This window comes from Peromyscus eremicus, chromosome 12, assembly GCF_949786415.1.
Source record: "Peromyscus eremicus chromosome 12, PerEre_H2_v1, whole genome shotgun sequence".
Taxonomy (NCBI): domain Eukaryota; kingdom Metazoa; phylum Chordata; class Mammalia; order Rodentia; family Cricetidae; genus Peromyscus; species Peromyscus eremicus.
The window spans coordinates 9,358,720-9,422,329 of NC_081428.1; the positions used below are offsets into that span (position 1 = coordinate 9,358,720).

At 37.2% G+C, this 63,610-nt stretch overlaps 7 protein-coding genes and 1 pseudogene across 7 annotated transcripts; all 8 read right to left on the minus strand.

Moving 5' to 3' along the window:
- Positions 1 to 15,211: 15,211 nt before the first annotated feature.
- LOC131922411 (keratin-associated protein 20-1-like) lies at positions 15,212 to 15,379 on the minus strand. The gene has a single exon (XM_059277195.1). The coding sequence runs from the start codon at positions 15,377 to 15,379 to the stop codon at positions 15,212 to 15,214; it is 168 nt and encodes a 55-aa protein (XP_059133178.1).
- Positions 15,380 to 20,706: 5,327 nt separating this feature from the next.
- Positions 20,707 to 20,886, minus strand: LOC131922406 (keratin-associated protein 20-1-like). Its single transcript, XM_059277190.1, has one exon. It carries the CDS (start codon positions 20,884 to 20,886, stop codon positions 20,707 to 20,709), a length of 180 nt encoding a protein of 59 aa, XP_059133173.1.
- Positions 20,887 to 26,947: 6,061 nt separating this feature from the next.
- LOC131922404 (keratin-associated protein 20-2-like) lies at positions 26,948 to 27,115 on the minus strand. The gene has a single exon (XM_059277189.1). The coding sequence runs from the start codon at positions 27,113 to 27,115 to the stop codon at positions 26,948 to 26,950; it is 168 nt and encodes a 55-aa protein (XP_059133172.1).
- Positions 27,116 to 38,298: 11,183 nt separating this feature from the next.
- Positions 38,299 to 38,487, minus strand: LOC131922869 (keratin-associated protein 20-2-like; annotated as a pseudogene).
- A 1,775-nt stretch (positions 38,488 to 40,262) lies between these two features.
- LOC131922409 (keratin-associated protein 20-2-like) lies at positions 40,263 to 40,439 on the minus strand. The gene has a single exon (XM_059277193.1). The coding sequence runs from the start codon at positions 40,437 to 40,439 to the stop codon at positions 40,263 to 40,265; it is 177 nt and encodes a 58-aa protein (XP_059133176.1).
- Positions 40,440 to 47,705: 7,266 nt separating this feature from the next.
- LOC131922400 (keratin-associated protein 20-2-like) lies at positions 47,706 to 47,891 on the minus strand. The gene has a single exon (XM_059277186.1). The coding sequence runs from the start codon at positions 47,889 to 47,891 to the stop codon at positions 47,706 to 47,708; it is 186 nt and encodes a 61-aa protein (XP_059133169.1).
- A 5,390-nt stretch (positions 47,892 to 53,281) lies between these two features.
- On the minus strand, positions 53,282 to 53,458 carry LOC131922399 (keratin-associated protein 20-2-like). The gene has a single exon (XM_059277185.1). It carries the CDS (start codon positions 53,456 to 53,458, stop codon positions 53,282 to 53,284), a length of 177 nt encoding a protein of 58 aa, XP_059133168.1.
- An 8,822-nt stretch (positions 53,459 to 62,280) lies between these two features.
- On the minus strand, positions 62,281 to 62,448 carry LOC131922391 (keratin-associated protein 20-2-like). The gene has a single exon (XM_059277176.1). The coding sequence runs from the start codon at positions 62,446 to 62,448 to the stop codon at positions 62,281 to 62,283; it is 168 nt and encodes a 55-aa protein (XP_059133159.1).
- Positions 62,449 to 63,610: the final 1,162 nt, after the last annotated feature.

Sequence of the window (63,610 nt, forward strand, 5' to 3'; positions counted from 1 at the left end):
GATTAAAGGCGTGCGCCACCACCGCCTGGCTTTTTTTTTTTTTTTTTTAAATCATTCTATCCTTTACATGAGAACAGATATGTTTGTGAAACGGACAATTTTGTGCATGGTGAGTCTAAGTCAGCACATAGTGAAGGAAAGTTCTGCTATATTAAGTTATTAAAGATTTGATTAGTGGGCGCTGTGTGAAGCCAGTGAAATATTAAGTTGTACCTCATAAATATGCACTTTGTTTACATGTTATAATTTGAACAGGGAGTATATAATTCTCCTATCTTATATCAATGTATTCAGGTATATAACTTCCTTCTATCTATCATACTATGGATTTCACTGTTTGAATGACTAGAATTTAAATCAGTGAGAAATTTCTACAACTATAGGATATTATTCTTATAGAGGAATATTAGTATGATTTGTAGTGCTATTTTTATTATGTCTTTTAAATAATTCATTAGTAAAAACATGTGGGCCTGAGTTTCTTTTGCATGAGATTTTGTAGGAAAGAATTTTTCTTTTTGGCATCTGTCATTTAAGTTTTCCAAATATTCTTGCCTATGTTACGTGAATGGCAATTACTCACACGAAGTTCTATTTTTCAGTTGTCTTACACGTGAGTGGAGGTGAAGGGGGTCTTGAACAAAGCAGAGTGCTGTAACATCTAAGATCAAGTTGGTATCACTAATTCTGTAAGAATCGGGGAGACAAGAGAAGCTCTCACCTACACACACAGGAATGATGACAGGTTCTTTGTGGCAATCCTTCTATGTGTTTCATTTTGTTTTTAGTTTGGGGCTTGAACACATGGCCTTACAGATACTTGGCGCACACTCTAAGCACTAAGATGTATTCCCAGGCCAAACATAACATCTTCCTGCACTTCTACACATTTATTTGTATTTTCTAACTAGTTTACACATTTAACACTCGTCAAATTAGTCACAACCTTTGTCCTGCTGCAGATATTTTATATACAGTTGATAGAGACAGAAGCAACACTGAGGAGACATTACAGGCTTTCTTCTCTCTGTTTCTTCCTTGAATTGTAGTGGAACCATCACAAGGATGGGATGTGGGAGAAATGAATTGCTATTGCACAGAAGCACAGCAGTGTCAGGAAATTAAAAACAGTATGTACAGGGGAATAGTGCTTTTTATGTTGAGAATACATCACTTAAAAATTTAATATGTGAGAACAGCAATGCAACTAGATAAGTTCCAGATAATGAGTCATACAGAGGCAAATAAAAACATTTTCTATGAACCATTTAGAAAGAACTGTCCACTAGGCATTTGTTATTGTATTTTATTTCTAAAATGTTTAGTACAATTTACATTGAAAGAATTCAAATATTAAAATGTTTGACCAGCACACACACACACACACACGTATCACACACACACACACACACACACACACACACACACACACACTCACCATACTTTTTACTCATATTACCCAATTATTAATATTTCAATACATCTGAATTTGATTACTTCCCCTCTGTCTTCCTCCTTTTCATATTTCTCCTCTTCCTCCATCATCCTGTCCCTTGACATTTATGTTTGACATATTACTTAATGTGTGTGAGACTTGTAAATTCTACAAATCCTGTTATATCCCTAGAGGTATTGTCATAGCTTCACACTTTTAGAAATGAGGTTCTTCCAAATAACATCCTGACACAAATTGGTGGTCACCTTTTGTTTTATGGATGATTGGTGTTGCTGCAGATATATCCTATCCTCAGCAGAGGCATGGAAATACTTTTTGATTTAATTTTCTTCTGGTGGGAAGAAAGGTGTTTTGTACAGTGCATAATGTTTTGTATCCATGAAAAGTTGGAACCAGTGGTTAGGGATGGCTGGACTTAAGATTTGTCCCTAAGATTCCAATGTAACATTGTGCATCTTATTGACTATTCATTGAGGAGTCACATGGGAGCAAGATATATTGGTAGGACTCATGAAGAACACAGTGAGAAATTGGAGTTAAGCTTGGTCATGAAAGAGCTGCACAGATCATCTCTCAAGCCTCCTGTTATATACATGCACACTGCAGAATCACATTAGTACTTCTATTTGTTAAACACTACGTTTTTATAGTTTTATGTTCATGATGCGTTTTCAGAGGAGGCACATTCTTCTCATGCCCTTGTTACCATTTTGTTATTATATTTTCATTTCCCAGTAATATGTATATCTAGGATTTATGAATATCTCTATGTAGACTTTTATTTGTTTTTAGAAGTACTGGGCTGCCTTGTCCATCCTTGATAGGAGGGTTTGTGTCTAGTCTGGTTGCATCTTGTTATACCTTGTTTGGTTGCTATCCCTGGAAGGACTGATCCTTTCTAAAGAGAAACAGAAATAATGGATCTAGGGCAGAGGAGAGGTGGGGGGTGGACTGGGAGGAATGGAGGGAGGGGAGACTGCGGTTGGGGTGTGTTGTATGAAAGAAGAATAAATAAAAAGGAACAAAGGTGACTTTATTCATTAATATAGTTTTAAGTAAAAGAAATCTCCCCATAGAATCACTTATTTAATTTGTGTGTTTACTTTTTTTGCATAGCCTACATGCTAGGTGGATGGAACATGCTTGCCTTGCTGTTTACTGTGGTGGTATTGTGTTCACTAAAATATTGTGTAACCTAATAAACTTATCTGGGCTCAGAGAACAGAACAGCCACTAGATATAGAGGCCAGAAAATGGTGACACTCACACCTTTAATCCTATCACTTGGGAGGCAAAGATCCATCTGGATCTCTGTGAGTTCAAGGCCACACTGGAAACAACCAGGCATGGTGACACACGACTTTAATCCTGGGAAATGAGCCTTTAATCCCAGGAAGTGATGGCAGGATGCATAATGGTGTGAGGACCAGGAACTAGAGCTGATTAAGCTTTTAGGCTTTGAGCAGCACAGTTCAGCTGAAATTCATTTGGATGAGGACTCAGAGGCTTCCAATCTGAGAAAAAAGGATCAGCTGAGGAGTTGGCCAGGTGAAGTTAGCTGTGGCCTGTTCTGTCTCTCTGATCTTCCAGCATTCACCCCAATACCTGGCCTTGGGTTTGTTTTTATTAATAAGACCTTCTCACAATTCATGCTACAGTTTACATTGCTATTGAATAGAGCTCCCTCTCTTGGCTTTGACAATGGTGGGAGCCTCTTCATACTGTCATCTGACCTGGCAGCCACGCTAGATAAGTGGGTTCATTTCTGTTAAATTTTCAGTTTCATCCATATACCTCTGAAAAAAGTATACACACCTCAACACCCACATAAAATAACAGAGAAAAGTCAATATAAGTATGAAGTGTTCTGCAATGATAGACAAGCTTTACTGGAAAAGATGACAATTTTTTCACATCAAAGCTGTTAAGACATACCAAATGAATAAGTAATACAGTATTCACTCTATAAACAAGTCCCTGAGTGGTGAGGGGTTGCATGTGATCTTGGACAATCTAGTTGTCGCATGCTGAAGCCAAAGTAATAACTCAGAAACTGAAATAGCTTAGAATACATTTTCAGTGTGGGTCAAAAGGTCACTTATAGGAAGAACACAGTAGGATAACTGAGAAATAGAGAAGGAAGAGTTCTACTGGCTAAGCAGCTCCAGATGTTCCTCAGTAGAATCTGTAGGACCAATGTCTCCCACAGCAATGTGGGCGGCAACAGCCTTGTCCATACCTGTGTCATAGTCATAGCCTAGACAACCATAGTCATAGCCCAGCCCACTATATTAGTTGCTTTGGTAGCTCAAGGTTCTAAGAGTGGAAGGGTTCAGCTGAGCAGATTATCACCTTTCTCTTTTAGAATGTCACCAGCTGCCCATGGCTTTTGTATACTTTCCATGGTGAGAAGGGTAAACCACAGGCTGGCGTTAGCCTCATGCCTTACATAAATTTACATTTTAAAGATTTAGGCTGAATAGTTTGTTAGGGATACAGAAGCCTTCCTAACTAAGAATCCTTTAGGATTATGTTAGGGTCCCAATAATCCAAAGATATCTTTAACAGGGTGCCCTTGTTATTTGTGAATGCACAAGCACTAAACACTGTGTTTTTATTAGTTTAGCTTTCATGATGAGTTTGCATAGGCGGCACAGTCTTCTCATGCCCTTGTTATCATTTTGTTTATGTATATCTGCTGTGGGATGCTCTGTAGGGCAAATGTGTTAATAAATAAAACACTGATTGGCCAGTAGCCAGACAGGAAGTATAGGCGGGACTAACAGAGAGGAGAATTGAGGGGAAAGGAAGGGAAGGGGGAGACTGCCTGCAGCCGCTGCCAGGACAAGAAAGATGTAAGGTACCAGTAAGCCACGAGCCACGTGGCAAAGTATAGATTAATAGAAATGGGCTAAATATAAGAGTAAGAGCTAGACAATGATAGGTCTGAGCTAATGGCCAAGCAGTTTAAATAATATAAGCACCTGTGTGTTTATTTTATAAGTGGGCTAAGGGACTGCCGGGGATCAGCGGGACTGGAGAGAAAACTCCAGCTATATATATCTAGGATTTATCGATACCTCTATGTAAACTTACAAGTTCATGACTAGAGATATTAATGAACTACAATATTATCAAATTCCTTATCTGATTTTAACATGTTTATAGTATTTATCCTAGAACAGAGCTGGCAGTGACTGTTTCAGTGTGACTATGTTATTCTGATGCTGTCACTTCTTTCACCGTGTTCACAGTGATTTTTCTAGTGTACTTACCAACATTTGCTCAATGGTATAAGTTGAATCTCTGGGGTAGGTAGAGGACTTCGTACATTTGAAGGCCACAGTATTGTCAGCATGCTGTCCAACAGTGGAGCACTGATGGTAACTTGTGTCTTATTCTAAGATAGGCGGAGGCCTTTCTACCTTTCCCCTTTCCCTTCTAGTTAAGAGTATCCTGAATATAGCAGGCCTGGCACTTGGCCAAGATTTGCATGTATTTTCCGCAGAGTGCTATGGGTAGGTAGCAGACACTATAAGAAAGGCTACTTAGCATGGGTATTCAGATCTTTGAGGCAGCTTCTTGAGTGGAATCACAAGATCTAGGTCCTCTGTCTTCCTATCTCTTTGATTTCCTGGTCATGAAGTGAGAAATGTTTGCTATTAAATGATCTCACCATGATTGCCAAAAGAGTGGCTAGTGTAATAAGTATGGACTAGATTCCTAAAAACATAAGCTCAAACAACCCTTTTATTTTCGTAGATAGATTATTATACACATTTTTTTCACTTTAGCATAAAGTAGATGAATATAATGTATCAAGTTATGTGGTATCATGTAGTTGGTATTACAATGCTTCTTTTTCTTGTTTTTAAAATGAACAATTCCTTTCATGGTATTACTGGGGAGGTGAAAATCCCACCAACTTGTAATTCTATACTCATTGGCTGTACCTTTCCAAAGTTAATACAAAACAATTTTTCCCCCAGAGGCAAATGTCCATTAGACCTACACTAAGAAATACTAAAAATCTATATTTTTACGTAGAAATAAGATCTCAAATAGAAATATTGGAATTCACTAAGTTACAGGGACCAAAGAAAGGTGAGATGCAGTTAAACATAACTCTTTGAGAATTATGATTACTGTAAAGGGGGTAGTGACATAGTGGAAATTGCCATAGAGGCCTGGAACAAGCAGAAGATCATTTACGTAGCTTTATGTGGCGTGATGGAACAACAGCCAAGTGTAAATTGGGGTTGTTTGTGGAAAGGAATAGGTAATGAAGTAGCAATTGTGGCTATCACCCATTGTCAGCCAAATGGCTTGCAAATTTTTTCTCCAGAATGTCTATTATCATTTCACTCTTTTGGCTATTTTGTTTGATATTTAGAAACTTCTCAGTGGGCTACAATCCCATTAGTATATTTTTAGCTTTTGTCACCAGAGTTTCTGTGGCTTTAATAAAAGCATCATTTCTAACACCACAGCCAAGCAGTTTCATCCACAATTGTGACAGTAGTTTTTAGTTTCAGTGCCACAGTTAGGTCTTATATTTTAGCTGATTTTTACATATGATATCACATACAGATTCCATTTCATTCTTTTGCATGTGGATATTTGGTTTTTATAATACTACTTATTAAATAAAGCCTTTGTCCTTTCACTACTGGATGTTTGTGACATTCTTGTCAAAATAAAGATGGCAATACATGGTGAAAAATTTTGGAGCACTATATTATGCTTTATAGTTCTATCTTCCTGTTTTTTTTCCCAGGCTTTGACACTACATCTTTCTAACATACTTTAAAACTAGGCAATTAGATGATTCTGGCTTAATTGATCATTTGCAAAATTATTTTGCCTTTCATGGTCTTCTCTGGGTTCTGGATGAGTTTTAGGATTGTTTTTCTGTATTTCTGTGAATAATATCTTTGTGATTTTGATAAAGATTCCATAGCACATTTTGAAGACTGTAGACTAATGTTAATTCTTCCAATAAATGAATGTAGAACCATTTTTCTCTCTTACCTGTTAATTTCCTTCATTAACATTACTGTTTTCTCTATGAAGTCTTGTACTTTTTGGATTATTTTTATTCCTAATGATGTCATTTTATCACTAGTGTAAGTGGGGTTTTCTTAATTTGTTTTTCATGTAGCATGTTGCTAGTGCATACAAATGTCACTGATTTACTTATTTTTTTAAATGTTTCTGTGATTTGCCACCTTACTGGTTTGTAAGTTTGTTTTTCTCCTTAAGGTTTTCTGCATACTTGATTATAGACCATCAGCAAACAGAACTGATTTTACTTTTTCAATTTTTACTTACATATTCTCCTTTTTGGAGGCTTTTTGATTCAGCCATGTACACCACAACCAAGTAATTTATTCATGTCCTTTACAAGGTATTCTTTGTGTCTCCAGAAGTAGAATGGAGTCTTACTACAGACTAACCTATGTATGACTTTAATTTCTTTGTCACAATTAGACAGGGATTTCTGTCTAAACTCAGAAATCTGAACAGGGCCTCATAATGGACCATGAGATGTGAATACAAATGAAAAAAAAAACATATTTCTTATATGAGAGAGGCCTATGGAATAAGATTTCTTTTTCACTCTCTACTTTCTATATGTTTCTTTTATCACAAGAATTGGGCATTGAAGTTCTTAGTGTCTTTTCTTTGAAGTATTTTTAGAGAAATGATTTCAGTAGTATGCTCTTGACCAAAATTGAGCAAGATTGGTTAATAAGAAGGAAAAGCCAAGTTATCAGATGATAGCAGAGGGGTCATATATGGCATTGTCAAAATGTGAATTTCTATGTGAACTGCTGGCTACTCTCCTGAGCATTCCCTGAGGTTTCCTGCATGCTCCCACTCCCTGGGGTAGAAGCATAATTTTAAACCGTGGAGAAAAACATTTCCCACTCTTTACTTCTAGTGGGCTAGAAAATTACTGTTCTTTGAAGTAAGTCCTTCCTTGCCTTTAAAAAAATACGAATGCATTCTGTTTTTCACGAAATTTCAATTTAAATTTTTAATGTAGCATTGATATTCATAGAATATTATGAAAGAGATGTACATTTAAGATTATGTGCAATTTAATGCTTACATGTTAATTATGTGGCAAAATCTTCTTTATTTTTTCTTACGAAAATGGCATTTTTTAATGTGCTTAATTAGTTCCCAGTGAAAATATTACATCCTAAGAAAAATTTTTACAACTTCTTTGAAAATAATGGCATGAGAAAATGTCCCTCTAAAGGTTTGCACTTGAAGAACATTAAAGAGAATTCTTTAGGCAGAAGAAAATTTATATCATTTGGAAACACAAAAAAATGAGAGGAGCAAGAAACAACAGAATATATTACACTGTTTCCATTTGTGTGAGAAAATATGAATGTATATTGTTATACACATTTTAATTATCATCATAAGTAGCATATAGGCCGGGCGGTGGTGGCGCACGCCTTTAATCCCAGCACTCGGGAGGCAGAGCCAGGCGGATCTCTGTGAGTTTGAGGCCAGCCTGGTCTCCAAAGTGAGTTCCAGGAAAGGCACAAAGCTACACAGAGAAACCCTGTCTCGAAAAACAAAACAAAACAAACAAACAAAAAAAAGCAGCATATAGGTAGATTAAATAATTAAATGTACATAAAATCACCATGCTTGAAATTATACTAAATATATGCTAATATGCAAATACAATTTTTTTGAAGGTTCTGCACCATGAGTTGTCAAAATGGGAATTTATGTTGGAATACAATAAGTAAAATTATGCGTTATTTTCAAAGGAAGCAGAGCAAGAATAACAAAAGGATGAATAATTCTCTAATCCATGGAGGAAAAGTGGAACAAAGTATTTTATTAACTTGAAGGAGTTAATCAAACTGAGAAAGGGGAAAAAATGTAAATATTGTACAAACACAGGAATGGGAGGAAAAATACCAAATAGAACAGTAATATAAACGGATTAAATGACTCAATAGAAACAGAAATTACAAACCCAGAAAAAAGTAAAATTTATCATGTCTTAGTGGTTAAAATAGATGTACCTCTACTATCATGTAATAGGATGTTTGAAAGCTAAACCATGGGAGAATTATATACCACAAATGTTAGGCAAAATGAAAATAGTATAGCTACATTAGTATCAAACATTGTAGAATTTTAGGTAATAAAAGTGGCTTGAAATAAATAATAAATCATTATAACCATATAGGGAACATTCCTTTAGTAAAACCTAAGCAACTTTTATTTCATATAATATAAGAATCTCTATAAATGAAATATAACTGAGCAAAATAATGGCCATAATTATAATGGGACAAAATAAAACATGTATCTTACAATTGAAAGAATGAGCTAAGGGGATTAAAAATAAGAAAGATGTAGAAAACTTAACTGCAGTTAATGAATTTAACAAAAGGATGAGAGTGAAAGACAAAACCCAAAGCCAGACAAAGATCAAATTAGAAGAAACCTCTTCCAGAATACATGAGCTGTTATAAAATTGGGCACAAGCTGAGATAAACTCATCTCTCACAATAATAAAAGACAGCCTTGAATGTTTCAAACTCAGTGAGAAATTGTCTTTAGGAGGATCAAAGACAAAGAGCATTGCAGAAATTATGAAAGTTTTGAGAGTAAGTGGTGCTAAAGATATGTTATATTAAAAATTGTCAGTGTGGATAGAAATGTTCACATCAAAATACAAATATTTTTTATGTATGTAGTCTACTTTTTGTGGAAACCACATATAGCTTCATGGATTCAATCATCTTGAAATTAAAAATATTCTGGGAAAAATACCCTTAATTAGTGAACATGTACATGCCTTTCTTGTCATTATTTGCTAAATAACGTAATACCACACTTGTGAACAGCATTTATATTGCATTAGATGTTAGAAGTAAACTATGAAAGTTTTAAAGTATGTGTGTAGATTACATGCTATGTGACTCTATTTAAAGTATTGAAGGCTCATGGATTTTGTTATATATGTAGATGGTCCTTAAATTGATCCTCTATGGAAATGGATGCATGGTTGCACTCAAGAGTAAGAAAAATACAATAGAAATGTGAAATTAAAGTTTGTGTGGATATGATTCTCTTTTAAGTATATAGTATAAGGTTGATTGGTTAATCATGTGTAAAAAAGTTACCTTTACATTAAATCACATAAAAATTATTAAAATGGATTATAGATATCATTGTAAAAGGTTAAGAAAACTCTTAGCAAAGTATAGAAACTACGTTGATAACCACAAACTAGTTAACAATTTCTTAATAATATAAGAAGCTCTGCTGGTGGCCATGTCAGAGGAGCAGCAGGTGGCAATTGACTTCAGGTTGTCAGCCTACCAAGAAGAAATTCCCTGTTGGTTGAATCTTGGATAGAGGCAAGGCTCCCAAGACCTCAGACCCCAGAATGTCCTTTGCTTCTGCTGTCCCTGTACATATTTCCTGCTGCTATCTTTCTCTGATACCTGGCATGGTGTGAATGGGTGTGGGGAGATCCCCACTGCCTGTATGTAGTATGTTTATCTCATGGAAACATCTTGTTCTACTGAGTATTTTTACCTATGGATTATTATGAAGATGATTTCTTCCTAAGCTGTAATATCTAAATGATAATAATAATAATAATAATAATAATGTTAATTTAAATAAAGTTTTTATGATTAAAAATATAAATAAGAAAGTATCACACTGCTACAACACATGAGTTTCTATTGAGGAGCCATATATACTGTGGCTTAGGTTAATGATTAAGAAAAACAATTGAGTCCTGGTAGCCCAGCTAGCTTTAATTTTTTTTAACCTAAATGTTGGGAGATGTGTTCATAGGTTTCAGAGTGCATCACAGATGGAAAAAAACTTTGAAAACAACTTAAAGTTAGACTAAAATGTTTTTGCCAAATAACTTTGAGGTGAAAAACCCAAGAAGATAATATAAAGTTTTAGAAAGGCACATAGTTGAATATGCAGAACTCTTTAAGGTCAGGGAACAAGAACAAAGCAGCCCAATTACTATTAGCTGATGCACATTTCTTGCTAGGATTAGTTGATGGCCAAAGGTGATGGTTAATTCCTTGTGCCCATTTTTGCCCTCAATCTCTTGATATAAGGAACTATGGATAAGTGGGTATGCACCCCAAAGATTTAAAGTAGAGCTAAGGATTATTTTTCATATATAAAACTTTAGGTTTGTGATTTCTTTAAAATTCCTTATAAGATTACCTTTCAAGATAAGTAATAAAGTAATTGGCACTTTTTTGTAATTGCAAAATGGAGCCTACCAGTAAAAGACCTGGCTGAGAAGAATTCCTTGCTTGTCCACATGGCTAATCTATATCAAGTTGCTTGGGTATGAATGTATGTGGGTTCTTGGGATAATTTCTTTGTCATCTGTAATACATAAAATGTTTACTCATGGAAGGGATGTGAAAAGTGTGCTGTCTTTTACTTTTTGTTTTGTAGTCATTGTAATCATGCACTTGAAAAACAGAATGCAATCACACTGTAATTTTTATATTGCCTGAAAGATTTTGCTGTGGTATATAAGCTGTAAGAAAAAGAAAGAGAGAGTTAGAGTTAAAATGGGCTAGAAGGAAAACATCAAGGATGAGAGAAGGGAAACATCAAGAATGAGAGAAGGAAATCATCAGGAAAATAAAGAACAGAGAAAGCAAAACAAGAATAAAGAAAAGATCTGAAGGAAACCATCAAGAGAGTGTATGAGTGTCTTTTTCTCTAACCCCCTCAGATAAGAAAGTCTTATCTTTAACCCCTTGAGTCTTGAGCTGTCTGGAGGCTGTTTCCCCAGGCAGCGATAAAGCTCTAAGAACAAATCAGAAAAAAGTGACAAATAAAACCATACTGTTTTGTTGTGAAGCTGTCAAGAACACATAGACTAACTGAAACACATACATTTCATAATTCCAGAATGAAAAGGGAACTCTCTTACATAAATGAAAGATAATCAATGGACTCTAGATACTACTGTCACTTTCCTAAATGGACATACTGTGCATTGCTTTCAGCCTTCCTCAGGGAAGTTTTTTTTTTTTTTCTTCCACTGGGCAGCAATTAATGCAGACTCATGATTGGCCAATCTACTGAAAACAAATGTTGAGTAATCAATACTAAATGATAAATCCTAATGTCTATCTACAGAGCTCTGGGAACACTGCTAAAGAGAGACTGGAAAGAATGCAAGACCCATCTGGGGAAGAGAGCTATGCCATGACCATGTGACAAAGCCATTTTACTAATAAATACAAAACAGCTGTGGTTACTTGCACAAGACCTGCACAAGATTCAGCCCAGAGATGTGGATGGAGCTTCTGAGAACCCATCCTCTATCAAGGATTATGGGCAGTTAATGGTTGATAGGAAAGAGGTTGTCATTTTCTTCAGTGATGGAGCCACTAAAAGACTGCCCAGCCTCTAGTAAATAAACCTCCATGGAAGCTGGTGCCAGCAACCCCAATTCCCCCCTGTGGGTTAAAGAAAAAGAGTCTCGTGGAAGCAGAGGAACAGGTCGGGGAGAAGGGAGTCATAGGGAGAGGGATGAGAGGATGATGGGGATGAAAAATGACAATAAATTCTCAAGGAATTTCAAATCAGTGGAAGATTTAAATAGGCATTTGCTAATACTTACCTTAATGAAAAAAATTTAAAAGAACAGTAGACTAAGGGCATAATATTTTTGTTTCTTATGCAAAGTAAATACACAAAAGCAACTGAAAAAAGGAACACTGAAATGGGAAAGCATTATATGAGAAAATATCCAAGCTATTCATTCCTGTGTCACATATAGCTGTTCACACTATGGTGGTGGAATTAAATATGGAAGACAGACTACAAGGCCCACAGAATCGAAACTATGGGCTCTGTATCACTTTATGGAAAGTGTGGGTTCTCTCTTGGGCCTATCAAAATAGGCTTGCAAGTTGATATAAACCTAGACTCAGAATGCTGTGGGACAAAGAGAGGGCGGGATTTCCTGACTTCAGTTTCCCATCGTCACTGAACTTTATGTTTTGTACTTTTTGACTTTTCCAGACTTACAGACTTGTTGCAGCCTGGTAAGATGTATTATTATATGTCTTTTATTCTAGTAAGTTCATGACCTTGACACAAGCTACCATTATACTATATTCTTTCTTGTGTGCTTGACATATATACCACTTTTAAATACTTGTCTCAAAAATGTTTTCATTACATTTCATGTAAAATTAATATTTACATATTTCTAAAAATTAATTTGTGTGTGTGTAACTCTTCATATTCTTCACTGGATCTCTTTACTTTACCTAAAAAAGCTATACCATTTTTTTTTCTTACCAAAACAGTTGGCAAACCACTTTTTTTGCAATATGCTGGAAGCTTTTATTTTTATCTTTATTATTTCTTTGGTTATATTTTATTAACGTATTTATTTTTATTATATGAACACTTTTGATTATAAGGCACTCTAGACGGACATTTATTTATAATTCACCCTGAAAACCTCATCATGTCTTCTCCCAGCTCCCTTTGCATCTGCTGCTGTATCTATCACCACCTCTTCCTCGCTCTTATCAGGTAACAACTTTGTTTTGTCTGGCGAAATTAAGATTTGGGGTTTAAATTTAATCTTCAGTGAGTATATTATGCTTGCATAAGATTTCTCTTTGGACCATGCATAGACAATCTTTTGAAAAAAATATAAAAATATAAAGTGTTTAAACAAATGGCTCCATTGCATGTCTTTGTCGCTTGGTGTGTTGTGATTGCACATGTTTTTCTCATCCACGGGGGCTGAGAGTTCCTTTATGCTGTCTTCAGTATTTTGCATCCCATTTTGAAATCATTTTACTTCAACTTAATTAATCTGCTAAAGTTTAAGTTTATTAATTTAGCTCAGTTTATTGAGTTACTAACTTTACTATTCACTTGTTTTAATGATTTTGAACCCAAATTTGTTTTTTTGGTGAATTTCCACAATTTTCACACAGACTTTGGAAAGTTTCTTGCTTCTCTGCATAACGAATTTGAAATTGCTAACCTGAAAACTCCAATCTGTGGCTGATATTTCTCTTAGCTTATAAAATCTGCTCTTTCTTTTGTATGTTTCTGTAGGGTTGTACAAGTTCAACATTTTGAATTTAAATTATGGATGATACAGAACAAAAACACCATACACACGCACACACACACACACACATACACACACACACACACACACACACACACACAGAGAGAGAGAGAGAGAGAGAGAGAGAGAGAGAGAGAGAGAGAGAGAGAGAGAGAGAGGAGGGAGTGGTATGGACAAAGAATATTGCCCTAAATACAGCAAAAGCTAAAACAAAAGAAAATTGCTAATATTCCAGCAAAGATCTGTCTCCATTTCCCAGTCTATAGTAGATAGTCCCTTGTCTTTTTAAATTAAAGATTATGTCTCTTAGTAGATTTTGAATTTTGTTAATTATTTTCTCCCTACATTGATATGGGAATTTTTTCTAATTTTTAAGTAATTCAATTTTGTCTCATAGGAAACTAGTCCTGGAAATGTCTGAAGTGAAAAATAACAACCCTAGAGTATCAAAGCTTTGTGCTCATCTCTGTATTCCTAGCATAGTGTTGCCCCAGACGTGTTCACTTATTTCTACAAATGTGGTTTGATAGTTCTGGAAAACAAAGTGCAAAGAAAACCCATTTTTATTTTCCATAATGTTCTCCAGAATAGTGGTCCCTTAGTTTCTCATGTTTTATACCATGTATTTCATTTATACCAGTATTTCATTACCTTTAGTCTTACCAGCTCAATTGTGGGGCACAGATACATTAAAAATAGAAATGATTTTTATTTTGGAGAAAATTACTTACACAGGGATACGCACACACATATACATCTGCATATCCCTATATATGAGTCTATATATACCAATTCATGCACCCGAGGCTTAGGAATCATTGCAAAAGGAGGAGAGGAAAGATTATAAAATCCAGGGGACAGGGACTTCACTGTGAGATTATGTCTCCTAGAAATCTCAGAATCTACACCCATAAACGCTCACCAAGGTCACTGTCTAAATATGAGTTGGACAAGGACAGTGCCAATAGACGTGTTAATGTAGAAGGCGGAAGCTCATGAGGTCTCGACCCTATACAAAGAACTACAGGCAACTAGGGAATGCCAAGAGAGAAAACATTTGTAATCAGCTGTTAGTAAGAAATAGTGTATTTCCCTATTGATTTTAGGGAGCCAAATTTAATAAAATTTCTTTCCCTCTATCTCTCTCTGCTTCCCTCCCTCCTGCCATGTATTGTTTAAAAAACCCTACACATCTGAAAAATCACACAGAAATACATAAAATCATGTGACAAACTGAGAGACTCTTTAATAAAACTAGACAAAGGCAAAATCTACAATGAAACACATTTTAATGTTAATATATACAGCTTAATAAAAAGTAGAGAGTTCACACTTGATCACATTTCACAGATCCTTAAAAAGACACTAATAAAATTGTCTGCAGGCTGTCACAGAATCCAAATGAAAATGACAAATAAGATGGTCATGCATTGTTGAGTTTTCTCAGATAACTCGTTATTCTGAGTAAGAATAAACAACTTTATTCAGTTTAGTATAAAGTTGAAAATTATGAAGATGTTCAAGAAATCCTCATGTGAAGAGACTCAAGGATACTTCTATTAAGACAATATGTGACAGTCAACAATCTGGGCAGCTGCAGAAACTCCTCAGTAGAAGCTATAGGACCAGTACCTTCTACAGCACAGTGGGCAGCAGCAGCCATAACCATAGCCACCATAACCACCATAGCCACAGCCATAGCCACATCCATAGCCATAACCTAGGCCACCATAGCCGTAGCTCAGGCCTCCACAGTAGCTGCCATAGTAACACATGGTGTTAGGAGTGGACTGTTCAGAGAAAGACCAGAAGAAGGATGCTTGAGTCTCGATTTCATCATCTGCCAAGGACCTTTTATACACTTGGGTGTTTGGTGGGGAAAACCACAGGTATTATAATGTCATACAAGTCTCCACTATGCTTCAGAAAACATCAACATGCCATGGTTGACTGGACTAACAAAGCTGCATAACTTGAGATAATTGTGCTCCTATGTCAGAATCCCATGGTCAAATCTTGGGATTCTAACACGAAATTCTGGTACTGTTTTCAAGGCTCTGCCTCATTCTGTATTTAGTTTATTTAATACTTATGAAACTCTTCTGTACTTCTATAGCAATCACTGAAGTAGCGCTCTCTCTTTTTTATTTCTGTTTGTTTTGTAATACTCCACAAGTAAAAGGTCTTTGTGTTTTCCTTTTTTTTTGTTTGCTTTGTTATTATAGAGAAATTCTATCTGGAGGAATTTATTTCCCACATCTTCCTAATGAAGAATGATCAGGTTATTGGTTGTCTTATTGGTAACATGATGACGGTTAATGTCTACATAAATGTATTTTGGTTTTATTCTGGATGTATTCTATTCTTACATGTTCTTTTAAATTTTTGTATGTCTGTTTTTGTGCTATTGTCCTTTAGTTTTTATTACTATGGCTCTTTGTTATAATTTGAGATCAGGTCTCATGACAGGTCCAGCTTCTTCCTTTCTGCTTTGTTCTATTTTGGCTACTTATGCCTTCATATGACATTTAGAATTGTGTTGTCTAGTTCTGTTAAGAATGTAATTAGAATCTTGAAGAAGATTGCATGAAATCTGTGTGTTGCTTCAGCAAACAGCCATCCCCATGTTATCAATTCTGCCAATCCGTGAACAGGGTATGTCATTCTCTATCCTAGTTTCTTATTCAAATTTCCTTCACCAAAAATGGATGCTACTGATAATTACGTTAAAAAAATGAGCCAAACTGAGAAAAACAAATGCTGAGCTTGTGAGATGGCTCTGTAGGTAAAGGCACCTCCATTATGCCTGAGGATCTGAGTTTGATCTGAGCATTCCATACAGTAGAAGGAAAAAAATTCAGTCTCAAATTTTTTCCAATGCCTTCCAGGTTCATGATGTGGCATGTGCATATCCCCCAATCCAACACATACAGAAAGAATAAAATTCGAATAAAAAATAAAAAGCCACAGATTTACAGGCCCCAGGGGAGAACCGATGCTAATTATTCTATTAAATGGACATATTAAAATCACTAATGACTTGTTGTTATACCAATAGAACAGTATATCCGTTAACCCCCACCAGAGAAGCTTTTTTGCCTTAAATGGCAGTAAACAAGGAGGATGCCTCCCAGTTGGTTAGTGTCCAGATAAAAGAAAATGGAGTTCTGAGTTCTAAGTTGGAAATCCATATCACACTCACACTCCCCTCTTTGTAGAAGAGGGGACAGGAATACAGGAAGAGTCAGAGGTGGTGAAGGACTTCAAGGGACACAACAGAGCAGATAGACACTTGAATCCATAGTGACTGTGACAATATGGATAAGACCTGAGAAAGCTCCAACCAGAAACAAATCCTAGCATGAACGGAGAAAGGAGGTCAACCATTACTAGCTGAGGAGCATTTAGCATTTGCTAACATGACTGCTGAAAGGTCAGTTTTTGTTACTGATACAACCTCTGGTAGGCTGACCACACACCAAAGCAGAACCCAGTGTAAGACAAGCTGGGCAGCACAAACTGGAGTCCATGGTGGGGGATTAGAAGAAAAGTTGAAATCTCAAAGTTGGGTAGTAAGAGCAATGGGAAGATTAGGAAGTGAGGGTGTGAATATTTTCAAAATTCATTGTATGTGATTGTCAACTAGTACAAATATTTCCATTATTTTTCCTTTTATTGAAAATATTCTTTTCTTACACAATATATCAGGATTGTAGTTTTACTCTCTCTACTCTTCCCAATTCCTGCTCACCTCCCATTCTTCCAGACCCATTCCATGTTTGTCTGTTATTAGGAAAGAGCAGACTTCCAACAGGTAACACCCAAACACAACAAAATAAAATATAATAAGATAAAGCAATGACCATTATGTTGATATCAGATGTGGCAACACAACAGGAGGAAAAGAGTCCCTAGAGCAGGCAAAAGCATCAGTGACTGACTTATTTTCACACTCAGGAGTCTCATGAAAACACTAAGCTAAAAGCTGTCATACATATGCAGAGGACCTGGTGCAGACATGCGTAGGCCCTCTCCTTGCTGCTTTAGTCTTTGTGAGTTCATATGCACCTTGCTTAGCTGATTCAGAGGGACTTGGTTTCCAGTTGTCCTCCATCAGATCTGGTTCTTACACTCTTTCTGCTTCCTCTTCCCTGGGATTCCTTGAGCTCTCTCAGAGGAGGGATTTTATGGAGACATTCCATTTGGACATTCTCTTCATGTAATGTCTGGCTGTGAGTCTCTGCCTCTGTTCCAATCTGCTGCCAGAGGAAGTCTGTCTGATGATGATTAGATAAGGTACTGATTTATGAGTTGTGGTAGTTTGAATGTAATTGGCCCCATAAGCTCATAGGGAGCGGTACTATTAGGATGTATGTATGGCTTTGTTGGAGTGGGTATGGCCTTGTTGGAGGAAGTATGCCACTGTGGGGTGGGCTTTGAAGTCTCATATATGCCTCAGTCCACCTCCTGTTGCCTTCTGGTCAAGATGTAGCCAGCACCATGTCTGTCTGCATGCCACCATGCTCCCCACCATGATGATAATGAACTGAACCTCTGAAACTGTAAGCAAACCAGACCAATTCAATGTTTTCCTTATAAGCATTGCCTTGGTCAACAGCAACAGAAACCCTAACTAAGATATAAGTATAGCTATATATATATATATATATATATATATATATATATATATATATATATATATATATATATATATTAGTGTTTGGTTTTACCCTATGTCTCTAAACTATCTACTCTTATTTCTTGGTTACCCAAGCCATATTGAGTATGTATCATAGAGTGTGCCTTAAGTCAAATCAGACAAAACTGAGGTAACCCAGATCCGGGAAGATAAATATGATATGTATTTGCTTATTAGCAGATATTGGTTGTTAAGTAAATGAAAACCAAGCTACAATACATCAATCCAGGCATAGAGGAAGTGCCACTGGGGGATACATGGATCTCTCTGGGAGGGGGGAATAGAATAAATCTTATGGGTGGACTGGATATGTGGGGACAGGCAGGGCAGTATCAGGCAGGGAGTGTAGGAGAAATAGGGTAGAGGGAGTGAATTCCAGGGGATACAGCTGTAATTGAGGGGCATTTGTGAGATGATATGGAAACCTAGTGCGGTGGAAACTTTGTAAAATATATGAAGGTGATCCTAATGAGGTCTCCTAATAATGAGGATACAGAGTTTCAACTGGACATCTCTTGTCACCAAATGAGGCTTCCAGTAGTGGGACTGAGTTTCATTCAGTTGAATTGTTGGCCAAGGGATCCCGTGGAAATGTCCTAAACAACTAATGCTGTTGCTAAGACAGTGGATTGTTCTCCACATACTGACAGTTAGACCCCATTGCTGAGGACAACAGGCACCCAAACCACTGAATATGGAGAAGTGGAGCAGGTACCTACATGGAGCCTTCAACTTTATGTTCTAGTGCCTTGGACACAGGAAGATACTCTGAAGGCTACCAAAAGAGAGACATAAACACCAATCTAGCCACAAAAACATTGAATTACAATCATCCTGTCTGCAAAATATGCTAGGGCAATGGTGGCACATAATTTGTGGGAGTAATACAAATATTTTAAGTTAGAAAACATTTTAACACTAAAATGTTTTTAAAGGACAAATGTTACAAGGTTTATCTCATAAACCAATTCAACATTTAAATGACTAATGCCTATGAAATCACAGTATGAGACCCAGTATAGAATTCTTAAAAGACAACTGAGCACAGAAGTCCATCTGTAAACACAGCAGATCAAATAGAGCAAGACAGAAAGGCAGACTAACCGGAATGCCAAACACTAGCTCTAATGACTACCTAAATATGTAAGGTGGAGAACAATGGAGAAAGACAGAAGACCTCCATGTGGAAGCCTCCCACACTGGCATACTCGTACACATGCACTTGTGTGCACACACAAGCAATACACACACACAACTCCACACAAACATGCATATGCACCTGCACACACACACATGCACACAAACACATGTAAAGCACACATACTGATGTTACAAACATGAAAATATAAACCATTAAAGTACATAACTTCATGCATTCAACTAAGAAAGTTTTATTTAACAAAATAAGCACCTATATAAGAAGGTGATCCATACAAATGAAGAAAACAAATACATCAGATGGGATTAATACACAAAATTTTTTTGAGGGGATGATATGCACAAGCAAGCTAAACATCCCAAAGAATATACACTAATGCTAAAATGAGCAAAGAATTAGAACAGGCATTTTTCAAAGAAAAGATACAATTGGACAAACACACACAATAATGTTCTACTTCACTAATAGCACAGAGATACAAATCAAGATCAAGGTGAGATTGTACCTCACAACTGTTAGATACTTAATATTAAAAATAAGGAAGATGAATGGTACAGAGCATATTGAGAAGAGGGAACTCTTCTCGATTGCTGGTGAAAATGTATCATGGTGCAGTCATGACAGAAAATAGCACGTGGTATGCTTGCAAACTTAGAGTGAAGTGACAGAGAAGCTACTAGCCATTTTACTGCTACTGTAGTTAGATAAAAATCACTGGAATTCTGAGAAAAATGTACACTACCAGGGTTATTTGCACATTGTTTACAATAGTCAAGTTATATAAACAACCAAATGTCCATCCGTAGATGGCTGCTGAAAGGATAAGTTTCTCTCTCTTTACTGTCCTCTGCTCCATCCTTAGTTACCTTCTGTTTTCTTCTCCATCTTTCTTTCCTTCACTTCCCCCCACTTTCCACAACCACCCCCACATGTGACCAAATCGATCAAAAGCAGAAAACCTGCAGAAATTGATTTGTACTATTTAATCATTTAGTTATCTGATAATATACATGATTTTACACAAAAATTGAGAGTCAAACATGAAAATATTTTAGAGAGTATTATGAAGATAACATAAACATAAATCACAGTCCAACTTAAGATGAGTAATTAGATGACCGTGTTGTACTTCAGTTTTATTTCAGATATTCTGGTGTGAAGTTAGAATTTTAGAAGATGTTTTTAAAGTATTGGTGTGAAAATACTTTAGGCAGGCAAAAAGTCAAGGAAGATGCATAAACCCTTCAGTAGAAGCCATAAGACCAGTATCTTCTACAGCACAGTGGGCAGCAGCAGCCATAACCATAGCCACCACAGCCACCATAGCCACAGCGATAGCCACAGCCATAGCCACAGCCATAGCCATAGCCTAGGCCACCATAGCCATAGCCCAGGCCTCCATAGTATCCGCCATAGTAACACATGGTGTCAGGAGTGGACTGTTCAGAGAAGATAAGCAGTAGGTTTCTTGTGTCTGGATGTCACCATCTACCAAGGGCCTTTTATACACCTGGGTGTTTGTTGGGGAAAACCACAGGTATTAAAATGTCAAACATGCTTCCACTATGGTTTACTGGATAAACAAAGCTGCATAGCTTGAGATAATTGTGCTCATGTGTTAGGATCCCATGGTCAAATCATAAGGCTTTCATGTGAAATGTTGTTTCTATTTTCAAGACTCTGCCTCATTCTGTATTTAGTTTATTTAATACTTAAGAAACTCTACTGTGCCACAATACAAATCATTGAAATAGCTCCCTTCTTTTCTATGTCTGTTTTGTAGTACTCTAATGCATAAAAGGTCTTTGTGTTTTCTTTGCTTTGTTATTGTAAAATAAATATCTGGAGGCATGTATTTCCTAAGTATTCCTCATGAAGAACGATCTGGTTATTGGTTATGTTGTAGTTAACTTGATGACACAATGTGTAAATAAGTATATTTTGGTTTTATTTTAAATGTATTCTATTTGTAGATGTTCCATCATATATTTTTACTATGTTTTGCTAATCCTACTACTGGTCCATGAGCATAGAAGATCTTTCCATATTCTGTTATATTCTTCAATTTCTTTCTTGTATGTCTTTTTTGTGATATTGTTATGTTTTTCTTACTATGGCTTTGTGGTATAGTTTGAGATTAGATTCTGGGATAGATCTAGCATCTTCCTTTCTTCTTAGTGTTGTTTGGGCTCTTAGAATCATGTTGTGCCTTCATATTTTCTTTAGGATTGTGTTGTCTTGCTCTCTTAAAAATACAATTGGAATTTTGATGGAGATTGAATGAAATCTATATATTGCTTTAGCAAACATAACCATTTTCATGTTGTTAATTTTACGAAAAAACCAGTAATCTCCAAGTTGAGTGGGAAGAGAGATGGTATTTCAGTTAGGGTCCCATTGCTATGATGAAACACCATAATGAAAATCAAATTGAGGAAGAAAGGGTTATTTGGGTCATACTTCCATATCACTGTTTATCACCAAAGGAAGTCAAAACAGGAACTGAAACAGGGTAAGAACCTGGAGGCAGGAGCTGATGCAGAGGCCATGGAGGAGTGCTATTTACTGCCTTGCTCATCATGGCCTACTCAGCATGATTTCTTATAGAACTCAGGACCAACCTTCCTAGAGATGGCACCACCCATAATGGACTTGGCCTTCCTTCATTAATAGCTAATTAAGATAAATGCCTTATAGGCTTGCATACTTCCCCACCTTTTGGAGACATTTTCTTAATTGTGGTTCTCTCCTCTCATATGACCTTAGTTTCTGTGAAGTTGATACAAAAGTATTCAGCACAATTGACCCCTTGTCAACTTGACACAGAAACACACCTCCATTAACCTACAACCTTTCCTTTTTCCTTTACCCCAAGATCTCACAATAAAAACATAAATAACTTTAAAAGTCTTACAGCCTTTACAAATCCAAGCCCATTAAAATTTCAGTCCCTTTAAAGTATCTAATCTCTTAAAAAATTCAGAACATCTTTGTTCTTGAAAACTCCAAGATCTGTCAACTGTGGGCTTCTGTAAAAATCCAAATTAAATTGAATACATCCTTACTTCAAGGGGAAGAACTAGGGCACAATCATAGTCAGATCAAAGCAAACCAATTTTCCTCCAATGTAAATAACACACTGCCCGATGTCATGGATCTACTCTCAATCTTCCAGGCTCATCTAAACGGCCGGAATCACTTCTCTGGCTCTGCCTTTTGTAGCACACACAGCTTGTCTTCTGTGCTTGAGCAGGTTCCACTTCACTGCTGATGTTCTTGGTGGTCGCCTCATGGTACTGGCATCTCCAAAAAAAAAAGTTGATACCAGTAGACTTGGATAGAATGTGGACTGTGAAACATTGGATTGGGAAAGAGTTGAACACTTTAATTGTAGCTTAATGAGCCTTACTAGTAGAAATGTGGAAAGATATCAGTGCTGGGAGCAATGTATATTATGATTGCTAAGCTCAAGAGGTTTCAGAGAAGAATATTAATAAATGGTCTAGAGATTTTTTTTTTGATATTTTGGCAAAGAATGTGGCTGCTTTATGCAGTCTGCCCGAGGTTAAATTTATGATTTTTGGATTAATGGTGTTGACAAAGGAGACTTCAAGATAGCCTAGTATTTACTGTCTCATGGTTATTATTGTTCAGCCTTTTGCAGATCTACAAAGAAAAGGAGCAATCTGTGAAAGGAAAAATACAAAAGGTACAGTTTGAGGAGAAAAGGAAGTATAATGGAGCTACGTTCAGTGCTCAGGGAGACAAAAAAGTTTACAGCAAAGCCTAGGCTAAATGGAAGAAAGGAGTGGTAACCTCAGGGCCAGATGCCACCCAAGTAAGCATCCAAATTGTGAAGAGAAATTAAAGGAAAGCTTAAGCAGTGATGGAAATAATCAACAACAGAAAGCTGATAAAAATGTAATAGAATGAAGGGACATGTTCCAACCCCAGCAAACAGCAGAATTTGATGGCTTTTGATATGTGGTTTTGGCTTTAGAATAAAAGACATAAGAAAGGGGTTTGTTGTTTGTAAAGTAATTCTCAGTCTTACAATTTTTACCCAGATGGAATCAGATGAAAAACTGCTAGCTCAGAGAGGCTGAGGAACAACCAGCTGACCTTCCTCCTTAGCCAGCATCTCAGAAACAGAGCTTCTCTTCTGCTGTCCCAAGCCAAAAAGGCTGCCAAAGTCAAAGTTCCTCCTCACTACTTCCTGTGCATTTCTCTATCCATTTTTCAAACTCCCTCATACTCCCTATGGCTACTTCCTGTTAACTAGTTGTTGACTCTGCCTCTTGACCCAAGGTTGGTTTTATTTAATTAATGCAATCTAAGGGTTCACAGTATGATCATATATTCAACAACAAGGGTTGTGGAATTTTTCTTCTTGGCTAAGGAAAGCTGCTGAGGCCAGGCATGTGTCGGGGTGTCCTTGCATGGAGGCATAGAAAGGCCATAGTGTAAAGCTGTGATGATGGAGCATGGGTTATGTTGGAGACCCTAAGATGTTGGAGATGACAAAGTTGTCAGATTACTGCCAAAGAGAGCTGAAGACTGTGTGTAGAACCAGCCAAAGAAATAGAAGTGTGTTGAAGTCAACAAAGCTGAAAGGAGATAAAGATCTGCAGAGATTGTTTTCCTCTGACATGAGGATGCAGAGTTTGGGATCTGTACATCTGGCTTTTGGACTTTCTTTGGTCTAGTATTTCCTCACTATGCCCCCTTTTCTCCCTTAGAAATGGTAATATGTATTATGTGCAACTGTATGTTAGAAATATGTGATCTGCTTTTTTTTTTCATTTTTCTTTATTAAGAAATTTTCTACTCACTCTACATACTACCCACAGATCCCCCCCTCCTCCCTCCTCCCACCCTCCAGCCCTCCCTCTCAAGCCTGCCCACATCCCCACATTCCCCAAATCAAGGTCTCCCATGAGGAGTCAGCAGAGACAGACACACTGATCAGAGGCAGGTCCAAGACCCTCCCCACTGCACCAAGGCTGCACAAGGCATCACACCACAGGCACCAGGCTCCCAAAAGCCTGCTCATGCACCGGGGATGAATCTGCTTTTTGATTTTAAAGGGGTTACAGTTAAGAGATTGCCTTGAGTCTCAGAAGAGACTTTGAGCTTTGGACTTTTAAACAGTATTGAGATTATGATAAACTATAGGGACTTTAGAAGTTGGACTAAATGCATTTTACATTATGATTTGGTATAACCCTGGTGGGGCCAGGGAGTGGAATGTGATGTTTTGAGAGAATAGCCTCCCTAGGCTCATAGATTTCAATACTTGGTCACTAGGGACTGGGATTATTTGAAAGGATTGGAAGGCGCAGCTTTGTTAGAGGAAGTGTATCATGGAGTGGGCATTGAGGTTTCAATAGTGTGTGCTAAGCCCAGAGTCTCTCTTCTCCTGCTGCCTGCAGCTCCAGATGAAGAACTCTCAGCTACTTCTCCATTACCATACCTGTCTGTGTGCCACCATGTTTCCCTCATGATGAAAAAGGAATAAATTTCTGAAACTTCACACAAGTCCCAATTAAATGCTTTCTTTTCTAAAAATTAATGTGGTCTGACTGAAGAGATGAGCTGAGCTCACAACCAAAAATATAAGAATTGTTGTGGCCATGGTGTCTCTTCATAGCAATAGAACTTTGACTAAGATAGATAGTAAAGGGAAGAGTTGAGGAGATGAATATGGTCAAAATACATTGTAATCAATTTTCACATAATACAAAACTCTTAAATTAAAAACATTTTTACACTAAAAAATTAAAAAGACAAATGCTACAAGGCTTAGGTCATACATAGAATCAACATTTGAATTATGTATTAGAGTGCATTTGCATGTGTGTGTGTGGAGGTGTGTGTGTGTATGTGTGTGCAAGTATGTGTGAGCAGATGTGTATGTGTATGTTTGTGTGTGTGCGTGTGTGTGTGTGTGTATGTGTGTGTGTTTTCACAATAGTTCATAAAACTAGAAAGACACCATGAGAAAATATCAATGGATTATGAAAACAAGAGAGTCAAAATGTTATACATGGAACATGAAAGTAGAGGAGGTGTAGGGAAAGGCAGTGTGGAGAGGGATGAATTATAATTAAACAAAATGACCAATGTCTATGAAACAATATCGTGGACCCCACGCAGACTTCTTAAAGGCTAGTTGACTGTGTAAGCCCACTCATAAATCTGGTAGATCAAGTAAGATAAGCCAGAGAGTCAGCCTAACAAGAATGTCAGCTACTAATCTAATGACTCTACCTCAATGTGGAGAACAGTTGAGGAAGAGAAAAGACCTCAACTGGGAACCTTCCCACATGGCCACACTAATACACATGCTCCTGCACACATACACATATATATGAACACATATAATTTGTAGATGTCATAAACATAAAGATAACAATAAAAAACATGAAAATAGATAACTTTTCAGATATCCAACTAAGGAAGTTCTGAACAACAAAACATGTAACTATGTAAAAAGATGCACCACACAAATGAAGGAAATAAGTACATCAGGCAGGGGATTAATACACAGAAATTTGGGGGGATGCACATAGCTAAGCTAAATAGCCAAAATAATATAAACTGATGCTAAAATTAGCAGAGAACTAGAATACATATTTTTCAAGGAAGAGATACAGATGGACAAATGAACAATTATTCTACTTAACTAATAGTACAGAGGTAAAAATCAAGATCAAGACATGATCGCACCCTACAACTTATAGATAATTAATATTACAACAGATAAAGATGAATGCTATAGAGCATGTGGATAAAAGGGAATGATTCTCGATTGTTGGGAATGTAACTTGGTGCAGCGATGACAGAAAATAGCATGTGATATGCTTGGAAACATAGACGGAAGTGACAGAGAAACTAGAAGTCACATTCCTGCTGTTGTAATTAGTTAAAAACCACTGGATTTTTAAGAAGTATGTACATGATCAATATTATTGTCACATGTTTTATAATAATGGAGTTATATAAACAAACATATATCTGTCCATATATGGCTGCTGAAAGAATATGTTTTTCTCTCTCCCTAATGTCTTCTCCTCCATCCTTATTCACCTCCTTTCTTCTTCTCTCTCCACCTTCCTCCTCTCCTTCACTCCCCTTCTACTTTTCTACAACCACCCCCATGTGAGACCAAACAGATACAAATGCACACACAAAACATACAGAAATTGAGTTGTACAGTTTAATCAGTCAGTTATTTCATAACACACATATTTTTACACAAAAGTTGAGAGTCAAACTTGAAAACATTTTACAGAGCATGATGAAGATAACATAAAACATAGTCACAGTCTAATTGAAGGTGAATAATTAGGTGGTCATATAGTATTTAAATTATTTTTTCAGATATTTTAGTAGAAAGGTAGAATTTTTCAATATATTTTGAAGTGTCTTGGAAATACTCAGAAGCACTTCCAGCCAGGAAACCTGGACCTCTGCAGAAACTCTTCAGTAGAAGCCATAAGACCAGTACCTTCTACAGCACAGTGGGCGGCAGCAGCCATAACCATAGCCACCATAGCCACCGTAGCCACAGCCATAGCCACAGCCATAGCCATAGCCTAGGCCACCATAGCCATAGCCCAGGCCACCATAGTAGCTGCCGTAGTAACACATGGTGCCAGAAGAGGACTGTTTAGCTTATGATCAGCAGTAGGTTTCTTGAGTCTGGCTGTCACCATCTGTCAAGGGCCTTTTATACACCTGAGTTGTTGAGGAAAACCACAGGCATTGCAGCATCACACATATTTCCACCGTGCTTCAGAAAATACCAGCATGTCATAGTTTACTGGACAAACAAATCAGCATGACTGAGATAATTGTGCTCATATGTCAGGATCCCATGGTCAAATCACAAGGTTTTCACATGAAATTCTGGTACTGTTTTCATGACTCTGTCTTGTTCTGTATTTAGTTTATTTAATACTTATGGAACTCTACTGTGTCTCTATGAAAATCATTGAAATAGCACTTTCTCTTTTTATGTCTGTTTGTTTGGTAATACTCCATAAGTAAAAGGTCTTCGCATTTTCTTTTCTTTTGTATGTTAATTGTAAAGTAATTCTATCTGGAGGAATTTATTCCTTAAGTCTTTCTAATGAAAAACAATGTGGTTATTGGTAACTTGATGATAGTTAATATCTACATAAATTCATTTTTGCTTTATTCTGAATGTATGTCATTCACACATGTTCTTTCAAATTTTTTGTATATTTTCTCTTGTGCTGTTGTCAGTCAGTTTTTACTACTATTGCTCTGTGGTATAATTTGAGACCATTTTCTTTCTTTCTTTTTTTTTTGGTTTTTCAAGACAGGGTTTCTCTGTGTAGTTTTGGTGCCTATCCTGGAACTCACTCTATAGTCCAGGCTGGCCTCAAACTCACAGAGATCCATCCACCTGCCTCTGCCTCCCGAGTGCTGGGATTAAAGGCATGCACCACCACCACCTGGCAGAGACCATTTTCTATAGGCAGAGTTTTCCTGTCCCGATTGCCTGCTCCCAAATAACTGGGAGCCACTCTCAAATAAACACTCAGAGGCTTAATATTAATTACAAATCCTTGGTCAATAGCTCAGGTTTATTGTTAACACTAACATTTAAATTAACCCACATTCCTTATTTATACTCTGCTACATGGTGGTACCTTCATTAGCATGGCACATTTATCTTCTGCTCCCTCTGCATCTGGCTGATGACTCCCTTGACTCTACCCTTCCTCCTTCCAGAGTCCTCTGTGCTTCTTGTCCCATCTATACTTTCTGCCTGTCTACCTGTCTACCATTCTATCAGCCTCTTATTAACCAGTGAGAGTAATACATATTCATAGTGTACAGAAAGATTATTCCATAGTATTTCCCCCGTTTTGTCTAATTAAAAATGAAGTTTTTTCTAACATAGTAAAACTATATATATATATATATATATATATATATATATATATATATATATATATATATACACACACACACACACACACATACATACATACATACAGAACAGTTATTAAGTAAGAATAACAGTTACAAAATCCAGTCTGTTAGTATTTCACAAAATTAGAGAAAATACTCTATCATCTCTGTGAGTCTAAAGTTTTGTATCTAATTTACCTTTTATCATAACTAAGGAAAACTATAATTATCTAGTCTTCAACTCAATCAAAGTCCCCAGAAGGGTGAAATGTTACCTAATAATGGGGACATCTTGCTCCCTGGACAGTCACCCAATGCTCCTCTGTAACACTGGGATATCCAACTGTGGCCTACAGGCCTTGCATATCTGGCAGACTGTCCTGTGAAGCAGGGAATTCTGAAAGACTATTCTACCTTGTCTTGGCAAAGTTTGGCAGTCACCATTCTTGTGTCCTGCTGGTCCAGTTTGGACAGTAAAATGACAGCAACTGAGGCAAGGATAGTTTCTTGCTCTAATGACTAGCTTATGCCACAAAGAAAGCAAACTTCATATGGAGTTTTTTCCATGTTCATCATCTTCTTTGATGTATATTGGTGCTGCCAGGAGCAGATGTGTCTCACTGTCCTGAAAAACCTTAGGGAATTAAATATAATAAATTCCATATTCTTTAGGTCTTTGAAGTGTTTGAAGATTATATATCTACCTAAATATATCTGTATGTGACCTTGAAAACATACTTGACTATAAGTTTGACTGTTATAGATGACTATTAACTTTATTTTTTATACACTACATTTTAAAATGAGCAGCATAGGCACAACACCACAAACAAGAGTAAAAATATACATATAGTATAACAAAATAAACTTTAAATTTGTATCAATAAGCCACAATCTATATCAATGTAAAATATTTAAGATTAATAATTGTTATTTTGAATTAAAGTAGATTCAATAATCTGCCCTTTTATTCTATAATTTCTATATCCCCTTTTCTTTTTATGATGAGATTCCTGAATCTAATCTACTTTGTTTAGCTTTTCTCCTAACCATTATCAACCACTTGTAACAAATCCCCATTAAATGATAATAAATATCCATAAACCACTTTTTTTGAAATGTGGACATAGTTCTCTAGACTACTGCCTGTTGATTGGGGCACTGGTAATTTTGGAGGACTCTGAAAAAGTTTAGGATAATTGTTTTGGCTGTAGTATTTTGTGAGGCTGGATTGTCTCAATCAGCAGTCTGGATACTGGATCACCTGGGCCATGGCTTACATTGCTGTCTGGTCTTCTTGTGCTGAAAATATAGAAACTTTTAAAGGTAATATATATATATATATATATATATATATATATATATATATATCTGCATTAGTATATGTATAGACTGTATGTTGCATATAAATCAGCTAAAGATGTTTTTTTTTTTTTGTTTTATGTTTGAGCAGGTAAAATATACATCATGTGTCTTACAGTTCTGGGTTTATTTCTTTATGTTTGTAGCCAGATTTTTCAGGGGTTCTTCCTTGATCAAACCTGATTTTCCTTAACCCAGAATAAATCCATAGCCTCTCATTTCCCATGGAAATAAAAGCATAACCTCTCCCCAAAAGTAACACATCTTTTGACTTAAATTTTCAAGTCAAGATATTTTTAAAATGTATAGGTTTGTTTAATCCAGCAGTTTCCATAATCCAATGTCTTTCAGCAACCAAAAAATTCAGACAACACGATAACATACAGGATCCAGACTCTGTTTATTTTCCATCTTTACAAGGCTTATTTCTTTTATATTATTTTACTTTCTTTTTAAGGACTTTAATTTATTATTTTAAAACTGTATTTTACAATCTAAGACTGCATATACTCTTTCTCTTTTCTCTCAAGCCTTCACATATTTTCAAACACACTGTGACCCATTTAGAGGCTCTTTTCATAAACACCATGTGAGTGTTTGCTGTAGGACCTTTTAAAAGAACAGCCGTGTTTGTCAGTGGCACTGAGCCAGGAAGCCGCCTCTTTTTAAAATTTAGTTTAAAAAGTTGTTTTTTTTTTTTTTTTTTTTTTTTCCATTTTACATACCACCACGGTTCTCCCTCCCTCCCCTTCTCCTGGTCCTCCCCACCCCACTCCCCATCCACTTCCCAGAGAGGGTAAGGCCTCCATAGGGAGTCAACAAAGTCTGGCATATCAAGTTGACAGGGGACCAAGCCCCTCCCCCTGCATCTCTTAAAGGAAATGTTCCTCGGCTCACTGCCAGCAAACAAAGCCCACCCCAGAAAATGGAGCTACCAAGAAACCGTGCTTGATTTTGGTTTTGTGTGTCTAGAATCTTTCTTTAAGTTTTATCAGGTTTTATTGGTAAATTTCAGCCACACATTGGAATGCCATATGTAAACGGAGTTTTCCTGTCCAGAGTAGCTGTTCCCAAATAACCAGCAGCCACTCTCAAATAACCACCCAGAGGCTTAATATTAATTACAAATGCCAGGGCAATAGCTCAGGTTTATTACTAACTCTTACATTTAAATTAATCCAAAGACAAATGCTGGGCTGATAAGAAGAAGGCTCAGTAGCTAAAGAAACATACCACCCACACCTGAATCTGAGTTTGATCTAAGTGTCCTATAAGGTGGAAAGAGAGGACCCATTCTCTTATTTTCCTCTGACTTCCAGGCTCATGATATGCCATATGCATATCCCCCATCCCAACACATGTAGAAAGAATAAAATGAATAAAATATAAATTATAAATAAAATAAATAAAAAATAAATATAAATAAATAAAATAAAATTATAATAATAATTAAAAAACAACAGGTTCACGGGTTCTAGGAGAGAACCCAATAGTAATTTTTCTGTTAAATGGACATACTATCAAGATGATTACTAATGGCATATTGTCATACTTATAGATCATTATATCCTTCAACCCCCATCAGAACAGCTTCTTGCAATAAATGCAGTTAACAAGAAGCATTCCCCCATCTGGCTAATATGCAGGTAACAGAGAAAGTGATCTTCTTAATCCTGAATTGGACATTCATATCACATCCCTTTACAAAGGCTCTGGGACTTTGCAGAAGAGGGGACAGGAAGATTGTAAGAATCAGAGGTGGGAAATGACTTCAAGGGAAGTGTTTACCAGACAACAGGGTAGATAGACATTTGAACTCACAGAGATTGTGACAATATGCCTAAGATCTGAGCAAGCTCCAATCAGACAAAGTCCCATTTTGGAAGGAGGAGGGGGTTGGACTACCAGAAGCTGAGGAGCCATTAGGATTTGATAGCTGTTTGGAAGGTCAATTTTCATTAGTGATGGGACCCCTGGTAGGCTGGCCACACACCAAAGCAGGCCTCCATGCCAAGACAAGCTGGGCAACACAAACTGGCCTCCATGGGAGAAATTAGAACAAAAACAGTAATCTCAAAGTTGGTGGAGATAAAGAAGGTAAGGGTAGGAATTGAGGGAATGACTATCTTTAAAATCCGTTGTATGGATTTAACAATTAATGCATTTTTTTAAATTAGAAAACGTCTTATCCTAAAAATTGAAAAAGAAAGGCAAATGCTACATAACTTGTATCATGCACAGAATCTATTTTTAAATTGTTGTTGTTGTTGGTGTGTGTGTGTGTGTGTGTGTGTGTGTGTGTGTGTGCATGCATGCATACTTTTACATAATAGATCATTCAACTATAAAGGGCACCATGAGAAGAAAGATATTGGAAGGATGGGGAAACAAGAGAATAATGCACTACATGGAACATGAAAGCAGGGAGAGTAGGGGAAGGCAATTTGGCATAGAATAAGCGAGAACTACATGAAATGACCAGTGTGTATGAAATAACAACATGAAACCCAGGATAGACTTCTTAAGACCAGCTGAGTGTAGCAGTTCACGGGTTTACCTTGCAGATCATTTGAAGCAAGTCAGATTGCCAGACTAACCAGAATGCCAAATTCCTGCTCTAATAACTTTATCTCAGTATGTAAGGTAGAGAGCAACTGAGAAAGGCAGAAGAGCCTAACTTGGAACCTCTCCACATGAGCACATTCATACACACACACACACACACACACACCTGTGTACACACATTCATATGAATCCATGTAAAACACACACAGAGATGTCATAAACATAAGAAGAATAAAGTGAAAATAGACAACTTTTAATGTATTCAACTAAGAAAGTTCTGAAGAACAGAACAGTCAATTGTATAAAGAAACTCCACACAAAGGAAAAAGAAAATCAAGTACATCAGGCAGGGAATGAATAAACAAAGTTTATATGGGGTATACATAGCTAAGCTAAATGGCCAAAAAAAATATAAATTGATGCTAAAATGAGCCAAGAATTGGAACAGGCATTTTTCAAAAGGAAAGATACAGGTGGACAGGAGAACACAATAATGTTCTACTTCACTAATAGTGCAGAGATCCAGATCAAGAGCAAGATGAGATTGGACCCCACAACTGTTAGATAATTCATATTAGGAGAAAGATGAATATTCCAGATCATATGAATAAAACTTCTCTATTGTTGACGGGAATGTAACTTGGTGCAGACATGACAGATGATAGCATGTGGCATGCTTGCACACACAGAGGGAAGTGACAGAAGTCACATTACTGCTCTTGTAAGTAGACTAAATAATTGGATCTTAAAGAAATAGGTGCACTATCAAATTTATTGTCCCATTGTTTACAGAATCAAGTGATAAAAGCAAACAAATGTCCATCCATAGACGGCTGCTGAAAGGATGTTTCATTCTCTCTACTGTCCACTTCTCCATACTTATTTACCTCCTTTTTCCTTCTCCCTCTCTGTCTTCCTTTCCTTCACTCCCCTCTGTTTTTCCCACAACCACCCCCACATGTGACCAAACAGACAAAAAAGCACAAAACACACAGAAATTGTTTTGTATTGTTTAATCTTTTAGTTGTTTGAGAATACAAATATTTTTACACAAAGATTCAGGGCTAAAGTTGAAAACATTTTTAGAGATCATGATGAAGATAACAAAACATTTTTGCAGATAATCACAGTTGGACTGAAGATGAGGAATTAGATGACTATATTGTATATCAATTATTTTTCAGGTATTTTGGTATAAAGTTAAAAGTTTTAAAAGTATATTTGAGTTCCTTATGTGAAAATACTCAGAAGCATTTCCAGTCAGAAAGGCTGGGCATCTGCAGAAAGTCCTTAGCAGAAGCCACCAGACCTGTACTCTCTACAGCACAGTGGGCAGCTGCAGCCATAATCATAGCCACCCTAGCCATGGCCACGGCCATAGCCATAGCCCAGACCTCCATAGTATCCTGTATAGCAACACATGTTGTCAGGAGTGGACTGTTAGAGAAGATAAACAATAGGTTCCTTGAGTTTGGATGTTATCATCTGCCAAAGGACTTTTATACACCTGGGTTTTTGGTGGAGAAACCCCAGACAATATAGTGGCCCACATCTCTCCTCTGTGCATGTTTTACTGGATGAACAAAGCTGCATAACTGAAATAATTATGTCCTGTGTCATGATCTCATGGTCAAAGCATGTGTGTCAACATGAGGGTCAGGTTTTATTTTTAAGACTCTAGCTCATTCCATATTTACCTTATTGCGTACATATGGCCTGACCCTGTTATATAATAATAATAAAATAGTTGTTTACTTTTGAAATCTGTTTTCTTTAAAGATTTCATAGGCAAAATTCTTTCTGATTTCTTTTGTTTTGCTTGTTTTGTTATTATAGAATATCTCTTATCTCAGTGAATACATTTCCTGGGTCTTCCTAATGAAGAATGGTCTGGTTATCGGTTATTTGATTGGCAACTTGTGGTGATCTACATCTTATATAAACACATTTTCAGTTACTGTGAATGTATTTCTTGTACATGTTGATTCTAATTTTCTAGAAAAGTATCAATGGCTGTTTGATAATGGTCAGATGGTTTTATGCATGCTTCTCTTTGTCCCATGTCTCATATGGTAGTGTTCGAGATGTTACTGTGAAACAAATCTCAATTGAGTTGTGGTTCCAACATCAACTTTTAGGTAGAGTTTTTTTTGTTTGTTTGTTTTTGATTTTGTTTTTTTTTTTTGTTTTTGTTTTTTTCAAAACAGGGTTTCCCTGTGTAGCTTTGGAGCCTGTTCTGGAACTCGCTCTATAGACCAGGCTGGCCTCGAACTCACAGAGATAAGTCTGCCTCTGCCTCCTGATGCTGGGATTAAAGGTTGATTTAGGGATACTTGTTCTCCTGGTGTCCTCCATACTCTCTGGCTTTTACAATATTTCTACCTTCTCTTCCGTGAATGTCTCTGAGCTCTGAAGGGAGGGATTTGATGGTGACATCTCATTTAGGGCTGGATGTTCCAAGGTCTCTCACTCTCTGGATAATGTCTGACTGTGGTTTTCTGTATTTGTTCCCATCTGCTGTAAGATGAAGCTCTTCTGAAGATGTCTGAACAAGACACTGATCTATGAGTATAGCAGAATATCACTAGGAGTCATTTTATCACTAGGTATTTTTTAGACTAGTATTATTTGGTTTTACCCTAGGTCCCTGGGCTATCTAGTCTCATGGTTTTGGTCACCAGGCAGTGTGAGGTAGGGGTTCCATCTTGTGGAGTTGGCCTTAAGTCAAATCAGGCCAATACTGGCTGGTGACTCCCACAAGCTTGTGCCCCCACTGCTCTAGCGTATCATGCAGGCAGGACACCATTGTAGATAAAGTCTTTGTGGCTGGGTTGGTGTTTACATTTTTCTTTTGAGAGCATGCAGAGCATGTTCTTGTACCAAAGATGCTAGGATGTAGGAGTGAAGGATCTATGTGGGCACTGGCTTGAGATCTCCATCTTCAGGGATTTGTGTAGGTGTTGTCTTCAGCAATGAGGCCCTGCTGTCAGTTTGTGGAAGGCCTTTTCCTTTTTTTGGTTTGTCTTGGCCAACTTTGATGTGACAGATTTGTTTCATCTTATATTTTGTGTCATACTTTAAAAAAAAATGAATGAATGAATGAATGAAAGAATGAATGAATGAAAACCTAGCCACTATGGTAAAGTTTAACAACTGAACTGTCACTTTCACCCTCTTGGAGAGGGAAAATCAGATTTTTCAGTAGAGTGACACTGAATATATCAACCAGGACAGGCTTATGTTCAGGAGTGGACGACCAACAGAGAATTGAACTCCACAGTGTATTTGTTTTGTTTTGTTTTGTGTGTGTGTGTGTGTGTGTGTGTGTGTGTGTGTGTGTTTATTTGGTTATAGTTTAGTGGTTGTTTTTTTTTCCCTCTTGGTGTGGTTTTGTTTTGTTTTGGGTGAGTTTTGTTGTTATATTGGGTTTTTGTTTGTTTTTTAAGAAAGAACTTAAAGTAGGGTTGGATAGAGGGCCTGGAAGGACTTGGGGGAGGGGAAGGATATGATCAAAATATTTAAATTTAAAATGATTTTTTATAATAAAAATAAATCTCAAAAAAAACCTCAGAAAAAGCATCCAAAGAAAAATTTTACCAACAATAATTTACAATTTATCTTGACATAAATCTAATAAAGGAGTTAAATAAGCTTGTATTTGAAAATACATAATGAAAACTTTAAAGAACTGAAGAAAAATTGAAGAAGACAGCAAATAATTGAATGAAATCCATGCTCATGGATTGTCAAAATTGATAATGTAAGAAGAACCATATTTACTAAATTCATATACAGATTTAATGTGATTTCTATCAGAAAGTCAATTACATTCTTAGCAGAATTGAACAATGCAAGGCAAAAAGGCATGTGAAAACTAAGAGCTCTTTAATACTAAAAAAAAATGCTAAAAGAAAGAATGATGCTGGAGGTAATGTACCAAATTGTACCAAACTCATCTCAAATTATTCTACAGAACCGTAGTAAATGACACTAAATGTCACTAGCATAAAAACAGGCATGTGGCCCAATTAGGGAAAAAAACAAAAACAAAAACAGGAAGCTCAGGGGAAAAATCTAGAGCACCCTGGTTACATAATTTTTAACAAAGATATCAAAAAGCTACATTGCAAAAAAAAAATGTCTCTTGAGTAAATAGTCCTGGGGAAAACATAATATCTATGTGTACAAAAAAGGAACTAGAATATGACTCAAATTGACCTAAGTTCTTAATTTTAGTTCCAAAATCTGAGAAATTTAGGAGGAAACATAAGTAAAATTCTCCAAGATACATTTTCAAGAAAACTCCAATGGTACAGGAAACAATACTGAGCATGATAGCATGATAATACAGGATAGCATAAAAACAGAACAAAGCAAAACAAAACACACACACACACACACACAAACACACACACACACACACACACACACACACACACAAAACACACAAACAAGCCTTGCTGCACAGCCATTACCAGATTAATGAAACATGAAGGAAATCTTTGCCAACTATTCATCAGATTCGTGATTAATACCTTGACTACATTAAATTTTATAAAACCACTTGAGACTAAGGAGAGTGATCAGAGGTAAGGAGCTGGGAAAGTTAGTTTAATATCACCAAACCACAACTACTTAGCATATATTTGGGTTTCTTCTAGCCAAGTGGTATGACTTTGGGTTGAGACAATACTATATTTATATTGAAATACTAGTTCGAGGGGACAGGAGGTGGCTGAGTTGGTAAAGGGCATGCTACACACATAAGAGGAAAAACCATGAAAATAGACAACTTTTCATATATCCAACTAAGGATCTTCTGTACAACAGGAAACGAACTGTACAAAAGGAGTCCACACCAGGGGATAAAACAAATACAACAGACAGGGTGTTAATAAACAAAGTTTATATGAGATGCACACAGTCAAACAAAGAAAATAAATTGACGCTAAAATAACAGAGAATTGGGAAATATCTTTATTGAAAGAAAACATACAAATGGCCAAAAAGGCACAATAATGTTCTACTCCACTAATATCTCAGAGACGTGAAGCCAGATTGAGATGAGATTGCAGCCCTCATCTGGAAAATGACTAATATAGAAAGACTAAAGGTTAATGTCACAGAGCATATGGAGAAAGGGGAACACTTCTACACTGATGGTGGAAATGTTGGTGTAGCCATGACAGAAAATATTATACCATGAACCACCCCCTGTGCACATATACTATATATATACATGTATATATGCACTAAGTATGTACACATATAATATAGAATATATACTAAGTATGTATATATAATGTGTGTGTGTGTGTGTGTGTGTATGTGTGTGCGTGGTAAGAAATGGAGGTCATACTGCTGCATATTTAACTAGAGGAAACCTATTCCATCTCAAAGTACTATCCACATGACCACGTTCACTGTCACATTGTTCAGAATAGCAAATGTATGGAACAAATGTGCATCAATAGATGTGTTTGTCTTTTTCTTTCTAATTCTCCTTTCTTCCCTCTCCATTTACTCTTTTATTTCTCCTCCTAGTCTATATCTTCTATCTCATCTTTATTTCCCTCATTCCTCTCCCATGTGACTACATACATGAGACCAAACAGATATAAATGCACAAGCATATGAAAACTGATTATGTTTAATAAACTATAAGAAATGCATATTTACAGTAGAACGTTTATTTGGTAATTCTTATACTTTTATACTCAAGTTGAGAGTCATATTTCATCACATGACAGAACATTTTGAAGATGGTACCAAAATGCTCATACCATCCAGTTAAAGGTTTGGGACAAGCTAAGGATGCTGAATTTCATTTATTTTCCTCAGACATTTGGTTATAAAGCTAGAATGTTTGAAGTTATTTAAGAGTTCCTGAAGTGAAAAAACTTACAAGCACTTCAGTTGGACAGCAGATGGTGGGTAACATTCTGAGAAGCTGTAGATACTCCTCAGTAGAAGCCATAAGACCAGTATCTTCTACAGAACAGTGGGTGGCAGCAGCCATAACCATAGCACCATAGCTACTGTATCCACCAGCTGCCATAGCCACCATAACTACCATAGCTATAGCCATAGCCATAGCCTAGGCCACTATAGGCACAGCCCATGCTTCTACAGTAGCTGCCATGGTAACACATGATGTCAGGAGAGGACAGTTCAGCTGAAGACTAGTGGTATGTTTCTTGTCTGGATGCCACTATCTGCCAAGGGCTTTTATACACCTGCGTTGTTGTTGCGGAATACCATAGGCATTGCAATGTCACACATCTCTGCACTGTGCTTCAGTAAACATCATGAGTGTCATGATCTATCAGACATAAAAGGCTGAATAACAGAGATAATTGTGCTCCTACAGGATCCTATAGTCAAATTGTGGAGTCTGATCTAATTTTCAACTCTCTACACTATTCCTCATTGTAGATTAGTGAATACATGACATGTTTCTGTCAGAAGATATAAATCATTGCATAGTTTTATCATTTTTACATTTTTTTTTTAGTTTGAGAAAGAAAGTAGATTATTTTTCTTCTGTTTCCTTATTTTGGAATGAGTTTTATCTAGAGGAGCATGTTTCTTGAGTTTTTCTTCTGAAGAACTGGTTATGTTATTTGCAACATAACAATATTGGTTGGTAGTTGACATTTCATATTAATGTATTTGGATTTATTTCTAAGAATTTTATTATATGTTGGTTTAAAATCATCCAAAAATACATGATCATTTAATGTTCATAAACAGTAGGTACTGTGTGTTTCTGTTAGAGACTCCATTTGGAGGTCTTGAAATTGTAACTATGAAAGACATTATGATTTTGTAGGTAAACCAAGGTCAATATAAACTTCTTTTAAAATCATGGTCACAGGATCATTGCAGAGAAATCAGAGACATGTAACTTTATGAGTTTAATTAACACTGTGGAGATCTGTTTATAAGAGCTCTTGCTGTGCAAGCATGAGGGTATAGTTAAAAATCCCCAGGAGCTACATAGGAAGTTGGGTGTATTCACATTCTTACACCCCAATGCTAAATGGCTAGCATACAGACAGATAGATAACTATGACATACTGATTGTCAGCACCATGTTCCATGATATGAAATTAATAAGAGAATTATCATAAATAATTTTCAAAAGAAAATCTATAGATGACCAAGGGTGAATTTTCAAAATCATAAGTCAAAGTCACAATGAGTTATTTCCCCATAGTTGTTAATAAAATGGATATTAAGGTGCTAAAGAAAGGTGAAGTCAAGGGAACCCTGTACACAGCAAGAGTATGAAAGTGACAGTCATTATAGAAGGTACAGTGGATGCTACACCCAAGATATTCAGAGAACTAATCTGTGTTAGTAATCAAAATTTAACCAGCAGTCAAAAGCATTTCATCTCAGAGAAATATTTGCACTACCAAAATCATCATGACATTGTAATAGCAAGAATGTGAACATAATAAAAATGTCTACCAATAGGAGAATATTTAAAGAGAATAGTTCCTTCTATTTCCTCCTTCCTCCCTCCTTTCTTCTCTTCCATCCTCCCTTCTGTCTTCCCCTTTCTCTCCCTCCCTTCTGCTCTCTCACATTCTTTCCATTACTTATCTCCCATTTATACACAATCACACCATAGTAACCAGATATAAAAACACTAATGCACAACTCACATTTAGAAAGACTTTAGGAAAGAAATACTTTATTTAAAACATTATCATTTCATAGAATGGGGAAGGATGCAAACAGATCACAATTTACATGACATTATGATGACAATGAGGATCTTTGCTGCAAATATTCACACATTTTTGGCCGTGTTGTGTTTCATTCATTATTCATCAGATAGTTTGAACTAAGGTTGTAATTTATGAAGATTTGAGAACCTCAAGTGAAGAAAGTTGGAGTGAGCAGCTGCAGAATCTCCTCAGTAGAAGCCACAGGACCAGTACCTTCTACAGCACAGTGGGCTGCAGCAGCCATAACCATAGCCACCATAGCCACCATAGCCACCATAACCACAGCCATAGCCACAACCATAGCCATAGCCTAGGCCACCATAGCCATAGCCCAGGCCTCCATAGTATCCACCATAGTAGCACATGGTATCAGGAGTGGACTGTTCAGAGGATGATAAGCAGTAGGTTTCTTGAGTCTGGCTGTCACCGTCTGCCAAGGGCCTTTTATACAGCTGGGTTGTTGCTGGGGAAAACCACAGGCATTGCAGCATCACATGTCTCTGCACAGTGCTTCAGAAAACGTCACGAGTTCCAGGATTTACTGGGCAGACAAGACTGCATAACTGAGATAACTGGGCTTCTACCTCAGGTCCCATAGTCAAATATAGAATCTGATCTAATTTTCAGGTCTCTAAGCCATTTTTCACATAGCTTAATGGAACAGCACAGGATTCTATCAGATGATATAAATCACTACATAATTTTCATCTTTTTACATATGTTGGATTTTCATTACCCCACAGAAAGATCAGTTTTTTTCCCTTCTATTTTGTTATTTTGGATTAATCTTACTACATGTTGCTTTAAAATTAGCTTAGCAAGAGATATTGAGACCATGATTGGAAAAGGCACAGGGACAAATAGCCAAACTAGTGGAAACACATGAACTATAAACCAATAGCTGAGGAGCCCCCATTGAACTGGATCAGGCCCTCTGGATAAGTGAGACAGTTGATTAGCTTGAACTAATAGGAGGCCCCCAGGCAGTAGGACCAGAACCTGTCCTTAGTGCATGAGCTGGCTTTTTGGACCCAAGGGCTATGCTGGGACACTTTGCTCAGCCTAGGTAAAAAGAGGAGGGGACTGGACCTGCCTCAACTGAATCTACCAGGCCGAGCTGAATCCTCAGGGGAGTCCTTGCCTTGGAGGAGGTGAGAATAGGGGGTGGATTGGGAGAAGGAGAGGGGAGGAAGGAGGACAGGGGAATTCATGGCTAGTATGTAAAATTAAATTAATTATAAAATTTAAAAAAATTAGCCTAAAATACAAGACTATTTAATGTGCATAAACTGTAGGTACTGTGTTTTTCCCATATAGAGCCCATGTGAAGGTCTTAAAGGTGTAACCATGAAAGGCATTATGATTTTTTTGGGGGTGAACCAAGGTCAATATTTATAAACTACTTTTGAAATAATGGTCACATAAGCTTTGCAGAGAAACAAGAGATATGTAACTTTAAAAGTTTAACTAACAGTTAGGTGGATAAGTACTTTCTGTGCTAGCATGAGGATATAGTTAAAATCCATAAACCCACACAAAAAGTAGAGTAAATTCACATTGCTAAATTGCAGTGTGATAGGGGCAGTATACAAGAGTATACAAGAGGATTACTATGATATACTGATTGACAACCTAGAACCATGTCCCATGAGAGACCCAATCTCATGGGAGTAAAGTAGGTAGACAGAGTGAAGAGCATGCCACATTGTGCTCATTTAGCAACTACACACATTGAGTCATCTACTCAAACACCTGCGTGCTTACACCACACAAACATGTGACAGAAAAATACAACATACCTATACCCATGCACTTACACATATATACGTGTAGAAATTCTATGGACATAATACGCTTCAGAATATGCATACATAGCACTCACAAAACTTTAGATGGAATCCCTAAAATAGTTCACTTACAAAAAGAAAGAAGAAAGATAGATAGATAGTAAGTAAAAACTGTATAGACTCCTTAGGAGATCAGACAAGACATCTGTACTTTGTCTCAGTTTATAGCTGATGAAGAGAATATTGGTATGAAAGGTGACAAACCGTCATTGAAAGGTCTAAAGTTTGAACTTTACACATTTATCAAAATACATGTTTATCTAAAATAAAATACATGTAACTAAGCATTTATTCAGGAAGTTTGACAAAGAGACAAATCTATGTAAATGAGGTGGCTCCACAGTAAATGTAGCTATTGGACAATTTCATGAGAAGATTTCCCTCTGATTTTAGAGTATCCAACATGAAATTCTTGGGACACACAAATACTGTCAGTGGTAGAATCTTGATCATTATGTAACAAAACCGTTCTTGTATATAGAGAAGTGAAGAAAGTGCTTATATCTGAAACTATACATAAAATAAAACCATAAATGAAAGGAATATACATGGACCTGAATCCACAGAATTAACTATAACATTACATGGGGTACTGCAAAGGGAACACATATTTGAAGAATCAAAGCTAACATCCACAAAATATGTGATATTTGAATTTTAGGTCTGAGTTAACTCACTGTTCCTGCTTCGTCCTTTCAGCTGTAATTTTCACAATTTCACTTTTTTTTTTTTTTTTGGTAATAAGCCCCATATGTTCTTTTTTTTTTTTTTAATTTTTATTTTGCAATACAATTAAGTTCTACATATCAGCCACAGATTCCCTTGTTCTCCCCCCTCCCGCCCCCCTCACCTTCCCCCCAGCCCGCCCCACATTCCAATCTCCTCCAGGGCAAAGCCTTCCCCACAGACTGAGATCAACCTGGTGGACTCAGTCCAGGTAGGTCCAGTCCCCTCCTCCCAGGCCCAGCCAAGGGACCCTGCATAGGCCCCAGGTTTCAAAAAGCCGACTCATGCAGTGAGCACAGGACCCGGTGCCACTGCCTGGATGCCTCCCAAACAGATCAGGCCAATCAACTGTCTCACCCACTCAGAGGGCCTGATCCAGTTGGTGACCCCTCAGCCATTGGTTCATATTTCATGTGTTTCCGTTTGTTTGGCTATTTGTCTCTGTTCTTTATCCGACCTTGGTCTCAACAATTCTCGCTCATATAAACCCTCCTCATTCTCGCTAATTGGACTCCCAGAGATCCACCTGGGGCCTAGTCATGGATCTCTGCATCCAGATCCCTCAGTAGTTGGATGAGGTTTCTAGCACGACAATTAGGGTGTTTGGCCATCCCATCACCAGAGTAGGTCAGTTCGGACTGTCTCTCGACCATTGCCAGCAGTCTGTTGTGGGGGTATCTTTGTGGTTTTCTGTGGGCCTCTCTAGCACTTTGTTTCTTCCTATTCTCATGTGGTCTTCATTTACCATGGTGTCCTATTCCTTGTTCTCCCTCTCTGTTGTTGATCCAGCTGGGATCTCCCACTCACCCAAGCTCTCTTTCCCTTGACCCTCGCCCTTCACTACCCCCACTCAAGAGCTGAAATCAATAAAATAGAAACAAAGAGAACAATACAAAAAATTAATGAAACAAAGAGTTGGTTCTTTGAGAAAATCAACAAGATAGACAAGCCCTTATCCAAACTAACCAAAAGACAGAGAGAGAGCATCCAAATCAACAAAATCAGAAATGAAAAGGGGGACATAACAACAGACATTGAGGAAATCCAGAGAATCATCAGGTCATACTTCAAAAACCTCTATTCCACAAAACTGGAAAACCTAAAAGAAATGGATAATTTTCTGGATAGGTACCACATACCTAAATTAAATCAAGACCAGATAAACTATTTAAATAGTCCAATAACCCCTAACGAAATAGAAACAGTCATTAAAAGTCTCCCAACCAAAAAAAGGCCAGGACCAGATGGTTTCAGTGCAGAATTCTACCAGATCTTCAAAGAAGAGTTAATACCATACTCTCTTAATTGTTCCATACAATAGAAACAGAAGGAACATTACCAAACTCCTTCTATGAGGCTACAATTACCCTGATTCCCAAACCAAACAAGGATACAACAAGGAAAGAGAACTACAGACCGATCTCCCTCATGAACATTGATGCAAAAATACTCAATAAAATACTGGCAAACAGACTCCAAGAACACATCAAAACAATTATCCACCATGATCAAGTAGGATTCATTCCAGGGATGCAAGGATGGTTCAACATACGAAAGTCTGTCAATGTGATACACCATATAAACAATTTCACTTTTCTTAAGAGTTGGATCATGTCCCATTGTGGAAATGTAACACAGTTTTAATATAAATTTATCTGTAGATGGACAGCAAGGCTATCTCTGTTTCATGGATTTACTGAAGATAAGCAAGTATGCTATGATATAGAGACCTTTGTTTCTGTGACTGAGCATGGTATAGCTGAATTGTGTAGTAGATCTATTGCTAGATTCCTTTGAGGAACCTCCGTACTGATTTCCACAGTGGCTTCACTAGTTTGTACTCCCACCAACTACAAATAAATGTTCCCCTTTCTCCAAATCCACACCAGTATTTGTGATCAGTTATGTTTTTCACCATAGCTATCTGACTGAGGTAAGAAGAAAACTTAAAAGTATTTCTGGTTTGTATTTCTGTGTTTGCTGAGATATAAAACATTTAGAAAATGTTTCTCATGCAATATTCTTTCATCATTTGAAAGACACCTATTTAGTTCCATTCTCTACTTAATAATTGGAAAGTTTCTCTCCTTGATGTATAGCTTTTTGTGTTCTTTGTGTATTCTTGATTCTAAGCTTCTATCAGGTATTACAGATCAAGCTTTCCCCCATAATATAGGTTCCCTCTTTACTTGAATGATGGCATTCTTTGCTGTACATAGCTTTTTAGTTTTATGAGGTCACATTTATATATTTCTGCTTTAAAGTCCTGAGTTACTGTTGTTCTTTCCCCAAAGTCCTTTCCTGTGGCACTGAGTTCATGTGTTATGCTTTGTCAGATTCCATTTTCAGTGTGTCTATTTTGATGTCAGCACCATGCAGTTCTGATTATTATCACTCTTTAGAGGTCATAATATTCATATTGGGCCATGTGCACATATCAGTGGAAGGTGCTTTCAAGGGAGTTGAGATGGAGTGCAGTAGTATCAAAGGGTAAAAGTTATAATGGGAACAAGTAGGGTTAAATGGGGTAGTGGATGGAAATGCAGGAAAAGAGAGATAACTAACATTAAGGATCTCATATAAAGTTGTATGGGAATTTGTTTTCTGCTGTAGAAATTTGCACTCAATATATATTTAAAATGGAGTAACTCTGTAATGAGCTAACAGTACTCATAGTAGACATTGCTGACTATCAAATAAAAAGCCCTTTGCCAGAAATGAGTGCCTTTTGAAATTCTTGGCAAGTAGTGTCCCATAGACCTCCAAATATTACAAGCTATTGCCAATAGTATTGTTTGCCCTCCAAAATCTGACAATAGCACTCTATTTATTGTTAAAGATAAAGTTGACTCACAAAACATGGAGAAACCATGCTTGTTGTACTGACCTGGAAGCTTCATCCCAATTGCATAGCTTTTATCTGGGAGATAAAACACATGATCAGTTTTAACTAACTGTGAATGGTGAACTAAAAGAAAATATAACTGAAGCTGGGCAGTGGTGGCTCACACCTTTAATCCCAGCACTTGGAAGGCAGAGCCAGGCCAATTTCTGTGAGTTCGAGGCCAGCCTGGTCTACAGAGTGAGATCCAGAACAGGCACCAAAACTACACAGAGAAACACTGATTCGAAAAACCAAAAAAAAAAAAAAAAAAAAAAAAGATTAAATATGTGTGCCAGGTATAATAGTGACATGAACACCTTGGGAATAATCTATCCCATTCTTATTGAATTTATGTTTGTTTGGACAGATGCACCTGGCACCGATATTTGGCCAATAACCTGCAAAGAGACCCTAAGGGAGAACCAACTACTAGTATGTAGATAAATAGACTCAATTTAAAAAAGACTACTCACGATATTGTTATACTTGTAGATTAGTGCACCTCTCAACTTTGATCAGAGCCATGCATTGTTGCAGTAGATGGTGATTATCACGGAGATCCCAAACTGGTCAGAATACACAGAGTCTGATTGTGTTATCATCTCAACTCTAATTAGAAAGATGATAGGTGGTTACAGGGAAACAATGTTTTTGTAGACCTGGCAGGCAGTTTCATTATGAACTCACAAAAGTTGTGACAGTATGCATGGGACCTGTGCAAGCTCAAGTCAGATAAACTCCAACATGCAATGAAGAAGTGTGCACACATTCCTACTTTTATATAAGTTGCCATTTGATAGCTGCCAGAGGTAGAGTTTTAGTGTTTTAGGGGAGTTTACCTGGATAGGTCAACTATACCCAGGTGATGGCAACCCATCCTATAGGACATAGGCAACATAAATTGGGCTTTATGAGTTTAAGAAAAAAAAAAAGTGGACACAAAGTTGGTCAGGCATAAAGTGTGGGAGTCTGAGAAGAGATGGGGAATGATTAATTTTATTCAAATACAGGTATGAGGTTCTCTAAGAACTAATAAGAAAAGGAATACACACTGGAAAAGATTAATTGCTTGTTGTCATAAATAACTGGAAGTGACTTCAAAAGTACCATCAACAGAAAGAAAATAGAAAGGTCTTCTTACATCCATCTAAAAGGTTTTGCCTAGCAGGATGATTCACACACTATTCTATACAAAGAATAGGAAGTCAAAACCCAAAATTTATGTGAAATGTCTACAAATAAACAGCATGATGAAAATTAATTGACATTAAAATAATTGGATAATTATAAATATTTTTTCAAAAGAAAATCTACAGATGACCAAAGGTGAATTTTCAAAACTGTAAGTCAAAGTCACAGTGATTGAACTCTATAGTTGTTGATAAAATGGATATTAGAAAGAAAATGGGTGTTAGAGAACAGGTGAAGTAAAGGGAACCCTATAAACAGTTAGAATGTGTATGGTGACAGTCAGTATAGAAGGTACTGTAGAAACTACACCTAGATATTTAGAGCACTAATTCATGAGCATTCTCATAGTTTAAATAGGAGACAAAAGGAGTTGACGATGGAGAAATATTTGCACTACGAAATTCATTGTGACATAATAACAGCAGGAATATGAACATAATAAAAATGTCTACCAACAGAAGAGTGTTCAAAAAGGACGTTTCCTTCTACTTCCTCCTTCTTTTCCTTCCTTCCTTTCTTCCCTCCTCCTTCCTTCCTTTTTCCTTCCTCCTTACTCTCTGTCTCTCTTTTTCTCCCTCCCACTAACTTTTTCTTTCTCTCTCTATATATAATTTGCTCTTCCCTTCTATCCTTTGCTTCTCACATTTATATACAATAACACAATAGTAACCAAACAGTTAAAAATACACAAAAAGGCATCTCACATTTAGGAAAGCAATATTTTCAAGGAAATACTTTATTTAATAGCATATCTTTTTATAAAATGGGGAAGGATACAAACAGATCACATTTTACAAGGCATTATGATGACAATGAGGATCATTGCTACAAATACTTGTGCAATTAAATTAAAGAAGAAGAATAGCTGGCCATGTTGTATTTCATTTATTATTCCTCAGATAGTCTGAATAAAGGTTGGAATTCATGAAGATTTAAGAATCTCTGAAGTGAAGGAAGTTAGAGTGAGCAGCAACAGAATCTCCTCAGAAGAATCCATAGGACCAGTACCTTCTACAGCACAGTGGGCGGCAGCAGCCATAACCATAGCCACCATAGCCACCATAGCCACCATAGCCACCATAGCCACAGCCATAGCCACAGCCATAGCCATAGCCTAGGCCACCATAGCCATAGCCCAGGCCTCCATAGTATCCGACATAGTAACACATGGTGTCAGGAGTGAGTGGACTGTTCAGAGAACGATAAATGGTAGGTTCCTTGAGTCTGGCTGTCACCGTCTGCCAAGGGCCTTTTATACACCTGGCTTGTTGCTAGGGAAAACCACAGGCATTGCAGCATCGCACATCTCTGCACAGTGCCTCAGAAAACATCACGAGTTCCAGGATTTACTGGACAGACAAGGCTGCATAACTGAGATAATTGTGCTTCTACCTCAGGTCCCATAGTCAAATATAGAATCTGATGTAATTTTCAGGTCTCTAAGCCATTTTTCACATAGCTTAATGGAATAGCACAGGATTCTATCAAATGATATAAATCACTACATTGTTTCCTCCTTTTTACATATGTTGAGTTTTCATTACTCCGTAGAAAGATCAGTTTTTTTCCCTTGTATTTTGTAATTTTGGAATGAATGTTATCTGGAAGAAGATGTTTCTTGAGTCTTTTTCATGAACAGTCAGCTAATTTTTGCATATGTTATTTGCTACTTGGTAGGTAGGTACCATCTTGTATTAATATATTTGGATTTATTCCTAAGCACTTTGCTTTTATTACATGTTGCTTTAAAATCAGCCAAAAATACAAAACCATTTAATGTGCATACACTGTAGGTACTGTGTTTTTCCCATATAGAGCCCATGTGAAGCTCTTGAAGGTGTAACTATGAAAGGCATTATGTTTTTTTTTTTTTTTGGGTGAACCAAGGTCAATATTTATAAACTTCTTTTGAAATAACGGTCACATGAGCTTTACAGACTAAACAGAGATATGTAACTTTATGAGATTTACTTAGTGATTGTCAGCCTAGCACCATGTCCCTTGAGAGACCCAACTTCATGGTAATAAAGTAGGTAGACCGAGTGAAGAACATGGTACAATGTGTTCATTTAGCAACCATACACATTGAGTTACCTACTCAAACACCTGTGTGCTTACACCACACACATATATGACAGAAAAATACAACATACATATATGTGTGCATATACACATATATAAGTACAGAAATTCTATAGACATAACTTATTTCAGAATATGCATACATATCATACATAAAAGTTTAGATGGAGTCCATACAATAGTCCACTTATATAAAGAAAGAAGAAAGGAAGAAAGATAGATAGATAGATAGTAAAAACTGTATAGACTCCTTAAGAGACCAGAAAAGACATGTGTACTTTGTCTCAGTTTATAGCTGATGGAGGGAATAATGGTATGAAAGGTGACAAACCATCACTGAAAGGTTTAAAGTTTGAACTTTTCACACACTTACCAAAATACGTGTTTATCTAAAAGAAAATACACGCAGCTAAACATTTATTCAGGGAGATTGACAAAGAGACAAATCTATGTAAATGCGGTGGCTTCAGAGTAAATGCACCTATTGGACAATTTCATGAGAAGATTTCCCTCTGATATCAGAGTGCTCAACATGAAATTCTTGGGACACACAAATACTGTCAGTGGAAGAATCTTTGATAATTATGTAACAAAACCATTCTTGTATATAGAGATATGAAGAAAGTGCTTATACCTGAAACTATATATAAAATAAAACCATAAATAAAAGGAATATACATGGACCTGAATCCACAGAATTACTATAATATTACATGGGGTACTAAAAATGGAATACATATTTGAAGAATCAAAGCTAACATCCACAAAATATGTGATATTTGAATTTTAGGTCTGAATTAACTCACTGTTCTTGCTTTATCCATTCAGCTGTAATTTTCACAATTTCACTTTTTTTAAACAGTTGGAAATGTCACATAGTTTTAATATAAAATTGACAGCAAGGATATCTCTATTTCCTAGATTTACTGAAGATAAGCAAGTATGCTATGATATAGAGACCTTTGTTTCTGTGACTGAGCATAGTATAGCTGAACTGTGTAGTAGATCTATTGCTAGATTCCTTTGAGGAACCTCCATACTGATTTCCACAGTGACTTCACTAGTTTGTGCTCCCACCAACTACAAATAAATGTTCCCCTTTCTCCAAATCCACACCAGTATTTGTGATCAGTTATGTTTTTCACCATAGCTATCTGACTGAGGTAAGAAGAAAACTTAAAAGTATTTCTGGTTTGTATTTCTGTGTTTGCTGAGATATAAAACATTTAGAAAATGTTTCTCATGCAATATTCTTTCATCATTTGAAAGACACCTATTTAGTTCCATTCTTAATAATTGGAAAGTTTCTCTCCTTGATGTATAGCTTTTTGTGTTCTTTGTGTATTCTTGATTCTAAGCTTCTATCAGGTATTACAGATCAAGCTTTCCCCCATAACACAGGATCCCTCTTTACTTGAATGATGGCATTCTTTGTTGTACATAGCTTTTTAGTTTTATGAGGTCACATTTATATATTTCTGCTTTAGAGTCCTGAGTTACTGTTGTTCTTTCCCCAAAGTCCTTTCCTGTGGCACTGAGTTCATGTGTTATGCTTTGTCAGATTCCATTTTCAGTGTGTCTATTTTGATGTCAGCACCATGCAGTTCTGATTATTATCACTCTTTAGAGGTCATAATATTCATATGGGGCCATGTCCATGTGTCAGTGGAAGGTGCTTTCAAGGGAGTTGAGATGGAGTGCAGTAGTATCAAAGGGTAAAAATTATAATGGGAACAAGAAGGGTTAAATAGGGTAGTGGATGGAAATGCAGGAAAAGAGATACCTAACATTAAGGATCTCATATAAAGTTGTATGGGAATTTGTTTTCTGCTGTAGAAATTTGCACTCAATATATATTTAAAATGGAGTAACTCTGTAATGAGCTAACAGTACTCATAGTAGACATTGCTGACTATCAAATAAAAAGCCCTTTGCCAGAAATGAGTGTCTTTTGGAATTCCTGGCAGTAGTGGCCCATAGACCTCCAAATATAAGCTATTGCCAATAGTATTGTTTGCCCTCCTAAATCTGACAAAACACTATGTTTATTGTTGAAGATATATTTGAGTCACAAAACATGGAGAAACCATGCTTGTTGTACTGACCTGGAAGCTTCATTCCAATTACATAGCTTTCATAGTGCTGAATGATAATATGTTCTCTACTGGGAGGTAAAATACATGATCAGTTTTAACTAACTGTGAACTCTGAACTAAAAAAATATGACTGAAGCTGGGCAGAGGTGTTGCACACCTTCAATCCCAGCACTTGGGAGGCAGAGCCATGCAGATCTCTGTGAGTTTGAGGCAAGCCTGGTCTACAGAATGAGATCCAGAACAGGCAACAAAACTACACAGAGAAACCCTGTCTCAAAAAACCAAAAAAAAAAGACAGATATTTCAATATGTGTGCCAGGTATAATAGTGACATAAACAGCTTAGGAATAATCTATATGGTTTTACTGAATTTAAGTTTATTTGGACAGATGCAATCCTTACCTAGCACCTATATTTGGCCAATAACCTGTAAATAGACCCTAAGGGAGAACTAACTATTAGTATATAGATAAATAGACTCATTTTAAAAAAAAGACTACTCACAGCCAGGTGGTGGTGGCACACACTTTTAATCCCAGCACTCGGGAGGCAGAGGCAGGCAGATCTCTGTGAGTTTGAGGCCAGCCTGGACTACAGAGTGAGTTCCAGGAAAAGATCAAAGCTACACAGAGAAACCCTGTCTTGAAACCCCCCCCAAAAATACTACTCATAATATTGCAATACTTGTAGATTAGTGTAGACTCAACTTGGTCAGAGTCATGCATTGTTGCAGTAGATGGTGATTATTACGGAGATCCCAAACTGGTCAAAATACACAGAGTATGATTGTGTTATCATCTCAGCTCTAACTAAGGAGATGATATGTGGTTACAGGGAAACAATGTTTTTTAGACCTGGCAGGCAGTTTCATTATGAACTCACAAAAGTTGTGACAGTATGCATGGGACCTGTGCAAGCTCAAGTCAGATAAACTCCAACATGCAATGAAGAAGTGTGCACACATTCCTACTTTTATATAAGTTGCCATTTGATAGCTGCCAGAGGTAGAGTTTTAGTGTTTTAGGGGAGTTTACCTGGGTAGGTCAACTATACCCAGGTGATGGCAACCCATCCTATAGGACACAGGCAACATAAATTGGGCTTTATGAGTTTAAGAAAAAAAAAAGTGGACACAAAGTTGGTCAGGCATAAAGTGTGGGAGTCTGAGAAGAGATGGGGAATGATTAATTTTATTCAAATACAGGTATGAGGTTCTCTAAGAACTAATAAGAAAAGGAATACACACTGGAAAAGATTAATTGCTTGTTGTCATAAATAACTGGAAGTGACTTCAAAAGTACCATCAACAGAAAGAAAATAGAAAGGTCTTCTTACATCCATCTAAAAGGTTTTGCCTAGCAGGATGATTCACACACTATTCTATACAAAGAATAGGAAGTCAAAACCCAAAATTTATGTGAAATGTCTACAAATAAACAGCATGATGAAAATTAATTGACATTAAAATAATTGGATAATTATAAATATTTTTCAAAAGAAAATCTACAGATGACCAAGGGTGAATTTTCAAAACTGCAAGTCAAAGTCACAATGATTGAACTCTATAGTTGTTGATAAAATGGATATTAGAAAGAAAATGGGTGTTAGAGAACAGGTGAAGTAAAGGGAACCCTATAAACAGAATGTGTATGGTAACAGTCAGTATAGAAGGTACTGTAGAAACTACACCTAGATATTTAGAGCACTAATTCATGAGCATTCTCACAGTTTAAATAGGAGACAAAAGGAGTTGATCTCAGAGAAATGTTTGCACTATGAAATTTGTTGTGACTAATTATAGCAGGAATATGAACATAATAAAAATGTCTACCAACAGAGGAATGTTCAAAGATAATATTTCCTTCCACTTCCTCCTTTCCTATCTTTCTTCTCTCCTTCTTTCCGTCTTCCCTCCCTCCCTCCCTTCCTTCCTTCCTTCTTTCCTCCTTACTCTCTGTCTCTCTCTCTCTCTCTCTCTCCCACTAACTTTTTCTTTCTCTCTCTATATATAATTTGCTCTTCCTTTCTGTCCTTTACTTCTCACATTTATATACAATAACACAATAGTAACCAAACAGTTAAAAATACACAAAAAGGCATCTCACATTTAGGAAAGCAATATATTCAAGGAAATACTTTATTTAAAAGCATATCTTTTTATAAAATGGGGAAGGATACAAAGAGATCACATTTTACAAGGCATTATGATGACAATGAAGATAATTTCTGCAAATACTTGTGCAATTAAATTAAAGAAGAATAGCTGGCCATGTTGTGTTTCATTTATTATTCCTCAGATAGTCTGAATAAAGGTTGGAATTCATGAAGATTTAAGAACCTCTGAAGTGAAGGAAGTTAGAGTGAGCAGCTACAGAATCTCCTCAGAAGAATCCATAGGACCAGTACCTTCTACAGCACAGTGGGCGGCAGCAGCCATAACCATAGCCACCATAGCCACCATAGCCACCATAGCCACAGCCATAGCCACAGCCATAGCCATAGCCTAGGCCACCATAGCCATAGCCCAGGCCTCCATAGTATCCGCCATAGTAACACATGTTGTCAGGAGTGAGTGGACTGTTCAGAGAATAATAAGCAGTAGGTTCCTTGAGTCTGGCTGTCACCGTCTGCCAAGGGCCTTTTATACACCTGGCTTGTTGCTAGGGAAAACCACAGGCATTGCAGCATCGCACATCTCTGCACAGTGCCTCAGAAAACATCACGAGTTCCAGGATTTACTAGGCAGACAAGGCTGCATAACTGAGATAATTGTGCTTCTACCTCAGGTCCCATAGTCAAATATAGAATCTGATGTAATTTTCAGGTCTCTAAGCCATTTTTCACATAGCTTAATGGAACAGCACAGGATTCTATCAGATGATATAAATCATGACATAGTTTTCTCCTTTTTACATGTGTTGGGTTTTCATCACCCCATAGAGAGATCAGTTTTTTGCCTTCTATTTTGTAATTTTGTAATGAATCTTACCTGGAAGAATTTGTTTCTTGAGTCTTTCTCATGAGATATATATATATCTACACACACACACACACACACATATACACCCACAGAATTTCTATGGACAATTGCCAGAATATGCTTTAGAATATGCATACACACCGTGCACAAAATTTAGATAGAACTCCCTATATAGTCCCCTCAAAAATGAAAGCAAAAATGAAATAAAAACTGTGTAGACTCCTTGGGAGACCAGAAAAGCCATCTGTACTTCATCTCAGTTTATAGCTGATGGAGGGAATATTGGTACAAAAGGTGACAAACCATCACTGCAAGGTTTAAAGTTTGAACTTTTCACACACTTACCAAAATACATGTTTATCTAAAAGAAAATACATGTATCTAAGCATTTATTCAGGGAGTTTGACAAAGAGACAAATCTATGTAAATGAGGTGGCTTCATGGTAAATATAGCTACTGAACAACTTCATGAGAAATTTTCCCTCTAATTTTAGAGTGTCCAAATTAAAATTCTTGGGACACACAATACTGTTGGTGGTAGAGTCTTGATCATTATGTTATAAAACCAGTCTTGTATATCAAGATATGAAGAAAGTGCCTGTATCTGAAACCATACATAAAATAAAAGTATACATGGAGCTGAATCCACAGAATTACTATAACATTACATGGGGTACTGCAAAGGGAATACATATTTGAAGAATCACAGCTAACATTCACAAAATATGTGATATTTGAATTTTAGGTCTAAATTAACTCACTGTTCCTGCTTCATCCATTCAGCTGTAATTTTCACAATTTCACTTTTCTTAGCAGTTGGATCATTTCCATTATGTAAATATAACACAGGTTTAATATACATTTATCTGTAGTTGGACAGCAAGGTTATCTCTGTTTCCTGGATATACTGAATAGAGCAGCAATGATCATGGATAAGCAAGTATACTATGATACAGAGACCTTTGTGCTTATGTTTAAGCATGCCCAACTTGGCCCCAGGTTCTGGCCACCTGGCAGGTTCTGTTGTAGCCCCACCGGGAAGGATCCCCTTCTCCAAGACCCCCGGCAGACCCAGCAATCTTCATGCCCTGCCCCCACGCCCATCTGCCCAAGACCCCAGCCACTTCCTGAGACTTAGAGGCCGGCCCCCAGATCCCATCCTGTCCTGGACTTCCCTTCTGGAGCACAGGTGAGTGCCCTAGCTCAGCCTGGACCCCATCCCTGGGCACCAGCCACTCCGGGGAAGACCTGCCCAACTTGGCCCCAGGTTCTGGCCACCAGGCAGGTTCCCTTCTAGCCCCACTGGGAAGGATCCCCTTCTCCAAGACCCCCAGCAGACCCTGCAATCTCCACTTCCTGCCCCCACGCCCATCTGCCCGAGACCCCAGCCACTTCCTGAGACTTAGAGGCTAGCCCCCAGCTCCCATCCTGCCCCGGACTTCCCTTCTGGAACACATGCACACACACACACACACACACACACACACACACACACACAGAGAGAGAGAGAGAGAGAGAGAGAGAGAGAGAGAGAGAAGCTCCCATCCTGCCCCAGACTTCCCTTCTGGACAAGAGCTCCCATCCTGCCCCGGACTTCCAATTTGGACAAGAGAGCTTTCATCTGGACAAGAGAGAGAGACTTCCTGAATCTGTCAGCTCTGTGTGAACCACAAGGAGATGGGCAGACGTCAAGGCAGAAACATACAACAAAATAAATAGCAATACAGCATCATCAGGCCCTAGCCCTCCTCCAACACCTAGACCTGAACATCAGAAATTGGAAGAAGCAGAAGAAAACAGCCTTATGAATGACATCATGAAGAAGGTAGAGGCTTGTGTAGAGGAAAAGGCAAAAAAATGTGAAGAATGCTGTAAACAACTAGAGGAAAGGGCAAACAAATTAGAAGAAATCGATAAAGTCCTGGAAGAAAACAATAAAGTACTGAAAGAAAATCAAGAAAAATCAATGAAACAAATGAAGGAAACAGTCCAAGACCTGAAAAGGGAAATAGAAAAAATGAAGAAGACACAAACAGAGGGAATGCTGGAAATAGAAAATCTGAGTAAACAATTGGGAACTTCAGATGCAAGTATAATCAACAGAATGCAAGAGATGGAAGAGAGGATCTCTGGCGTTGAAGATACAGTAGAAGAAATAGATTCATCAGTCAAAGAAAACACTAAAGCCAACAAAGTCATGAACCAAAATGTCCAAGAAATTTGGGACACCATGAAAAGACCAAACCTACAAATAATAGGGGTAGAAGAAGGAGGAGAATATCAACTCAAGGGCACAGAAAATATATTCAACAAGATCATAGAAGAAAACTTTCCCAACTTAAAGAAGGAAATGCCTATGAAGATACAAGAAGCCTATAGAACACCAAGCAAAATAGACCCCCCAAAAAAGTCCCCTCACCACATAATAATTAAACAACTAAACGTACAGAATAAAGAAAGAATATTAAGAGCAGCAAAGGAAAAAGGCCAAGTGACATATAAAGGCAAACCCATCAGAATAACACCTGATTTCTCAATGGAGACTTTGAAAGCCAGAAGGACCTGGACAGATGTAATGCAGACATTAAGAGACCATGGATGCCAGCCTAGACTAATATACCCAGCAAAACTTTCAATCATCGTAGATGGAGTGAACAAGACATTCCATGACAAAGCCAGATTTAAACAATACTTATCCACAAACCCAGCCCTACAGAAAGCACTAGAAGGAAAATTCCAACCTAAGGAAGTCAGATACACCCTTGAAAACATAGGCAATAGATAAAGCCACAGCAGTAAGCCCCAACGAAGAGAAGTACACACACATCACCACCAAAAAATAACAGGAATGAACAATCACTGGACATTAATATCCCTCAATATCAATGGACTTAATTCACCTATAAAAAGACTTAGGCTTACAGAATGGATACGAAAGCAGGACCCATCTTTCTGCTGCATACAAGAAACACATCTCAAATTCAAAGATAGACACTACCTAAAAATAAAAGGCTGGGAAAAGACTTTCCAATCAAACGGTCTTAAGAAACAAGCGGGTGTAGCCATCCTGATATCCAGCAAAATAGACTTCAAACTAAAATCAATCAAAAGAGATCAAGAAGGGCATTACATACTCATCACAGGAAAGATCCACCAAGATGAAGTCTCAATTCTGAACATTTATGGCCCAAACACAAGGGCACCCACATTTGTAAAAGAAACATTACTAAAGCTTAAATCACATATAAAACCCCACACATTAATAGTGGGAGACCTCAACACTCCACTTTCACCACTGGACAGATCTCCTAAATCAAAACTTAACAGAGAAATAAAGGACTTAATTGATGTCATGACTCAAATGGACTTAATCGATATCTACAGAATATTCCATCCTAACAAAAAAGAATATACCTTCTTCTCAGCACCCCCATGGAACCTTCTCTAAAATCGACCACATACTTGTCCACAAAACAAATCTAAGCAGATACAAAACAATTGGAATAACCTCCTGTGTTCTGTCAGACCACCATGGTCTAAAGTTGGATTTCAACAACAACAAAAACTACAGAAAACCTACAAACTGAATAATACCCAAATGAATTACCAATGGGTTAAGGAAGAAATAAAGAAAGAAATTAAAGACTTCCTAGAGATCAACGAAAATGAAGACACCACATATCCAAACCTATGGGACACTATGAAAGCAGTACTAAGAGGGAAATTCATAGCACTAACTGCCCACATAAATAAGTTGGAGAAATCTTACACTAGTGACTAACAGCACACCTGAAAGCTCTAGAACAAGAAGAAGCAAAGTCTCCCAGGAAAAATAGACGCCAGGAAATTATCAAAGTGAGAGCTGAAATCAATAAAATAGAAACAAAGAGAACAATACAAAAAATTAATGAAACAAAGAGTTGGTTCTTTGAGAAAATCAACAAGATAGACAAGCCCTTATCCAAACTAACCAAAAGACAGAGAGAGAGCATCCAAATAAACAAAATCAGAAATGAAAAGGGGGACATAACAACAGACATTGAGAAAATCCAGAGAATCATCAGGTCATACTTCAAAAACCTCTATTCCACAAAACTGGAAAACCTAAAAGAAATGGGTAACTTTCTGGATAGGTACCACATACCTAAGTTAAATCAAGACCAGATAAACTGTTTAAATAGTCCAATAACCCCTAATGAAATAGAAACAGTCATTAAAAGTCTCCCAACCAAAAAAGCCCAGGACCAGATGGTTTCAGTACCGAATTCTACCAGATCTTCAAAGAAGAGTTAATACCAATACTCTCTAAATTGTTCCACACAATAGAAACAGAAGGAACATTACCAAACTCCTTCTATAAGGCTATAATTACCCTGATTTCTAAACCAAACAATGATACAACAAAGAAAGAGAACTACAGACCGATTTCCCTCATAAACATTGATGCAAAAATACTCAATAAAATACTGGCAAACAGAGATCCACCCGGGGCCTAGGCATGGATCTCTGCATCCAGATCCCTCAGTAGTTGGATGAGGTTTCTAGCATGACAATTAGGGTGTTTGGTCATCCCATCACCAGGGTAGGTCAGTTCGGGCTGTATCTTGACCATTGCCAGCAGTCTGTTTTGGGGGTATCTTTGTGGATTTCTGTGGGCCTCTCTAGCACTTTGCTTCTTCCTATTCTCATGTGGTCTTCATTTACCATGGTGTCCTATTCCTTGTTATCCCTCTCTGTTGTTGATCCAGCTGGGATCTTCCGCTCCCCCAAGCTCTCTTTCCCTCGACCCTCACCCTTCACTATCCCCACTCCTGTCCAGGCTGTTCATATAGATCTCATTCCATTTCTCTGCCATTGGGCGAGAATGAGGAGGGTTTATATGAGCGAGAATTGTTGAGACCAAGGTTGGATAAAGCACAGGGACAAATAACCAAACGAATGGAAATGCATGAACTATGAACCAATGGCTGAGGGGTCACCAACTGGATCAGGCCCTCTGAATGGGTGAGACAGTTGATTGGCTTGATCTGTTTGGGAGGCATTCAGGAAGTGGGACTGGGTCCTGTGCTCATTGCATGAGTTGTCTGTTTGAAACCTGGGGCCTATGCAGGATCGCTTGGCTTGGCCTGGGAGAAGGGGACTGGACCTACCTGGACTGAGTCTACCAGGTTGATCTCAGTCCTTGGGGGAGGCTTTCCCCTGGAGGAGATGAAAATGGGGGGTGGGCAGGGGGGAAGGTGATGGGGGCGGGAGGGGGGAGAACAAGGGAATCCGTGGCTAATATGTAGAACTGAATTGTATTGCAAAATAAAAATTAAAAAAAAATTCTCAATTTTTTTATTTCGTCACTTGAGAGGCACCTGTTTAGTTCCACATCTCCTTAATAATTTTGGTAGTTTTTTCTTGATGTTATGTTTTTGAGGTCTTTGTGTATTCTAGATACTAACCTTCTCTTGGATGTATACAAGCTAAGCTTTCCCCCATAATTTAGGGCCCCTCTTTACTTGAATGATGGTGTTCTTTGCTGTACAGAGCTTTTCAGTTTTATGAGGCCATATTTATATGTTGTTGCTCTTAAGCTCTGACTTACTGTGGTTCTTTTTCAAAAGTACTTTCCTGTGGCACTAAGTTCATGTATTATAATTTATCAGATACCATTGATCAATGCATCTATTTTTAATGTCTGTATCATGCTGTTTATTAATATAGCTTTGTAAATGTCAAGATATTAGTAAGGGACAATGTGCACATGTCTGTGGGGGGGTGCTCTCAAGGGAGTTGAAGTTAAGTGCTGGGGTATCAACAGGTAAGTTATATTAGAACAGGAAGAGTTGCTAATGTTGGTGGATGGAATACAGTAAAAGAGGGATCACTAACAGTATGGACCCTACAGGAATGTGATATATGTGATATGGAATGCTGTTTGCTGCTGTATAAGCTTATATATATATATATATATATATATATATATATATATATATATATATATTATATTCCTTATATTATACATGCATATTTATATTCATATTTTATATATACACACATATGCATTTTATATATACATGGTTTATATTTACACACACACTCACACAACACACACACACACACATATATATTCAAAATGGAGTTATCCTATAATGGGCAAACAATACCCATAGTAGACATCACAGGCTAACAAATAAAAATCCCATTGCCTGGAATAGGTTACCTCTTTTGGAATTCTTGGGGGTCCAATGGACCTCCAGTTATTACTGGCTATTGCCAATGCTATTGTTTATTTCCAGAACCTCACAGTTGCTGAAGATATAGTTAAGTCACAGAACATGGAGAAATCAAGCTTGTACTTACGTGGAAGCTTCCTACCTATTTTGTAGCTTTCTTAGCACTGTAAGCTGTATGCACACTACTGGAAGATAAAATATGTTATCAATTTTAAATGATTGTGAACTTTATGATGTTAAAAATGGCTGGTCTGTCAATATATGTGCACAGCTGTAATAAGGACATGAAGACCTTGTGTTTAATAAACTCCTTTCTGATTGACTCTACGTTCCATTTCAAAAGATGCAACCCATACATGGCACCACTACTAGGCCCCTGAGCCTGTAGCTAGAACCTACTAGTAGGAATCTGTTAGTTTGTCTTGGCAGCAAACAGACTCCCAATGGTATTGTTATACTCATAGATTAGTACACCTCTCAACTTTGATCAGAGCCAAGCCTTGTTGTGGTGGATGATGATTAACACTGAGATCCAAAACTAGTCAAAATGCACAGAATGAGACTCAGAAATCCTCAGTCCTAAAGAGGACACACACACACACACACACACACACACACACACACACACACACACACTGGTGGTAGGGATAGATCAGGTATAATTGCTGGCAATGCATGACTACAAGTAAACAGTGTTTTTTAGACACAGAAGGCAGTTCTTCATATGAACTCACAGAAGTTGAGTGTGTGCACAAGACCTATGCAAGCTCAAGCCAGATAAAGTCCCAACATGGAGTTAGGAGGTGTTTATGAATTTCTGCTTTAGCTAAGGAGCTGTTACCATTTGATATCTGACAGTATGTGAGGAGTCAGCTTCGATGAGGTTGTGGCCCTGAGGAGGACAACCACACTCCAGGTGATGATTACCCATCCTAGAGGATATAGGCATCCAAAATTGGACTAGACTAGTTTAAGAAAAAAAAGAAGATGACACAAGTTTGTTGGACATAAAGTGGGGAAGTCTGAGAAGAGATGGGGACAGACATTAATTTCATCCAAATATATTATATGAAGTTTGCCAAGAACTAGTAACAAAAGGGAATACATAGTGGAAAAGATTCTTTTCTTATTCTCATAAATGATTGGATGTGACTTCAAAAGCATGAGCAACAGAAAGAAAACAGTAACATCTGCTTGAACCCATCTAAGAGGTTTGACAAAGCAGGGCAATCCACACACTACTCTATATACAAAGAATGGGAATTCAATGACCAAAAAGTATGTGGAATATCTACAAATAAACTGGTGTTATAATTGTTAGAGAATTGTTATAAACATTTTTCAAAAGAAAATCTACAGATGACCAAGGATAAATTTTCAAAATCGTTAAGTCAAAGTTACAATGGGATTATTCTCTATAGTTGTTAATAAAATGGACATTAGAAAGAAAATGGATGATAGAGAACAGGTGAAGTCAAGGGAAGCCTCTACACAGCGAGGATGTATGTCTTGACAGTCATAGAAGGCGTTTTGGATACTCTTCTCAAGATATTTAGAGAACAAATATGATAGTTTTCAAAGTTTAACTAACAAACAAAAGGATTTGTTCTCAGAGAAATATCTACCAAATTCATTGTGACATCATAATAACAAAAATATGAAGATAATAAAAATGTCTACCAATAGAAGAATGTTTAAGAAGAACATTCCCCTTTTTCTTTCTTTCTTTCTTTCTTTCTTTCTTTCTTTCTTTCTTTCTTTCTTCCTTTCTTTCTTTCTTCCTTTCTCCCTTTCCTCTCTTTCTTTCCTTCTTTCTCTTCTTAATTCCTTTCCCATTTATACACAATCACACATATGTAACCAATCAGATATAAATGCATAAACATACATTCTGCATTTAGCAAGATGACAGGAAAACAATATTTCAAGGAAATAGTTTATTTAAAAGCATATATTTTCATAGAGTGGGGAAGAATTCAAACACTTTACAAGGCATTATGATGACAAAGAATAACTTGTCTGCAAATATTCATGCATTCAAATTGAAAATAGGGAATTGGGTGGGCCATGTTGCGTTTCATTTATTTTTCCTCAAATAGGTAATCATGAGGTTGGAATTTATGAAGATTTGAGAACCTCTGAAATGAAGAAAGTTGGAGTGAGCAGCTAGAGAATCTCCTCAGTAGAAGCCACAGGTCCAGTACCTTCTACAGCACAGTGGGCGGCAGCAGCCATAACCATAGCCACCATAGCCACCATAGCCACCATAGCCACCATAGCCACAGCCATAGCCTAGGCCACCATAGCCATAGCCCAGGCCACCATAGTATCCGCCATAGTAACACATGGTGTCAGGAATGAGTGGACTGTTCAGAGAACGATAAATGGTAGGTTCCTTGAGACTGGCTGTCACCATTTGCCAAGGGCCTTTTATACACCTGGCTTGTTGCTGGGGAAAACCACAGGCATTGCGGCATCACACATCTCTGCATAATGCCTCAGAAAACATCACGAGTTCCAAGATTTACTGGACAGACAAGGCTGCATAACTGAGATAATTGTGCTCATAGATCAGGATCCCAAGTCAAATCATGGGGCTCTAATGTGAAATCCTGGTTCCATTTTCAAGACTGCCTCATTCTATATTTAACTTATTAAATATTTATAAATCTGTGGTACAATTCAAATAATAAAATATTTTTATGTTTTCAATATTTATTCATTTTCTAATTTTCTATAGGGGTTTTTAAATGTTTTGCTAATGTAGCATAAATGTTATCTTGAAGAATATATTTTCTGAATCTTGTGTATGTTGTTTTTAACTCAGTGGCTGTGTACATCCTGCAAAAGCATAGTTCAGATTTATTCTGAACTCAGTTATTTCATGTATCATGTGTTTCATGTATGTATTATTTTTAAATCTCCAGAAACTTAATGACTATTTTATGATTACAATATATATATATATATATATATATATATATATATATATATATTCATGCTTCTCTTTGTCATGTAGCACATGTAAGTGCTACAGATGTATTTGTGAAATAAACTGTGTTTTCCTTGCCTGCTCCCTTCCTATTTTTTTATTCTAAAGAAGGTCACAATTGTTTTACAAACAACAGTGGAGTGACTCTTTGAAGTTTCTGGGATTTTCTGGAGCCACACTCAAGGTCTAGACCCTTCAACAGTGTCCACAAGGCCTTGATTTCTCTCCCCCATTCTCTCCTAATCTCAGTGTATAAGTGCACAGACTCTAAAATGGACCCAGTAGAGTGTGGATTTTTCCCTGCACTTCAGTTTGAATATGGTCTTTCCAGTAGTAATGTAAACAGGATACCAAACAATGATAAGATATAATTTCATTTAGTTTAAAATTTTACTACATTAATTTAAAATACATTTGATGAAATGAATTAGACCCAGTGAAGAGCACAGCTCAATGACCTAGGTATGGTATCCCATACCTGTACTGTTTGCCTTCGGGACGCTGAGACAGGAGCTTC

Coding starts and splice junctions, on each gene's coding strand:
- LOC131922404 (XM_059277189.1), bottom strand. CDS start 27,115: ATGTGTTACTACGGCAGCTACTATGGTGGCCTGGGCTATGGCTATGGT.
- LOC131922409 (XM_059277193.1), bottom strand. CDS start 40,439: ATGTGCTACTATGGTGGATACTATGGAGGCCTGGGCTATGGCTATGGT.
- LOC131922406 (XM_059277190.1), bottom strand. CDS start 20,886: ATGTGTTACTATGGCGGATACTATGGAGGCCTGGGCTATGGCTATGGT.
- LOC131922411 (XM_059277195.1), bottom strand. CDS start 15,379: ATGTGTTACTATGGCAGCTACTGTGGAGGCCTGAGCTACGGCTATGGT.
- LOC131922391 (XM_059277176.1), bottom strand. CDS start 62,448: ATGTGTTACTATGGCGGATACTATGGTGGCCTGGGCTATGGCTATGGT.
- LOC131922400 (XM_059277186.1), bottom strand. CDS start 47,891: ATGTGTTACTATGTCGGATACTATGGAGGCCTGGGCTATGGCTATGGT.
- LOC131922399 (XM_059277185.1), bottom strand. CDS start 53,458: ATGTGTTACTATGGCGGATACTATGGAGGCCTGGGCTATGGCTATGGT.